We start from the raw sequence: 72089 nt of genomic DNA on the forward strand, positions 1-72089 counted from the left end.
CCAAGTTGAATATCTTGTTATTTATTTGTAACTTGGAGTTGAAATTATTAAAGTGTTATTAATTGTGAAAAAGTTTAGAAAGTCTATTCACCCCCCTCTAGACTTTCTACCACCCTATCGGGACCAACAGTATTTATCAGTCGCGATTTGGGGTTACTTGTTTTTTTCCAAAATGCATTCAAAGGTTTTTACCTACTACTTTGCCCAGCATAAAAATGGAGTCGATATGCTTGATTTTGGTGCCTTCAACGATCAAGCTGGAGTGCATTCCTTTGTTGCTTGATTTTCTTGTTGTAGTGGTAGGGGTACATGACTTTTTGTGTTGGTACCCACAAATGGTGCCAATGTTGGTTTCGTAACCCGCGATAGTTACTCGACGGGCCAACATAACCAATCGAATGAGAAATAAAATGTAAAAAAATAAATAGCGACAAGAATTTTAACGTGGAAATTGAAAGGTAAAAATCACGGGCCTTTTTGGGCGGTGCCAAACTAAAAATTCACTATTTTGTAAGATTTTTGTACAGTATGGTGTCTTCTCTGGATGGATGTCGGTTGAGCTCTCCAGTTCTCGTTCTTGACTCCCTCTTTTATAGTAGAAGAGGGAGTAATGCAGATGGTGAGTAGGCTCCCTACAATAATGGGATATTAATGGGTTTTAATGGGATTTTATGGGTAGTTAATGAGATTTATGGGCAATGAATAGGTTTTATGGGTAATTAAATGACACATGGCTAATTAATTGGTGTGTTGGAAGAATAATTAGCCAGGGTGCCAAAACTGACTGGTAGTTCACCTTCCGAGTGCTGACTGCTGAGTCCGAGTGCCACGCCCGACTACTTGCTATGTGGTATTGATCGGGTACCCATGCTGGGTATCCATAAGTGAGATTATAAGAGTTTAAGAGTAATGGAAGAAATCAAGCATGAATTGCCCGATGTCACAAAGAAATATCAAATATGACCCAATCATAGAAATTATTGAAGCAAAATTGAAAGATAGGCAATGATACTACTTTATTTGATGACATATTTAATTTGTTTAATCGTTATTATCATTATAAGGATCTTCAACTTTGTTTCGATGAAATTATAAGTATTGGAGTTATTGATTTCGGTGAAACTCTATTCTTCGATGATATTGACATACAAAATAAGATATTAAATGAAGATTTATCAAAATATATATTATATTTATATTTTCATTTTATCCTCTCAAAAGAATTTTAAAATATTTATTAAATTGATACGAAATATTTTTAATAATTCAATTGTTAAATATATTTTAAAAGAATTTTCTTTAATGAATTATCTATCTAGAAGTTTCAATTATGCATCATAGTATTTAAACTATTCTTTAAAGTTGATCTAATTAAAATAAAAAATAAGATTTCTTACTTTGCCTTTGCTAAACAATAAGATTTCTTACTTTGGCTTTGTCGGGGCAATCCAAATCACCTTGTTATGAGCACAGTACAAGTTGGCTCGGGAATCAAGTGGTCTTTAATGACCGTTTATTTATAATACATGCTACATGCTCCTAATTTTACCACATCATAAAGGCAAATTATATCGTGCACTAGGTCGTACAATGCATTGTGCGTCCTGGTTAAAACGGCATTGTTTTGTATCTGTTTTTTTTTTTTTTTTTTTTTTAGAAATTTTATTTCCCGTTTCAGCCGTTAATTTCTAAAAAAAAAAAATTCCCTGTTTCAGATGTACATAAACTCATAACATAATATACATAAACGCTTAACATAATTACATAATACACATAAACTCTTAACATAATACACATAAAATCTTAACATAAAAAACGACGTCGTTTTAGGCCAGGCACTCAATGCATTGTGTGCCCTGGTGCACGATATAACAATTGCATCATAAAGTGGTTGGCTTGTGAATAGTATAATCAGGGTTGGTTAGCACTTCCTTTTTGATATTGCTTGCAATGGTTGGAGCTTTTTCACAATTGAGCCCATCCTTTCATGCATATCCATGTTTTTGGGATCAATTGCATGATCCAGTTCCCAGTCAAACTCCCGGAGCAGTGAACCCAAAACAAAGTGTATCATGCCCAAAGGAAGCCCAACACAGACCCTCCTACCTGAACCAAATGGTATCAACTCAAAGTGCTGACCCTTGAAATCAATCTTGGAATCCAGGAACCTTTCAGGCTTAAACTCTAATGGATCTTCCCAGCATTAGGGATCTCTTCCAATTGCCCAAGCATTGATGTAAACTTGAGTGCCTTGGGGTATGTCATATCCCATGAATTTGATGTCTTCATATCCTTTTCTCGGAACCAAGAAATCCAAGAATGGAACTGGAGGGTGCAAACGAAGGGTTTCTTTTATCACAGCTTGGAGATATGGTAAATTTTTAATATCACTCTCCTCAAGCTTTCTGATTGATCCTATAACCATTGAGATCTCGGCTTTTGCTTTGGTTAATGCTTCTGATTTGCGTAGAAGCTCTGTCATTGCCCACTCCACTGTGCTACTACTTGTCTCTGTACCTGCAAAAAACATTTCCTGCAAAACATTTCTTGTATGCTGAAACTGCAACAATAATCTAAAAACATAATAAGTGTGAATGAAGGTTATACCATTCCTTTATGTATGTTTTTTTCGTTAAGTTTTTTTTTTTTTATTTTTTTTATTTTTTTTACATCATGCTATATATTTTCTTATCTTCTTCAATAATAAGAATAATAATATATTGTCACCTATTTTTTGCGCATCGCGCATAAAAAATGGAGTTTCATGCATCCACCTAGTATGTGTGTATATATATATATATATATATATATATATATATATATATATATATACATATATTTTGAAGTTTAAGGTTTTAGAAAATAAATATGGAGTTAGTTATATTTTTGTCCTATAGGTAGCAATCCACTATTAGTCATTTTTTATTAGAATATTCGCATTTAGTTCTAATATTATTCTGGCATGACCATTTTTGATCCCCCGTCAATAAAATAGTTAAAATGTCACTAAATATCAAGACATTTTTGTCAATTTTGTACAAAATGAGTTGACCCCGCTATATTTTTATTTATTTATAAAAAAATTCCGTAATGAGGGACCCGAATGCCTTTGTATTTAACCACTTTAATTTGAAACTATTTTATTGATAGATAGCTAAAAATAGTCATGATACAATAATACTAAGATTAAATGTAGACGTTGTGATAAAAAAGACTGAATGCGAACTGTGACTTATAAATCTAGGTTAAAAATAGAAGGGAGAAGAAGGGTAAAAAATAGAATTAAATCATAAATATATTACCAAGATAAATATGAGAATTTCATGTTGAGATAGCTTAGACGGTTCATCCTTTCCACTCCCCCTGAATTCCAACAACACATTCAAGAAGTCTTGTTTCTTCTCTCCACCCAGTTTCACTTCTTCCATTCGTTCCCTCAAGAAACCCACCGCAATTTCGATGGCCTTCCCCAGATCTCGCTCCATTTTCCTCTTCACTCCCTGAAGATCAAACCGCCGCTTGAGCCATGGAAATATGTCTGAATCGTTGGGACGGCCTCCCTCCTCCGTTATTCCCTTCATGGCATCAAAGAATTCCTTTGCGGTTTCAGACTCAGGGTCGACCAAGTCACGCGACAGGATCAAGTTCCCGGCCATATTAAACGACGCTAAGAAAACAAAACGTGCGACGTGAATCCCTTTCCCGTGGTCGGTCTCTCTCGCTTCTTTCTCTATCCAGGCAACCATATCGTCCACGCACTTTCGCCGCACGCCGGCTGTCTCGTTGATCTTCTTGGTCGTGAACATTTCCACGGTGCAGATCCGCCTTAACACCCGCCAGTAGGGCCCGTACTGGGCTAACGTCACTGACCCGCTCGCATAATCGTGCACCCGGAAAACCTCGGCAATTTGGCGGCCGGCGAACGAGACATCATAGTTCTTGAACAGCTCGCCAGCAACCTCGGCTGTCTGGATAACCATGGTGTTTTTACAGCCTATCCTTAGCCAAACAATTGGGCCGTACTTCTCTTTCATGCCCGCAATTGTTTTTTACGGTTCGGCTCCAAGGTCGAACAAGTTGCCGAAAACTGGCAGTCCAGGTGGCCCCGGAGGGAGCCTGTAAGACTTGGACTTTCTAGTTCCAGGGAAGAAGAAAAAGAAGATTAAAGCTGTTAGGAAAAGGAGTGTAAACCAAAGAAGAAACTCCATTTTTTTTTAAGTACCTACTTCTCTAGTTTATAAAGAAGGAAAACCCTCCTCGAAATGACGTGAAATTCTCGCATTGCTGGTATGATGCGCTAAAGGGATGCAAAAAGAAGAAAGTAAAGTGAGGCATGAAAGCAGAAAGGGATGGCTAATTATATTGTCAGCGGAAAGCATTTAGAAAGATAAATTTTACACTATAGTTTCATTTTCATTGGTCCCACTTTATTAATTAATCCAAAAAATTAGTTTCAGTAAACATGATTTAAATAGATAATTAAGTATTGTTATTAAGAGTGGGGTTTTGGTTTAATGTATTGGACCCATTTTTGTTCCATACTTGTGTTGCGTGAAGATGTATACAACTGTAAAGAAGAAACAAGATTCCCTTCCATCTTCATTATTGTCATGTTGTGTCAACTTCCCCTTTTTCTTCTTCTAGATGATATGATGGCATATTGAAGTTAGATTGACTTTATAGACCCTGCCAAAAACCAATACATCACTTTGGATTACAACGTCCTTTGCTACTTGAATTATTAGGTTTAATCTAATCTATCTTCTTTGAGTTCCTATTTATGAGGATAGTAATGTTTTAAATTATGTTAAAAGTTTTAAATATGTTAAATTATGTTCCTATTTATGAGCACACTAACATAAAAAATTATGTTAAAAGTTTTTTTTTTTTTTTTTTTTTTTTTTTTTTTTTGGTTTTTTTTTTTTTTTGTGTTTTTTTTTGTGTTTTATTGGGGGTACATTTTTACATTTTGATTGCTTCTTTATTGCTTTTTTTTTTTTTTTTTTTTTTTTTTTTTTTTTTTGCATAATCATTATTTTGAAAATCATGTTAATATATGTGAATATAAATATCTAGGCATTTATAAATATATGGATAGAAGTTGGATGTATCAAAGACGAACTCAACGTGGTGATCTTAATCAAGATTTTATCGAAGGATTAGAAACATTTATCGAGTTTTCATGTAGTAAGCCGAATTTCATGGATGGAACTAAAATTCGATGTCCATGTAAAAGATGTCTTCACATGCATCTCATTTGAAGAAGCTGAGATTGTGAGATTTCACTTGTGCAAATTTGGTTTTGTGCCAAAATAATTTGAGTGGAATAGACATGGAGAAATGTCACACAATAGAACTTCAATGGAGTTTGATGCAAATTGGAATTTAAATGATCAAAATGAACCGTTAGAATCATATTAGCAGATGGTTTTTTATGCTGCTGGTCCAAATCTCATAGCAAGGAATATGTGTGAGGAGCCAAATGTAGAAGATAAAAAATTATTTGACATGTTAGATGCTGCTGATAGACAATTATGGTCTGGTTGTGAAAAGTTGACACAATTACCTTCTGTGGCTCTATTGCTAAAAATAAAGACAGAATATCGTTTTCCAAAGCAATGCTTTGATGCATTCTGTCAATTGTTTAAGGATGGTTTACTTGAAGACACTAATATGGTTGATAGTTTTTACCATACGAATAAACTTATACAAGGGTTGGGGCAACCAGTGGAGAAAATTGATTGTTGTAGGTTGGGGTGCATGCTGTATTGGGGTGATCATGTGTTGGTTCCGATAGGGTCGAAAGAGAGTCTAGAGGGAGGGAGGGGGGGGGGGGGGGGCGTTGAATAGACTAATCAATTTTTTAAAGCAACTCCTTTCGGAGCGATGCACAGCGGAATTAAAGATTCGTCTTAGTTATACTTTGCACACTTTCGTTAGGAAATTTTAGCGTTTGGTCGATATAATATGCAATGCACGAAAGTAATAAAGCAGTAAGTAGAAAGATATGGAGAGAGATTTTATAGTGGTCCGGCTGTTAACGAAGCCTACTCCACTCTTCTTTCACAACTCGTGAAAGGGTTTGCACTATCACTCTAAGTACAAACTACTTCAAGCTGGCTTTGTAACACCCCGAAATTTTGAAACTTTTAAAACTTATATAATAAAGGTGAATTCTCATTAAATCCCAAAATCAAACATAAGAGTACGGGGTGCTATGCCACATCTGAGCTAGAGAACTCAGATGCACAGGCTAACTAACTAGATATCCTCAAAGCAATGTCAATACATAATCATGGCACGCAGGCCGAAAGGGAAACTAACTAGTCTACGCCCCGGATCTCTAGCGAGCTCCAGTGTCTACTCATCTGTGCCTGAAAGCCAAATATATCTGTTCAGCGAATGATGCTGGTAACCCACTCCAACGCATGGAAATACAATATAGGTAGATATAGATACATATACATATACGAAAACCATTTGAAGCAGGAAGAGATATACTTAGGGAACTCTAGCTTTAAAATCAGGGATAGACTTAGCAAGTAGGGGTAAGCACATTCAATCATGATAAGCAGTTATATAGAGACAACATTATAATGAACATATACTTAAGGTCACAGTTTACTTTCACATCATCCACATCATCATTCAATCTTCATTCATTCGTCATTCGGATCATCATTCAAATCACATAAGCACACTTTGGTGGCGCCACGGGACCAACCACATGCCCCGAACATGCGGGTTAGTGCGTATAGCACTAACATGGCCCCGCAGCACCCTACCTCATACCGTAGCATGAGGGGGTTGATCACAACCAACCGTACAGACCGCCCGAAAGCTCGACGGCGGATCACAGCCCTACACACCGCTGACACGCTCAGTCGGTGGACTGCGATCCTCTTATGGGAACTACGACCCTACACACCATTGATGAGCACAATCGGTGGATCATAGCGAATCAAGCCCTACACACCGCTGAGGGACTCAGTCGGTGGGCGAAGATCCTCGAAGACTACGACCCTACACACTGCTGGCCCTTCACTCGGTGGATCGTAGCCAACCATAGCCCTATACACCGCCTAATCACTCATTCGGTGGGCTATGGTCTTCCTCAGGCTGGTGGCCCTACACACCGCTGGCGGGTCCTGTCGGTGGACCATCCGCATACGAGGCCTGTGGGTTGTAGCCCAAGAAGTGAATCACTGACCGCAGCCAGGAAAATGAACCGCAACTCATGTACAACCAAACAGTGGACCGCAGCCCTATATAATATTATATTTATATACCTGACCGATCGCAACCGGCCTGGTTAACAGTTGGTATGGTTCTCAACACATCCAACTGCCCGTATAGCCAATTTGATCGCAACCAAATTGGGGAATCATGCATCACATAACACATTGTAGCACATAATAGCATATTGGGAAGGGGGAGACATATAAATAAGCTTACGCGTGATCATTCACATACTAAGAATAGTCTTAAGGGGTTCATACAACTTCCACCTAGGTCGACGGGTTAGCGATTCAACTAGCATGCAATTCATAAGACTCTTCTAACCTACGAATGGCACCCAAAATATCAAACTAGACTCAAGCATGACAAACGGGGTCCGTTGGGACACCACGGGGAATGGGGAACATCAAACGGGGAAACCGAAGACCCCGGATGGGTACGGACCAGCGGGTAGCCGGTGGGTGGGGGTCACTCGCCGGTGGTGAACTTCCGGGCAGCGAGTGGTCGGCGGGCAAACGCCTGCCCGCTGCCTGGCGGTAAAACTCGGGCAGCGGGTAGGTGGCGGGTACCCCTGCCCCCACCTACCCCCCACTAACTCTTTAACTCCATAAACGTCCCGGGATCCTTTGTGGAACCCGAAACCATGCTTAGACACTTTTAAACACAATTAACGACACCACATAGGCAATTAATGGATCGAAAGCAAGAATCGTATTGAACATATCCTAACATGATTTCTAGACACGAACAACACCCGAGCATGCCAATTCCCACCCAAATATAAATCAAGAACATCACAATACAAATTCCCAAACCAACCTAGGGCTCTAATCCCATCCAATTCATAAAAACCATATTTTATTTCTATCATCAAGAAACATCAAGATTTCATCAAGAATCATCACATAAATATCAAGAACCTCTTTTTAACATCAAGATCATCAAGATCGCACACAAAATCATCACATCGATCAACAGGATTATATCACGAATAACATAAAGGAAGTCATCAAGACACAAGTATATAGAGGGAGCCAAGAAGGAGATCATAGCAAGGAAAATAGGTTTTGTTGAGACATGGGTTACCTCTTAGCCTTAATTAATTTCCTTGGCTATGAAGGGTCTTTCTTTAAGATTTCTTCTTTCTTGATTTCTCCTATGGGAATTCTTGGAAATTCTTGTGTGGTGAGAGTTTATTGTGGTGTGAGTTCTAGGTGCCTCCTATGTCCCTATTTATATACCTAAGAGTCCTAATTAGGGTCTAAATGGCATGGGTTTGCTAATTCTATTTCCTATAGGACTAAGGGATTGGTTTTAGGGATAAGGGTCCATGGGCTTATGGCGGACCCTTCCTAATTAATTAATGAAATTCAATTCTTTCTTTTGGGTAAATGTTTAAATAATTAATTGGTTTAGGGGCCGTAACACGGGGTTTTACACTCTCCCCCCCTTAACGGGAAGCTTAGTCCCCGAAGCTCTGGTCTTTGCTGAGTGACCTCTTCCCTTATCCTATGTTTTTGCCTTGGTTACCTTGTGTGAAGAGTTCAGGGTAGCGTTCCTTCATTGTGTCTTTGAGTTCCCATGTTGCCTCTTTGGCCCCGTGGTTGGTCCAGAGGATTTTTACCATTTCTATGGTTTGCCGACGGGTGGTTCTTGTCTTGGTGTCTAGGATCCTTATGTGTTTCTCTTCGTAAGTTAGTGCGTCGTCAAGGTCCACGGCCTCGGGTTGTAGCACGTGGCTTGGATCGTGTATATATTTCTTTAGTTGGAATATGTGGAATACGTTGTGTACCCGCTCCAGTTCGATGGGTAGGGCGAGGCGGTAAGCCAGGTTCTCGACTCTTTCTATGATTTCATAAGGGCCGATAAACTGGGGGCTGATTTTCCCCTTTCTTCCAAACCTCATCACCCCTCGCGTGGGCGAGATTCTTAGCCAAACTTTTTCTCCGGAGGTGAACTCGGCTTGTTTTCTTCCCAGGTCGGCATAGGATTTTTGGCGGTCTTGGGCGACCTTCATTCTTTCTTGTATGTGTTTGACTTTAGTTACGGTGTCTTGTAAGTATTGGGGTCCTAGCGCCACTGGGCCGACCATGTCTTCCCAACATAAGGGGGTTCTACATTTTTGACCGTACAACGCTTCGTAGGGAGCCATGCGGATACTCGCGTGATAGCTGTTGTTGTAGGAGAATTCGATGGGGTCTAGGTGTTCTTCCCATGTCCCCTGGAAGTCTAACATGAAGGCTCTTAGCATGTCTTCGAGAGTCTGAGTGGTTCTCTCGGTTTGACCGTCGGTAGTGGGGTGGAAGGCAGTGCTCAGGTTTAGCTGTGTCTCCATGGCTGTTTGTAGAGACTTCCAGAATTGTGAGAGGAACCTGGGATCCCTATCGGACACAATGTTTCGGGGGTCTCCGTGGTACTTCACTACTCGGTTTAGGTAGGCCCTAGCTAGTTGCGTCATTGTCCATGTTTCTTTCATAGCAATGAATCGTGCTGTCTTGGTTAGTCGGTCCACTATTACCCAGATTTTATCCTTGCCTGTTGGTGTTGTGGGCAATCCCCCGACGAAATCCATGGATATGGAGTCCCACTTTACCTGTGGTATCTTAAGGGGTTGTAGAGTCCTTTGGGTTTGCATCGTTTGGCTTTTACCCTTTGGCAGTTTAGACATTTGCCCACGATGTCTGCGATTTCCTTTTTCATGTTGGGCCACCAAAACATCTTTTTCACATCTTGGTATAGTTTGTCGCATTCGGGGTGCACCGAGTATGGTGAGTTGTGCCCTTCTTCTAGGATTTGTTGTTTTAGGTGAGGGTGTGTCGTGGGTACGCACCATCTCCCTTGATAGCGGAGGCTGCTATCTTTGCATAATTCGAATGGTCCGTCCTTTCCCTGAGTTAGGTCGAGTCGTATTTTATTTAGTTCTGGGTCTCGATGCTGCCCGGCCTTGATTTCTTCGAGTAGTGTGGGTATGATTCTGACATTGAATTGGTGGATCTCGAAATTTGTTTGTCCTTGCTCTACTACCTCCAAGTTCAACCTTTGGAAGTCCTTGTATAGCTCGTCTGGCAGGATCCAGGTGGTGTTGAGGGAGTGGTTAGCCTTTCGGCTTAGGGCGCCTGCCACAACGTTAGCCTTCCCTTCGTGGTACTAGATATCTAGGTCGTAATCTTTTATAAGTTCCAACTATCTTCGTTGTCGCATGTTTAGATCTTTCTGGGTGAAGATGTACTTCAGGCTTTTATGATCTGTATAAATCTTGCATTGCACTCCGTATAGGTAATGTCTCAAAATTTTCAGGGCGAACACGATGGCAGCTAGCTCGAGGTCCTGTGTGGGGTAGTTTTCTTCGTGGGTTTTGAGTTGCCTGGATGCGCATGCTATTACTTTGCCTTTTTGCATTCGTACGCATCCCAGCCCCTTTTTGGAGGCGTCGCTGAAAACTTCGAATCCTTCCATTCCAGAGGGAAGGGCTAAGACGGGTGCTGTGGTCAGCTTTTCTTTCAATTCTTGAAAGACTGAGGTTCAATTGCCGTCCCATCGAAAGGGGGTTTCCTTTTTCATGAGCTTGGTGAGGGGTTGAGCTATCTTGGTAAAATCGGGTACGAACCTCCTATAATAGCCTGCTAACCCCAGGAAGCTTCTGACCTCCGAAAGTGATTTTGGTGTGGGCCATTCTTTGACGGCGTGGATTTTGGTTGGGTCTACCCTGATTCCTTCTTTGGTTATCACGTGACCCAGGAAGGCCACGTTGTCCTTCCAAAATTCACATTTGGAGAATTTGGCGTATAGCTGGTGTTCCCTCAAGGTTTGCAAGGTTGTGCGGAGGTGCTTTTCATGTTCCTCCTTGTTTCGAGAGTATACCAGGATGTCGTCGATGAACACGATGATGAAGTCATCTAGGTGAGGCCGGAATACTCGGTTCATGAGGTCCATGAATATAGCGGGTGCATTGGTGAGTCCGAAGGGCATTACTGTGAATTCGTAGTGGCCGTAGCGTGTTCGAAAGGCTGTTTTCTGAATATTTGGGTTGGCTACTTTTATGGTACCCGGATCTTAAATCAATTTTCGAGAACACCCCTGCTCCCTTAAGTTGGTCGAACAAGTTATCGATTCGGGGAAGCGGATATTTATTCTTTATTGTAAGGATTTGTCGTGAGGTTTGCCGAAGATCTTTGGGGTACTTTTCTTCATCAAATATTTGTAGAGGTTAGTGTTTGTTCCAGGCATCATCGTTTTGGGTAAGCTCGTAATATTTGTATTCTTTTCACCTTGTTCGTGGTGGTTGAATATTTTTGAGTACGAGTTGGTATCCCTTTTAGGCCTGTGAACGTGATATATTGTATTTGGCCTAGTTGTTGTATTTGATGATTTTTAGGGTGTTTGGCTCGGGTGGTAGCCAGCAACTTTGTACCCAAGATTTTTTATAGTGGAATATTGTGTTGGTGGTGGTCCGTGGTTTTTCCCCGTGATTTTGGGGTTTTCCACGTAAATCTTGTGTCCCTTGTGTCTGTTATTTATTTTGGCTATTTTGCACCATCTCATATTTGCGCTCTTGTCGGTCCTGTGATTTTATTTGTCACAGGTAGTGGGATTTTTCCCAACAAAGTGGTATCAGAGCCCTGGTTGTTGATCAAGTGTATTTGACATGGAGGAAAATACGATAAATATGGTGCGGTTGAAAGGTAGAAATTTTCACATTTGGAAGGCCAAGATGAAGGATCTCCTGTTTGTGAAGAAATTGCATCTACCTGTGTTTGCGAGTGCAAAGCCAACAAATATGTCACACGAGGAGTGGGACTTTGATAACCAACAAGTTTGTGGTTATATTCGACAATGGGTCGAAGACAATGTTCTGAACCATGTTATTAATGAGACGAATGCCAGGAGCCTGTGGGATAAGCTTGAGACCCTGTATGCTTCCAAGACAGGCAATAACAAGTTGTTCTTGTTGAAGCAGTTGATGAATTTAAGATACAGGGAAGGTACGTTGATCAATGATCATGTTAATGATTTCCAGGGTGTTCTTGATCAGTTTTCAAGCATGGGCATCACATTTGAGGATGAGGTACTTGGTCTTTGGTTACTTAACACTCTACATGATTCTTGGGAAACATTTCGGGTTTCTTTGACCAATTCTGCTCCCAACGGTGTTGTGACCATGGAGTATGTCAAGAGTGGTATCTTGAATGAAGAAGCAAGAAGATGATCTCAAGACACCTCCACTTCTCAGTCAGAGATTTTGGTTACAGAAGATAGGGGGAGAAACAAGCAAAAGGGTCAGGAGGGTAGAGATGTTAAATGTCATTATTGTGGCAGGAGAGGACATATCAAGAAATTTTGCTTCAAGTTGAAAAGAGACAAGGAGCAAGATGATGATGATTTCACCGGGAACCAAGTTGCAATAGTTGGAGGAGATTTACTTGTCGTCTGCGATGAGAATGCCAACAATGTTACTTGCCATGAGACAACTTGGATTGTGGATTCAGGTGCAGCCTACCATGTTACACCAAGGAAGGAATTCTTTGCTTCATATACTCCAGGTGATTTTGGAGAGATAAGAATGGGTGATGATGGTCAGGTGAAGGTGATTGGTACCGGTACAGTTTGTCTTGATACCAGCAATGGCACAAAGCTGGTACTTAAGAATGTGAAGCATGCACCGGGTATCAGACTGAATCTTATTTCTACTGGAAATCTTGATGATGATGGTTTCTGTTGTTTCTTTGGTGATGGACAGTGGAAAATTGCCAAAGGCTCATTGGTTGTTGCACGAGGTAACAAGTTTTCTAACTTGTACTCTTTGCAAGGCTCTATTTATGGTGGTTCAGTGAATGTGGCAACAAAGGGATGTGCATCAGAGTTGATACATTCTGATGTGTGTGGACCAATGGAAGTAAGGTCACTTGAGGTTTGTTGCTGTATCGCCGGGACGGCGATATCCTCCACATAGTCGGGAGGGGGAGATTTGTTGGGTTGGGGCTTCCCTCCTATGTGGTAAATAGCTCATTTTGGACCAAGCCTATTCCACTGCAATATTTGTTAGCTTGATGGAAAAGTTTGCTGACAATTATTTGGGTTGGAGAATGGGTTATTGGGTAGAAGTTAAAGAGTGGATGTTGGGATGAAGTTGTTGGGCAGAAGTTTGCTTGGGATGAACTTGGGAAGAGATTTCCTAAGGGAACTTGGGAAGAAGTTTCCTAAGGATTATGGGAAGAGGTTTCCTAAGGTTTATGGGAAAAGGTTTCCTAAGGGAACTTGGGAAGAGGTTTCCTAAGGTTTATGGGAGGAAGTTGAGGAATTAATTAACTTTCTTTATTTCCAAGGTGGCTGCCTGCATCTATAAAAGGAGGGAAAATTCATTGTTTCCTCACCACTACACCAGACACTTCTACATACTACACATATTCCATTTTGTATTTTTCAGCAGAAGCAGTAGGCTAAAAAGAAAGAAAAATTCACTTTTTCTTTCTTTCTCTTTGCACGGCCGTATGCAGCAATTGAAGGAGTAATATTTATTTCTTCTTCTTTTTGTGCTACTTTGTTGTGGGTTTGCCTAGCTTCTTTGGTGGCACGGCGGTGGCGTGTGTCGGCAGGTTTTGTCGCACGTCTGATGGATTTGTCGTGAGGTTTGCCGAAGATCTTTGGGGTACTTTTCTTCATCAAATATTTGTAGAGGTTAGTGTTTGTTCCAGGCATCATCGTTTTGGGTAAGCTCGTAATATTTGTATTCTTTTCACCTTGTTCGTGGTGGTTGAATATTTTCTTCATCAAATATTTGTAGAGATTATGTTGCTATCTCTGATTTTGGCTTTGCTTATGGTAAGGATCCTTCCTTGAGTGGCTGGCGTTACGGCCTTGTGGGGCGAGGTGGCCTTGGCGGTTTTTTGGCTCCCGGAGGGGGTTTGCGTGTTTTCCTTCGATTTTCCTTTTGTGTCCCAGGTGTGTTTCCTGTGGCTTGCCCGGCATTTATTGTAGTTGGAATGCCTTGGCATAGGCTTCTTCGAGAGTTCTTGGTTTTCGTATGGTTAGGGCCTTCTTGTTCTCGAGGTCGAGGACCATTATGAATTTCTCGATTTTGATTGTCTCTGTAGGTACCAGTTCGGGGGTGAGGCGAGCTAGCTTGAGGAACTGCCCGTAGTATTCTGTGATTGGGGTTGCTCCTTGTTTTAGATGGAGGAATTCTTCGTACATGGTCGCTTTCATGTGACTAGGGTAGAATCGTTCCCGTAGTCGTGTTTTTAGGGTTTCCCAGTTGAACCCGGGGCTTCGTTCGCAACTGGGTTTCTCGTGGACCCACCAGATGTCGGCCTCGTGTCTGAAGTAGAAGGAGGCCGTTTCTACTTGGTGGTTTCTTGGGCATTCTGTTGCTCTGAATATTTTTTCAAAGGTTCCAATCCATTCTTCGAGGATTGTGGGGTTTTCATCCCCTGAGAAGGTAGCAGTTGGTGTTCCGAGACTTGGCGGTGGATTTCCAAGTTTCTGTTTGGTGGTGACGGTTGAAGGACTGCATTGTTTAGTGCTTGGGCAATTTGGGCCAGACGTTGCAGATTCTGAGCCAAGAATTCCAGTGTGGGAAGTTCCGATGCTTTTGCCTGTATCCTTTTCAATGCCATCCTGGGGTTCATAGGTCGATATTATTTTGCATCCTTACCTTGATGCTATGGGTGTTTATTTAAATTAAGTGTGAGTTAGGGTGAGGGAAAGTTTAAAGGTCTCACAGTCTCACCGCGCGTCCTATGATCCCTAAATCCTATCTTACTGAACTCCTAGTGTTTTAAGCCAAATGTCCTAAAGTCTGGTCTTAAGAGTCTTATCCTAGGGTCAAACTTAGGCTCTGATACCAACTGTAACACCCCGAAATTTTGAAACTTTTAAAACTTATATAATAAATGTGAAATCTCATTAAATCCCAAAATCAAACATAAGAGTACGGGGTGCTATGCCACATCTGAGCTGGAGAACTCAGATGCACAGGCTAACTAACTAGATATCCTCAAAGCAATGTCAATACATAATCATGGCACGCAGGCCGAAAGGGAAAATAACTAGTCTACGCACCGGATCTCTAGCGCGCTCCGGTGTCTACTCATCTGTGCCTGAAAGCCAAATATATCTGTTCAGCGAATGATGCTGGTAACCCACTCCAGCGCGTGGAAATACAATATAGGTAGATATATATACATATACATACACGAAAACCATTTGAAGCAAGAAGAGATATACTTAGGGAACTCTAGCTTTAAAATCAGGGATAGACTCAGCAAGTAGGGGTATGCACATTCAATCTTGATAAGCAGTTATATAGAGACAACATTATAATAAATGTATACTTAAGGTCACAGTTTACTTTCACATCATCCACATCATCATTCAATCATCGTTCATTCGTCATTCGAATCATCATTCAAATCACATAAGCACACTTTGGTGGCGCCACGGGACCAACCGCATGCCCCGAACATGCGGGTTAGTGCGTATAGCACTAACATGGCCCCGCAGCACCCTACCTCATACCGCAGCATGAGGGGGTTGATCGCAACCAACCGTACAGACCGCCGAAAGCTAGACGGCGGATCACAGCCCTACACACCGCTGACGTGCTCAGTCGGTGGACAACGATCCTCTTATGGGGACTACGACCCTAAACACCGTTAATGAGCACAGTCGGTGGGTCGTAGCGAATCAAGTCCTACACACCGCTGAGGGAATCAGTCGGTGGGCGAAGATCCTCGGAGACTATGACCCAGCACACCGCTGGCCCTTCACTCGGTGGATCGTAGCCAACCATAGCCCTACACACCGCCTGATCACTCATTCGGTGGGCTATGGTCTTCCTCAGGCTGGTGGCCCTACACACCGCTGGCGCGTCCAGTCAGAGGACCATCCGAACACGAGGCCCGTGGGCTGTAGCCCAAGAAGTGAATCACTGACTGCAGCCACGAAAATGAATCGCAGCTCATGTACAACCAAATAGTGGACCGCAGCCCAATATAATATTTATATACCTGACCGATCGCAACCGGCCTGGTTAACAGTTGGTGTGGTTCTCAACCCATCCAACTGCCCGTATAGCCAATTTGATCGCAACCAAATTGGGGAATCATGCATCACATAACACATTGTAGCACATAATAGCATATTGGGAAGGGGGAGACATACAAATAAGCTTACGCGTGATCATTCACATACTAAGAATAGTCTTAAGGGCTTCATACAACTTCCACCTAGGTCGACGGGTTACCGATTCAACTAGCATGCAATTCCCAAGATTCTTTTAACCTACGAATGGCACCCGAAATATCAAACTAGACTCAAGCACGACAAACGGGGTCCGTTGGGACACCACAAGGAATGGGGAACATCAAACGGGGAAACCGAGGACCCGGGATGGGTACGGACCAACGGGTAGCCGGTGGGTGGGGGTCACCCGCCGGCTGCCCGCCGGTGGTGAACTTCTGGGCAGCGGGTGGCCGGCGGGCAAACGCCTGCCCGCCGGTTGCCCGCTGCCTGGCGGTAAAACTCGGGCAGCGGGTACCCCTGCCCCCACCTACCCGCCCACTGACTCTTTAACTCCATAAACGTCCCGGGATCCTTTGTGGAACCCGAAACCATGCTTAGACACTTTTAAACGCAATTAACGACACCACATAGGCAATTAATGGATCGAAAGCAAGAATCGTATTGAACATATCCTAACATGATTTCTAGACACGAACAACACCCGAGCATGCCAATTCCCACCCAAATATAAATCAAGAACATCACAATACAAATTCTCAAACCAACCTAGGGCTCTAATCCCATCCAATTCATAAAAACCATATTTTATTTCTATCATCAAGATTTCATCAAGAATCATCACATAAATATCAAGAACCTCTTTTTAACATCAAGATCATCAAGATCACACATAAAATCATCATATCGATCAACCGGATTATATCACGAATAACATAAAGGAATTCATCAAGACACAAGTATATAGAGGGAGCCAAGAAGGAGATCATAGCAAAGAAAATAGGTTTTGTTGAGACATGGGTTACCTCTTAGCCTTAATTAATTTCCTTGGCTATGAAGGGTCTTTCTTTAAGATTTCTTCTTCCTTGATTTCTCCTATGGGAATTCTTGGAAATTTTTGTGTGGTGAGAGTTTATTATGGTGTGAGTTCTAGGTGCCTCCTATGTCCCTATTTATATACCTAAGAGTCCTAATTAGGGTCTAAATGGCATGGGTTTGTTAATTCTATTTCCTATAGGACTAAGGGATTGGTTTTAGGGATAAGAGTCCATGGGCTTATGGTGGACCCCTCCTAATTAATTAATGAAATTCAATTCTTTCTTTTGGGTAAATGTTTAAATAATTAATTGGTTTAGGGGCCGTAACACGGGGTGTTACAGGCTTCCTTGATCACTAAGCCGGTAAGCCACTTGATCACTTCTGAACGTTTATGTGGTTCTCAAAATTACCACTCTTGGTCGGATGCCGTAGAATTATGGTTTATGGGCGAAGGTGTTGTTGACCACTTGCAAAAAGGAGTGGATATGATACCGGAAAAAGAAAAAACAGTTTGGCAAAGGTTAAATGCTCAACTTTGTAGTCTCCTTTGGCAGTCTCCACAATTGTTGCCTTTATTTCGGCCCTTTAAGACATGTGTCGAGGTGTGGAGTCAAGCTCAATCTCTGTACACTAATGATGTCTCTAAATTCTATAATGTTGTTGACAATTTGGTTAACTTGAAGAAAGATGGTATTGATATGGAAACTTTTCTTGGCAAAGCCCAAAGTTTGATTGCTGAGTTTGGTACACTCATGCCTATTGGTGGTACACCCGCAGAGAAACTTACCCAACGAGAGAAATTCTTTGTAATACTTCTCTTAACCAAATTAGGTCCAGAATTTGAAAGCATCCGGAATCAAGTTCTTGGAAGCAACACTGTCCCGGGGACCACCGAGTTGTTCAAACGGCTCTTCTAGGTCACCTCCATTCCAGGTACTCACACATCCACTACTGAACAGTCTGCTCTAGTCACACAAGGAGGTAGTGGATGAACTAACAATCGCGATTAGAAACTTCATGGGAGACCGGTATGTACCCAAGCAAGTGTTGCTCAATCTCAACCTGGGGAACCAAATTCTCGAACCATTTACGCTGCTGAGTATGAAGAGTTTGTTCGATTTAAAGCCACTCCCAAAGCTTCTGGTTTAACTCCTGCAGCCCAAACTGATGGAACTCATACTGCCCTTGTATCACAATCTAGCCTGAGCGGACCATGGGTTATCGATTCAGGTGCCTCTGAGCATATCTCTGGTAACTCATCTTTATTTTCTCATTTCACCAAGTCTAAGTCCCTTCCATCTATTGTTTTCGGTAATGGGTCCAAGAGTACGGCTACTGCAATTGGAAAGGCTTCCCCCCTTCCTACTTTGCCTCTCTCTTCAATTCTTTATATACCTAACTGTCCTTTCAATTTAATTTCTGTTCATCAACTTACAAAATCTTTGGACTGTACGATCACTTTTTCTTCTGATTCTGTCATTATGCAGGACCGTCGTTCGGGGAAGATGATTGGCTCGGGGTATGAATCAGAAGGACTTTATCGATTATCTACCCCAAAACCTTCTACAGTTTGCACTGCTACCATTCCTCCTTCCCTTGCTCATGACCGACTAGGACATCCTAGCCTTAATAAATTACGGTGACTTGTCCCTAGTTTGTCTCACTTATCTACCCTAGAGTGTGAAGCCTGTCAGCTTGACAAACATTCTAGAACATCGTTTCCTAATCGTGTTAATAAAAGAGCTGCTTTCCCTTTTTCCTTAGTTCATACAAATGTTTGGGGACCTTTTCGTTATAATTCAATTCTTGGTTTTAAATATTTTATTACCTTCACTGATGATTTTTCTCGTTGTACATGAGTCTTTTTAATGCAAAACTGTTCTGAAGTACTTAATGTTCTTCAAAAATTTGTTAATGAGATAAAAAATCAGTTTGAGGTGTCTATTAAAATTTACGAAGTGATAATGTTGGAGAATACTTTACAACTCCTTTATCTAACTTTCTTGATTCAGCGGGCATCCTCCATGAGTCATCTTGTCCCGATACTCCACAAAAAAATGGGGTATCTGAACGTAAAAACCGGCATCTCGTTGAAACAACCCGCATCATGATTCTCCACTATAAAGTCCCTCTAGAATTCTAGGCAGATGCTATCCTTCATTCCTGTTATTTAATAAATCGTATACCTTCATCTGTTTTACATGGTAAGATACCTTATAATATTTTATTTCCCGATAAGCCCCTTCATTCTCTTCCTTTAAAAATTTTTGGGTGCACCTGTTTTGTCAGGGACACTACCCTAGGGCGTGATAAATTTTCCCCAAAATCCTTAAAATGCATGTTTGTTGGGTACTCTAGGTTGCAAAAGGGTTTCAGATGTTATTCCCCTGATAAGCATCGATTTTATGTATCTTCTAACGTTACTTTCTTTGAATCAACACCTTTCTTTTCGTCTAGTTTACCGACCTCCATCTCTCATTTTCCTGATGTTCTTCCTGTTCCTACTTTTCAAGGAGGGACCGAGGTACATTTACCTCAAGATCCGTCATCACCTATAAATCCTAGTCCCTCCTCACCTACTGAACCTCCTTTACAAAACAACAGTGTTACCCCCTTTCCTTACACTTATCATCGCCGCTCTCGACCACCCGCGACAGTTCAAATCGATGAAATCCCAACTGATTCATCTCTCAAGCTATCTATGCCCTCGAACCCGGTTCCAGCAACAAGCTCTCCTATCGCAAATCGTGTAGGTAACAGGTCATCACGAAACCCCTTTCCCATATACAACTTTATTTCATATGATCGTCTCTCACCTTCATATAATGCTTTTATCACATGTTTATCTTCTGTTTCTACTCCTAAATCTGTTAAAGAAGCCCTTTTCCCACCCTGGTTGGCATCAGGCTATGGTTGATGAAATGGCTGCTCTTCATTCATCGGGGACTTGGGAGTTAGTTCCATTACCCGAAGGTAAAACAATTGTAGGTTGCCGATGGATCTATACTGTGAAAGTTGGGCCCAATGGACAGGTTGATAGACTTAAAGCTCGACTGGTAGCCAAAGGATATACACAGGTTTTTGGGATTGATTACACTGACACCTTTTCACCAGTAGCTAAAATTGCTTCGGTCAGAATCTTTCTTTCTATGGCTGCCGTTCATCATTGGCCCTTGCATCAGTTAGATATTAAAAATTCCTTTCTGCATGGAGATTTAGAGGAAGAAGTCTACATGGAGCAACCTCCTGGGTTTGTTGCTCAGGGGGAGAGTAACTTGGTTTGTAAGCTCAAACGTTCTCTCTATGGTCTAAAACAATCTCCTCGTGCCTAGTTTGGAAGGTTCAGCATAGTAGTGCAAAATTTTGGTTTAAATCGAAGCAAAGTTGACTATTCCGTCTTTTATAGACATCAACATGGTAAGAGCATTTATCTTGTTGTATATGTTGATGATATTGTCATTACAGGAGATGATGTTGAAGGAATACAATTGTTGAAACAACATCTATTCCAACATTTTGAAACAAAAGATCTCGGGAAGTTAAAATACTTTTTGGAAATTGAAGTAGCACAATCCAAGCAAGGAATTTGCATATCACAATGAAAGTATCCATTGGATATACTAGAAGACACATGTATGATGAATTGTAAACCTCTTGACACTCCTATGGATCCAAATATCAAACTCCTACCAGATCAAGGGGGGCTTATCCAAGATCCGGAAAAATATAAACGATTGGTTGGAAGATTACTTTATTTAACTGTAACTCGACTTGATATCTCTTTTGCGGTAGGTGTTGTTAGTCAGTTCTTGGCATCTCCACGTGAAAGTCATTGGGAAGCTGCCATTCGGATTTTATGATATATTAAAAAATCTCCAGGCACTGGTTTGTTATACAAAGACCATGGAGACCTTGAAATTATTGGGTACACAGATGCAGATTGGGCAGGTGCATGAGATAGAAAATCAATATCTGGATATTGTATATTTTTTGGTGGCAACTTAATCTCTTAGAAAAGTAAAAAGCAAAATGTTGTTGCTCGATCAAGTGCAGAAGCCGAATATCGATCTATGGCCGTTGGAACATGTGAACTTGTGTGGTTGAAAAACCTCATTACCGAACTGCAGATTTGTACAAAGGAGTCCATGAAGCTCATTTGTGATAACCAAGTAGCTTTGCATATTGCATCAAATCCAGTTTTTCATGAAAGGACAAAACACATTGAAATTGATTGCCATTTTGTTCGAGACAAAGTTACTTCTGGAGATATTACTACATCTTTTATAGGCTCAAATAATCAATTAGCTGATATATTTACTAAAGCTTTAAGAAGTCATAGGATTGAATATATTTGTAACAAGCTTGGTGGATATGATATACATGCTCTAGCTTGAGGGGGAGTGTTGAAACACAAAAATTGTGTCTGTAGAAATATAGTTGTTGAAGTTCTGTAGGGTTGTGTCTGTAGGATTGTGTCTCTTAGTCTGTATATATTTATCTGTTGTCTCTCTGTTGAGACAAGGAAGTAATATAACAACTCTTTCTACATCTCTCTCAACCCACACATTTACTAATGTATATATATATATATATATATATATATATGTGTGTGTGTGTGTGTGTGTGTGTGTGTGTGTGTGTGTGTGTGTGTGTGTGTGTGTGTGTGTGTGTGTCTAAATAGGGTAGGGTTGCCATCTATGGATTGGGCTATACTATTTTTTGTGTAGTTGGGTCAATGCTTGGACTAGAGTATTGAGTTAGGTAATTTTGGGTTCAAAATAATTATTTGAGCATTAAATACACACACACACATATACATACATACATACATACATATATATATATATATATATATATATATATATATATAGAAGAGCGCTCATATGCGGCGGGGTCTTACGGTGCGGCGGTGCGGTCAAATTCCAGAATACACCAACAGTGTTAACAATATGTACCAACAGTGTAATAAAAACACACCCCAATGAAATGTAATAAAACATCACAAAATACACCACAGACTCAAAAAAACACACCATATAACTCACCACCCCCAATGGTGTATTTCCGAACAGTGTATGGTGTTTTTACTCACACCTAATGGTGTGTGTTTGGTGATGCAGGGCTCTGTTTACTCTGTTTTGTGTGGTGTATTTCCTAACGTTGATAGTGCATATTTGGTGAACTATTGGTGTTGCCGCACCGTAAGAAATAACCGCACCGTAAGACACTGCCGCACCTGAACCCGCCTCTATATATATATATATATATATATATATATATATATATATATATATATTGGAAAATACATAGTGTCACAATAGTATTCAAATTAATCTAAAAATGCTTAAAGTTATCTTTTTTTTGAATGCTACTAGCTCTATTACATTGTAGTATCTGTTCATATACTTTCTCAACCTATTGAAACACAAAGAGCTAATAACACCTTCACTGAGGCTCGAACTCACAACCTTCCAAGTGGAAGTCCAACCCGAATACCATTGGACCACATAGTCCTGGTAAACAATAAGATTTCTTACTTTGCCTTTGCTAAATAATAAGATTTTTTAGTTTGCCTTTGCCGGGACAAATCAAAATCTCCTTGTTATGAGCACATGAGTATAAGTTGGATAGGGAATCAAGTGATGGTCTTTAATGACCCTTTATTTATAATACATGCTACATGCTCCTAATTTTACCACATCATAAAGTGATTGGCTTGTGAATAGTATAATCAGGGCTGGTTAGCATTTCCTTTTTGGTATTGCTTGCAATGGCTGGAGTTTTCTCACAGTTGAGCCCATCCTTTCACGCATATCCATATTTTTGGGATCAATTGCATGATCCAATTCCCAGTCAAACTCCCGGAGCAGTGAACCCAAAACAAAGTGTGCCATGCGGTTCCCCAAAGAAAGCCCAACACAAACCCTCCTCCCTGAACCAAATGGTATCAACTCAAAGTGCTGACCCTTAAAATCGATCTTGGAATCCAGGAACCTTTCAGGCTTAAACTCTAATGGATCTTCCCAATACTGGGGATCTCTTCCGATTGCCCAAGCATTGATGTAAACTTGAGTGCCTTGGGGTATGTCATATCCCATGAATTTGATGTCTTCATATCCTTTTCTTGGAACCAACAATGGAACCGGAGGGTGCAAACGAAGGGTTTCTTTGATCACAGCTTGGAGATATGGTAAATTTTTAATATCACTCTCCTCAAGCTTCCTGGTTGATCCTACAACCTCTGAGATCTCGGCTTTCGCTTTGGCAAATGCTTCTGATTTGCGTAGAAGCTCAGTCATTGCCCACTCCACTGTGCTGCTACTTGTCTCTGTACCAGCAAAAAACATTTCCTGCAAAGAGTCCAAAGATTTATATATTTCTTGTATATACACTGGAACTGCAACAATATATATATATCTTGAAGTTTAAGGTTTTATAAAATATATTATATTTTTTTTACCAAGATAAATATGAGAATTTGATGTTGAGATAGCTTAGATGGTTCATCCTTTCCACTCCCCCTGAATTCCAACAACACATTCAAGAAGTCTTGCTTCTTCTTCTCTCCACCCAGTTTCACTTCTTCCATTCGTTCCCTCAAGAAACCCGCGGCAATTTCCATGGCCTTCCCGAGATCTCTCTCCATTTCCCTCTTCACTCCCTGAAGATCAAACCGCTTGAGCCACGGAAATATGTCTGAAACGTTGGGACGGCCTGCCAATTCCATTATTCCCATCATGGCATCAAAGAATTCCTTTGCCGTTTCAGACTCAGGGTCGACCAAGTCACGCGACAGGATCATGTTCCCGACCATATTAAACGACGCTAAGAAAACAAAACGTGCGACGTGAATCCCTTTCCCATGGTCGGTCGTCTCTCTCGCTTCTTTCTCAACCCAGGCAACCATATCGTCAACGCACTTTCGCCGCACGCCGGCTGTCTCGTTGATCTTCTTGGTCGTGAACATTTCCACGGTGCAGATCCGCCTTAACACCCGCCAGTAGGGCCCGTACTGGGCTAACGCCACTGACCCGCTCACAAAATCGTGCACCCGGTGAACCTCGGCGATTTGGCGGCCGGCGAACGAGACATCATAGTTCTTGAACAGCTCGCCGGCAACCTCGGCTGTCTGGATAACCATGGTGTTTATACAGCCTATTCTTAGCCAAACAATTGGGCCGTACTTTTCTTTCATGCCCGCAATTGTTTTGTACGGTTCGGGTCCGAGGTCGAACAAGTTGCCGAAAATTGGCACTCCAGGTGGCCCCGGAGGGAGCCTGTAGGACTTGGACTTTCTAGTTCTAGGGAAGAAGAAAAAGAAGATTAAAGCGGTTAGAAAAAGGAGTGTGAACCAAAGAAGAAACTCCATTATTTCTTTAGGTTAAGCTTTTTTTGTTTTGTTTTTGAAGTACCTACTTCTATAGTTTATAAAGAAGGAAAACCCTCCTCGAAATGACGTGAAATTCTCGCATTGTTGATATGATGCGCTAAAGTTTGATGGATACAAAGACAAGAAATTAAAATAATTCAATTATGAGTTAATTATATTTTTTCTCTTATTATTCCAAAAGACTACCGATGTTCATGGGTGAGACTCAATCCTTGGTCATTATTTCAAAGTTTCACCTCTATGACCAATTGAGCTACCCATGCGGACATATTTTTTTTCTTAAATTTATACATGACAGTCTATTTTTAGTTATTTTTTATCTGAATATTCACATTTAGTCCTTGTATTATTGTGACATTACAATTTTTTATCCCTGTCAACAAAATAGTTGAAATGTCTTTAAATATCAAAATATTTTTGTCATTTTTATACAAAGTGAGTTGATCCCAAACTTGAGTGCAAGGCATGTATCTCAAGGTAACAGTTTGTTTTATGCTCCTCTATTTTTTTATTTTTATTGTTTTGGTCTATTTCAATATTTCCTATCATGTTCAATCATTCATTTTTTTTTAATCAATATTTATTTAACTTAGTTTGAATTGTTCTTTCACCTAAGAAATAATTAAGACACTATGGTGTAAGAGCTTTAGCGTGAGAGACTTTGCTTCTTTTTATTGTTTTTTTTTTTTTTTTTTTTTTTTGAGGGTGAGCTAGTTTGGAGGGAGATAGACTATCGTGAGTAGCGGTGGGCGTGACTCGATGACTTGATTTCTCCAAGCAAATCTTTCAGAACCACAGCATGCAATGTTATCTGCAGCAACTTGATGGCGTCATTATCAACATTAACATCATTACAAAAAGAAAAAAAGTTAACACAATTTTTGTCATTTTTCACTCCACTTAGTTTAAACTGTGGCCGGACACGTCTAACATGTATAAAATTGTCAATCTTGTGTTGATAATATAAATTATTGAAACAGATTTTTTTAAAAAAATTAATTGATCTTCCTGTTTTATTATTATTTTTAGGTATAAGCAAACAAGAAATTTGGGTACAGCGAAATTATTTGTCTAATTTCCGATAACACAAATTGTCAATTACGTCCAACATACTACATTAATATTTCACCGTTTGCGTAAAAGATTTGTAAAATTATTTAGGGGTAATTTGGTTAAATTAAAGTTAACGATGGAAATGGGCCGAGTCGAGTCAAGGTCTGTGCCTGAGTTCGTATCACTGTTGCAAAATCGTGCTTCGGCGCTGATTAATCGGCGCCTAGGCGCTAGGCGCTCTAGGCAGTCCCCAGATGCCTAGAGGGCGCCTAGCGATTTTTTCAACATTGGTTCGTATATAGGCTTTTTGTTAGGTTCAATTCTGAGCCTACAATTGATCTGACGACCTAACCTGAAGCCTTTTTAAACAATCATTATATCGTGGACCAGGGTCTACAGTGCACTGAGGACCCTGGTTTTATACGACGTCATTTTGAACTTTAATTTTAACGACGATCGTTTGTTGTTCAGTTCGCGTCACAAAAGTTTTTTTGTTCTTTTTACTCTAAAGCATGTGTATGTATCTCGTGTTATGTGTTTCTGTATATCAGGTTATGCAATTTTTTACCTTAAACGTAAGGATTCTGTATCTGAAATTGATTACTAGTTGTATAACACAAAATATATTGTGTCTTATTTTACGAATTTATGTCTTGTATTATGAAATTATATGTCTATAGGACATAATCAGAGAATAAGTAAAATAAAAAACATTTGTATGTATCTCGTGTTATGCGTTTCTGTACATCATGTTATTCAATTTGGTACATTAAGCGTAAGGATTCTGTACCTGAAATTGATTAGAAGTTGTATAACACAAAATATATTGTGTCTTATTTTACGAATGTATGTCTTGTATTATGAAATTATGTGCCTATAGAACATACATTATTTATATAAATCAAATATGAGAATAAGTAAAATAGAAAACATATGTATGTATCTCGTAGTAAAATAGATTACATGTGTATGTATCTCGTGTTATGCGTTTCTGTACATCATGTTATGCAATTCTGTACGTTAAGCGTAAAGATTATGTACCTGAATCTGAATAGTAGTTGTATAACACAAAACATATCGTGTGTCGTATTTTACGAATTTATGTCTTGTATTATGAAATTATGTGCCTATAAGACATAAATTATTTACAAAAATCAAATTTGAGAATAAGTAAAATAGAAAACATGTGTATGTATCTCGTGTTATGCGTTTCTGTACATCATGTTATGCAATTCTCTACATTAAGCATAATGATTCTGTACCTAAAATAAATTAAAATTTGTGTTGAAAATGAGAAACGAAAAGTTACGGAGTTCGTTAAATCTTAAACATCAAACAACGTTGTTTTGGTCTAGGGTCCACAATGCTATGTGGACCCTGGTCCACGACATAAATTGCCCTTTTTAAAATCATGTTTAATATGTATGTCATTAAAAGGCTTGAAAGTAAGTAGTCTTGCTTTGAGCCTATTTAATGCCTACATGTTAAGTTTTTTTAAAAACTTTAATAAGTACTTCGTATTTCTAAATAATTTAAGAAATATACCTAATACAAAACTAATATATAACTACATATGTATATCACCATAATGCAAACATAATAGTATTAATACATAAAATAAAATAAAACAAGGCATGACTTCAACATGCTCGTTAACTTATTTAGGACTAAATTTAATTGTATTATTGATTGTCATCCTATATAATTTCATAAATAGTTAACATTCAACTCACATAATTAAATCGTGACACTTCATAAAATATTATAACAGTAAGAACAATTAATAAACAATTAAACAATAAAAACACTTATAGCAAGATTAGCAGAAATGTTTATAGTTAAATCAGAATTTAGAATGTGTGTGTGTTTCCAGATCTAGGTACACCTATAGTTATAAGTAGGTGCACCTAGGTGAAAGTAGGTTCACTTGTAGGTGAAAGTAGGTGCACCAGATCAATGAATGTTAACAAGACAAAATTACATACACTTGTAGGTGAAACTAGGTGCACTTGTAAGTGATTTTACATGCACTTTTTACTTGCATAGATGCACCAACTGCTTGCACATATAACACATTTACATGCACGAAAGGACACGTGGCGCGCGCTAGATGATTCGCAGTTCTCTCTTAAGCGGGTGTTCACATGAGATCGTGACCCTATATATATATATATATATATATATATATATATATATATATATATATATATATGTGTGTGTGTGTGTGTGTGTGTGTGTGTGTGTGTGTGTGTGTGTGTGTGTGTGTGTGTGTGTGTGTGTGTGTGTGTGTGTGTGTACATACATACATACATACATACATACATACATACATACATACATACATACATATATATATATATATATATATATATATAGAGAGAGAGAGAGAGAGAGGAAGGTTCAAGTGCGGCGGTGCGGTCAATTGTAGGTCATTAGATTAGATAAATGTAATGAATCACATTCGTTAGAGCTTTTTGATATTTTCGCGCACGTTCTCACTCTACGCGAACTGCAAGGCTAAAGACGTCACTGGGCACCAGAAGATGACAAATCATAGTGTTGTGTGTTTTATGTTCGTTATTGGTGCAATATTAACCTTATTCAGGTGTATTTGTGGATTCATGTTGGTGCATTCCCGTGCGGTCAGTGCGACCGCACTAATAGTTATACAAATATACACCATCCATGTTAGAAAATGCACACCAAAAAAACATGCACAAATTCGGCACGCATCACCAGGACACACCATTAAGTATGAATAAAAGCATCACACAGTGTTCAGAAATACACCATTGGGGTGGTGAGTTAAATGGTGTATTTTTTGGGTGTGTTGTGTGTTATTTTGGCGTATTTGTGCATTTCATTGTTGTGCTTTTCCTAACACTATTACTGTATTCTGTTAACACTGTTGGTGTATTTTGTTAAACGACCGATATAATTGACCACTATAATTACCATAATACCCCCCACTTACCAAGACACACTTAAATCTTCAAATCTTCATAAATTAGCCGCTGCCGTCAAATTAAGCAAAATGGACGATGCTAATATGACCGCACCGCCGCACTTAAGGACCCTGCCTCATATGAGCCTTGTTATCTATATATATATATATATATATATATATATATATATATATATATATATATATATATGATCAAATGAGGACTCGTCCTTAGGTGCAATCATTATATCCTACACCACGGCGCGCGTAGCACTGTGCGCCGCGCGCCTCCCAAATCGACGTCGTTTTGGGGTCGTTTTGGGAGGCGCGGTAGGAAGTTGCTGTGATTATGTATATTTGTTCACACAATTATGTATATTTGTTCACACAATTATGTATATTTGTTCATACAATTATGTATATTCTTTATACAATTATGTACATTCCTTTTATACAATTATGTACATCCGAATCAGAAAATTTGTGTGTATTATGTTAAGAGTTGATGTGTATTATGTTAAAAGTTTATGTTTATTATGTATTATGTTAGATTATGTGTATTACTTTTTAAAAAGAGTATGTATATTTTGTTATATAATTATGTACATTCATGTATACAATTATGTGTATTCTAGTATAACATTATGTACATTTTTGAACAGAGGTTTTTTTAAAGAAAAAATAATTGCCATTCACTGGGGCGGGAAATTTCAAAAAAAAAATAATAATAATAATAAAACGACGTCGTTTTGCATCTAGGCGCACAGTGCAATGCGCGCCGTGGTGTAGGATATAAATTGCCCCTTAGATGAGGACGTGATGACTAATCTTGTGCGTTAGTTTATTTATTTATTTGGATGACCCATATTTGATTTCTTAAGATGACATGGATTGATCTTTTTTGCTAAAGTGGGGTAGTAGTGTCTTTTTCTATTTTTTTAAGTGTGAACGCATGTGTAATCCTTGGCCAAATTGGTTTCCTATTTCCTTGGATCTTCGCTGTTAGGTGGCGGGTTCCCCTACCCCATACCCGGTGGCTGCCCGCTGCCTGGCGGTGATTTTCGGGCAGCGGGTAGGTGGCGGGTTCCCCTACCCCCACCTACCCCCCACTGACTCTTTCATAAAAAAAATGCGTCCCGGAATCTCTTGTGGAACCCGAAACCATGCTTAGACACTTTTAAACGCAAATAACGACACTATGTAGGCAATTAATGGATCAAAAGCAAGAATCACGTAGAACTCAACCTATTATGACTTCTAAACATAAACAACACCCGAACATGCGAATTCCCACCCAAATATATATCAAGAACATCACAATACAAATTCCCAATCCAACCTAGGGCTATAATCTTACCTAAATCATTAAAATCATATTTTATCTTTGATATCAAGATTTATCAAGAATCATCACATACAAATTAAGAACCTCTTTTCAACATCAAGATCATCAAGATCACACATAAAATCATCTCATCAATCATCAATATCATATCACAATTATCATAAAGGAATTCATCAAGACACAAGCATATAGAAAGAGCCGAAGGAGGAGATTATAACAAGGAAAATAGGTTTTGTTGAGACATGGGTTACCTCTTAGCCTTAATTAATCCTCCCTTGGCTATTATGGTTCTTCCCTAAGATTTCCATCCGTTTGATCTCCCTAGGCTTGGTGGTGGGGAGTCCCTTGAGAATTCTTGTGTGGTATATTTATTGTGGTGTGACTTCTAGGTGCCTCCTATGTCCTTATATATATATATATATATATATATATATATATATATATATATATATATATATATATATATATATATATATATATATCACTACAAGAAAATTGTCCATTAATGAGAGGTAAAACCGTCACTAAAAATCCAAAAACCATTATAAAAGACTTTTAATGACGGGAAATTTACCGTCACCACCCGTCGTTATTTCTTCCGTAGATAAAAACAAATAGTGATGGGATATGATACCATCATTAATAAGCAATTTAGTGATAGTGTGTTTACCGTCACTAAAACGTTCTTTTTACGACAAAAAATCCCGTCACTAATACAACTACTCACTAGCGTAATTTCCTCTCATTATTATATTCTTATAACGATAGAAAATACCGTCATTAATACTACTATTTACTAACAAATACTCCGTAGTATTTTTTTTTTAATTTGTATATATATTGTTACTTCTCATTAAATATTCATTTTTTGTAATACATTTCTTTTTCTCACTAATCGATATTATGTTACGTTATAACTATAAATATTATATTGATATATAATGCATTTAAAGTAAACTCGATCAATATATTAAAAGACTTCATCATTAATACCAAAATAAAATGTTTCATACAACTTTGTAAAGACTAAAGACAAAGAAATTAATTATAACAAATAGCCATACTAATGTATCTGTTGGCTAGCTATTTTGCCAGAAGTCTTTTGTATTTGAACTAATTTTGCTCAAGTCATGCAAGATCAGTGGTAACTCCTGCTTATCATCTCACTTCCTACTTTGGAATCACAGGCCTCTGTCTCTTGACTGGCAATAAAACTCCAAAATGTTTTAGTATAATCTTAAAGACATACAATTTCCAAGCTTAGAATTCATCAGATGATCTATCAATATTTGTAACAGAGCAGGGAGAAAACAAAAGGGTGACATCTACTATGGCATATGATTAAACAAAAATTTTACGTTAAGATTAATAATAATCACATAATGATAATACAGATTGCAATAGAACTATTATGTGTGTACATCGCCCTATTCTTTTTTATTATTTCAATAGTTTAGTGACATTATACACATATCCGGGGAAACAAAGTCAAATATAAATTGAATGGTCCATGATCTTAGTTCACAAGACAGAGAAAAAGAACCGTTAATATATAACATTGAGCATTAGAAACATACCTTCATAAAATGTTGATTCGATGAAACTGTCCTTCAAGAGCAATGATACCTATATTAAACATAAAGACCTGAGTCATACCATCATGCCTCCTCAATATACACTTAAAATTATTTTGTTGTATAGAATTAAGAATAGAATAGTATACAGCTATATGCTCAAAATTCTTGAAACTACAGCAATATAGTGTATGCATGTCTTGGTGAGCAATATTGAACAACAAAAATCAAAATCTTTATCACAATCTAATTAAATTTCAAATGTGTACCAATTCATGAGTATAGAACAAAGAATACGCAATAATTTAATCTAATCCATAGTTTATAATGAAACCACAAAATAAAAAGCATATATACCTCATCAATCCAGTCCCACCACCGGGAACTCCGTCTCAATCTGGTTCCTAACAACATTATACATCAAAGGCTCATGCCGTTCACCTAAAACGCAAGAAAAGATTTAGCAAACAATTCTTTAACAGCTCTTGGCCTCCAGTTTCTGCAATATTTTGCTTTCAAAAAAAATTCTGAAATAATCAATAACGTTTTGATAACAATGATGACCAGGTGAGTGGTGGGATGCAAACCCCATTGATGTCATAAGACAAACTCAGAAAAATGGTCAACAGTTAACAGCCTTATGAACAAAGGGGAAAAAAACAGGGGTGGCGTTCATGACTCGGGTAGAAAGGTTAGGAGAGAATACCTGCACACCGCTACACTCATAAACTGGCCTTTTCTTTCCCAAGAAACTCTCTCCCACAAGTTTTCCATGGTACAAATTACTGGAAAATTTAAAAAGGGAAAACATAGAGTACACAAATCTCCATATGTACTGGAAAATCTAATCCTATACGGCACCACAAAAAAACACAAGAATGAGTGTTCATTCACAGTTTATCCCACAAATTAAACTTATGCATATTTCTATCACTCTAAATATGAAAAATGCTACAAAGTATAGTTTTAAGAGTGATACTTTCAGCAAAATACATCTTCTAATTATCTTTCTAAATTGAAAAGGTAAATGGTTCACAAAAGGGATGAGATTTTACAAGACTGTAACATTATAGCAATTTTTATATTGACTATTATTGTTTTAATATACACAGTGCAAAAGTAAAGAACCTGAGGAAGGTTTTTCAAACTGAGCTGAGGGTAATGAGCCTTAACATCTCGAACGCCACCATCTACAGAAAGAGCTTGCTGAATGCTAATACTCTTCCACCATTGCAATTGCCTCTATGTAAACTGCCTACATTATTTATCCATTGTCCATAAAAAAGATCAAAGTAGCATGACAAAAACTCTTTATGCATAATCTCAAATCACTACTATTAAAAATTTATGGTTGACAATCAGTATGATCAGCTAGTGAAGAGTTACCCAAAGCTTGTGCCCAACTAACAACAATCCAAACCCCTTTTTGGCTTTCTCTTTCCCATCCATCCGCCATTACTGTACTGTTTATTATCTCACAGCCACCACAAATGCATGCCTAACCCATAAAGCAAGCTAAGCTATCACTTCTAGCTTAAAATTCATGAGATAATGCAAGCAATGAATAGGAAACCCATCATTATGAACGGGAAAAAAGAAAAAAAAAATGACTGACCTGCTGTTGAAGTCCTTGCCGCAGGTGTCGAAGCAAGTATTTCTTTTTTCTTTCTAGTTTCCTTGTTCACACAATACATTCAATCACATGATCACAAAACCATAATCATCAAAAGCTATTGAAATGTTTACCCAAAAATAGAGAAATAACAATCTGTAAAATAAACAAACAAAACAAATCACAAACAGTAGCTACAAATTTAGAATAAAAAGTCTTCATAATTTCATAAATGATTACTAAAACAAGGCAAAGTAAACCAAAATTTCCATCGTCCACACAAGCAGCAAATCAACATATAATGAATTCACTCATCTCTTCATTCAAAAATATTTCTCTGTGCCTATACATACAATTTCAATTTCTCTGCAAACAGAAGCAAAGTTTGTTGAACTTGAATTATCGTTTGAGTGGAAAAATGGCTTACTTGAGAATTGTTGTTGTTATGATGGTGGCCTTGATGGCTGGATCTGCCTTTGCTCAGGCACCAGGAGCCGCACCAGCTGCTTCACCGAAAAGATCTCCATCTCCGGTTGCGTCTCCGCCGCAGGCAGTGCCGGCACCACGTTCTTCTCCAGCGTCCTCTCCGGCTCAGACTCCATCTGCCGCCGCTCCCTCTGAGTCACCACTCTCTTCTCCAACGGCTCCTCCCACCAGCACTCCTGCCGCCTCCACCATCGCTAATCCTCTATCCATTGCACAGGCTCCCGGAGGCGATGCTCCTTCTTCCCCTCCCAACGCCGCCGCTTTGAACAGAGTCGCTCTCGTCGAATCTGCTGGTTTGGCGTTCGTCACTGCCGCTTTGCTGTTATAAATTCTCTGATCTACCTGAGATTCTTTTCAAATACACTGGAGTTGATGATTTAGGGCTCTATATATTTATATTTCATTGAATTTTTTGTAGTAATTGATTTTGACGGTGTTGATCATAGCGATTGAGGAGATTAGATGCTTTAATTCGTTTAAAAAAAAAAAAAAAACATATAATGAGGGAGCCAGCTGCACACTTGGGGCGCCCAAAATTTTGGTGGGAATTAAATTTCAATGAAATAATTTTCAAATACATCAATAGTGAGAGTAACAATAGTTTTTGTATCAATAGTGAGAGTATATTTTTAAATTAAATATATATTTAAAATTTTGTCACCAAATCATAAACTTTTAGTTAGAGTAATTTTTTACCCTCACAAAAACTATGTAAATACTACATTTAATGAGGGGCTTTTCTACCCGTACTAATTTTTCGTCACTAAAAATGATTTTTCTTGTAGTGTATATATATATATATATATATATATATATATATATATATATATATATATATATATATATGGTTGAGTTCAAATGAGGACAACAATATATAGAGGACTGTGAGGACAAATAATGGGCACACAAAAAATTAATATCAGGCACACAATTTAATACATAATGACACACAAGAATACATGTAAACATCAGGTTTCGAACCCATGCTCTATTAATTAACAAATCTATGCACGCGACATACAAACTGTGGCACACAACTACAATCGGTCATGCACACGACATATAGGCTAATGGCACACACTACATTTGTCCTCACAGTCCTCTATAATATACTTGTCCTCATTTGAACTCAAGTCTATATATATATATATATATATATATATATATATATATATATATATATATGTAGGAGTCCTAATTAGGGTCTGAACGGTATGGGTTTACTAATTCTATTCCTTATAGGACTAAGGGCTTGGTTTAGGGATACGGGTTCATGGTCCATGGTGGACCATATTAATTAATTAAAGGGAATCCTAACCAAATTAAATCCCTTTTAATTATTATTCACGGGATTAATTAAATAATTAATTCAGGATTAAAGGTCGTAACATCGGGTGTTACACTCCCCCCCCCCTCCCCCCCCCCTCCCCCCCCCCTCCCCCCTTACCAAGAAGCTTCGTCCCCGAAGCTTAGAAATTATTTTGGGGTAAAGAGTCCGAATTAGTATAGTAGTTCATAAGGAAAGTATTATATGAGAAATATATACACATACACATATAAATTCACTGGGTTTGAGCCTAACTATTGAGCTAGCAAAATGCACCAAATAACAAGATCACGAATATGCAACACACAATATGTAAGTTTTACGGGTGACGAATACATAACATAGAAGTCTTACACGTGGCATGTTCTTTATTTAATTATTTTATAATGATTTAACACATAGGATCACAAGTTGTACCGATCATATAATTATTTATGTACCTAAATGAGAGGCAAATACCACGCGGGTGCAGATCCGGATAGCCACATAATTATCATAAAGTATATATGCACATATATCAACACAGGCGAACCTCATTTATGGATGGATGCAGACGTTTAATTATGCAGTGTAGCATGTTGTGAGCCTAGACGCCATATATGTAGGATCTATGTCTAATCTTTGTGCTTAGCAGATTATACCAAATATTCATAGTTAAAATATAACAAACCTAACATGTATGATAATTAACTATTATGTTAGATGCGGAACCTGCAAGTCGGTATGCCTATATGTATACAGTCGTAATTATACTAAATATGCAATTTCTTAAGTCCATAGGTATAGTGTATGAAGGCGTGTGAACCTATTTCAAGTCTTAAATAATAACTAGTCTTATGGAATCGTATGTATCATTCAACATGTTAACTAGTGCATGATTAACAATTAAATTCACATGCTTAATGTCGTGGCATAACAAAAATTTTGTCATATAAATTCAGGAAGGTCATAAATCATATAACAATTATTCAAATAGCGAAAATAAGATTTTGAGGATAAGATTGTAAGTAATTAGGGGGAAGGTTCTTGCTTCTAATGGGGTAAATAAATTCTGGGAAGACAATAGAATTAGGGTCTTTATTTTGCATACCATGGATAACGGTGGGTGATCACATAACAAGTATTGGAACTTATATGCAAACTGCTTGTAGTTAATAATATTGTATATATACATAGTGGGATGCCTTATAACATACCCTTTTTGTTTAGCATGCTTTGTATATGTACATGAATGTGTGTAAGTGTGTGTTTTGACATAAACATGCGGGCTATGTGATTTGACATGCAATACATAATATAAATTTCTACCTATAAATGGGACCATGCAATTTGCATACAAATATTCTTTAATAATTACGAGTAAGATAGCCTAGGTTCACAAGTACTAAAGGTTTTATCTTGAGAAATCTTGACATAATTTAATCACACAAGCACTTAGGAAAATTAGCTTTACCTCGGTGGTAATTAGATTTTAGGTATGCATAATTTTTGCCACTAGAAGCACAGAATACCTAAACAACTTAGAGCTGAAGACCCTTGATTGCTAATTCCTAAATTAATTGATGACCTGATGATGAGGATAAAGTTTTTAATTATTTAGGGAAGGTAGGAGTGGTAACAGGGAGGTCATGCGAGGGGGGAAAGTAGAATTAGGGCTATCTCAGGTTATGTGTATGTATACATATAAGAGTGATGTAATTTGTACGGAATGATATTTCAGGGTTAGGACATGCTAAGGGCAACCTCATGGATGTATATAAGATTATCGTAACTAGGGTACATGTGTATGGTTTGGGGCTGGGGATATTGTTGTATATAATATGACTGTATCAATTTCTATGAATACGTATGAGTAAGGGAGGATGTTCTATAAGGTCACAGGTTTATATATATATATATATATATATATATATATATATATATATATATATAAAAGCATATAGGGACGTATCGTATATGACGCAACCATTTTTAGGATCAGGCGATTAGGGTTAGAGTGTAACAATAATGAAAATAATAATAATAATAATAATAATAATAATAATAATAATAATAATAATAATAATTTGGTGTAAGGGTAGCATATGAATGTAATTGGGGTTTACTACATACTTTAGATATATATATAGGATTTTTAGGGGAATATATTTAGAATAGTAGCGATATACTTATTTATGTATAAACGTTTGTTTTAGGGGGGTCCTTATCTTAGTGGTAAAGGGTTCTAAACAAGGTATGGGAAGCTTGTGGTCTATCATGCAACATTGACCAAAGTCTAGGGGGATAGTTTCAAGATAGTTTAGGGACGCAATATATTTTTCCAAGGATAATTTCTAGATGACCACTTGGTTTAGGTTCCTCGATTTTCTACTGGTCTCACTCAGATTGACTTTCGGGTCAAGACTTTATATGCAATGTATTCGAGGTTTTAGATTTCTAGAAATAGAATTAGTCCCTATAATTTCTGTGTAACTTATAAACAAATCAATTAGGAAGATAATTCGACTTTCATGTTCAAGCATTAGATTGTTATTTACAAGTTAAACACATAAGAAGTATCAAGGGATCACATTATTATGACACTAACAAGGAACACGGGAGACTTCAACTAGATATCATAAGGATCACACACCCCTTTCTTCCCCTTCCTAATTAAAGCTATGTTCCCCAAAATTTCATGCAAACTCATGTAAGTACTTATCGGGCTATTAGTGAGTTAACTATATTGGTCAATTATGATTAGGACAAGTGAGCTCTTATAAGCCGAATAACATTACTAATTGCAAGTTCAAAAATACTTTATCAAGTAACAGATATCCAAATAACGCATGTTTGATCAAATAGTTAAGCAATAATATGCGGTCCCTAACTTGTCTAAAATCAATTAGGAACATATTCTTAAGCAAATAAACAAGTATGATAATCAAAGAGTGATAAGCAACAAAGCAGGTAAAAGCATGCAAGGTCAACACAAATTTCTAGGGCAAGTATGTGGAATGAAGAGTTAGTGTGTTGTACCCTTACCTTGATGTGATAAGCGAATGTGGAAATTCTTTAAATTAATGAGGGATAAAGTGAGGGGAGGTTATGTGATGATAGGTAGGCTCACAATCTCACCGCGCGTCCTAAGATTCCTGAATCCTATGTTCCTAAATAATTAGAGTTCAAGCCTAATGTCCTAAAGTCTGGTCTTAAAAGTCTTATCCTAGGGTCAAACTTAGGCTCTGATACCAACTGTAACACCCCAAAATTTTGTAACTTTTAAAACTAAAGGTAAATTCTCATAAAATCCCAAACAGAGCATTACTAATCATAAGAGTGCGGGGTGCTACCTGAGCTGTAGAACTCAGATGCACAGGCTAAACTAACTAAATATCCTCGATACAATGTCATGGCACGCAGGCCGAAAGGCGAAAACTATCTATCTAATCCAAGTTCTTCTAGCGCGCTCCGGAAGCTAAACGTCAGTGCCTGAAAGCCAAATATATCTGTTCAGCTAGTGATGCTGGTAACTCACTCCAACGCGTTGAAATACAGTATAGGTATATATATATATATATATATATATATATATATATATATATATATATATATATATATGTATATATGTATGTATCGGAAAACCATATTGAACCCGGAAGATATATACTTAGGAGACTCTAGCTTTAAAACCAGGAATAGACTCAGCAAGTAGGAACAAGCACATTAATCAATGATAAACAGTTATATAAAGGTAGTATCATAACGAACATGTATTTAAGGTCACAATTCACTTTCAAATCAATCATGTAACACCCCCCCCCCCCCATAAACAAGGCCCAAATAAAAGCCCTAACACATGCAGATTAAACAACAAAACTAGCACAGCGGAAGATAAAACGGAAACTGGATAAAAAGAAATCCAACGGGGTGTTATGCCACGTCTACCAAACCCGGTAAAAGCTACGGCGAACAATCTGCAAGTGTATACATCTATCCCAAAACATCAGTCTAAATACATTGGCGCACCGGCCACAAAAACAAGGATAAAGGTGCTAAGCTACCAGGCTCTAGACATTGTGCTCGTCTAAACATCACCTGAAAGATACAAAGATAAACATTGGGACGACGCCTGGTCAGCGATAATGCTGCTAACCCACCAATACCGTTAAGTATCATATATAGGTACATATAAGTCATAAAACCATTTTCGAAATGGAATACATAAGTATATAAGTCAAAAGCCAAGATCAACAGACAACACAAGACTCACCACTCTCAAAGAAAACACGGGAACACATCCCAAACCACAAAGGTTAACCACAACACAAAGGAATAAGACTCACCCATGGCAACACATGCCCTTGTGACTACACACGTCACAAGAAAGAGAACTCACCACAGCGGCTACACAAGTCCTCGTGACATCACCCATCACGAGTTGATATGCCTTCCTTATGCCCTGTTCCAACCTTATGGCTACCCCCAACCTTGTACCTTCTTGCCAACCATTACCTCCAGGACCCCTGTACTTCTTAGTCCAACCTTTTCCCTCCTGGGACCGTCGTCCCCCACCAACAAGACCACCACTTCATAGTACACAAGGTACCGTACACAGCGAAATACATGCCCGGATAACACATGTTATCCCCCAATCACGTGAACCTTTCTCGAAGCAACACATCTCCATAACCACGTCACGGCCACCACGAGGACCGCTGCAGTACCTTGGTGACTAGTGTCCCATACCACTAATCGTGCAATCCAGGTAAAGCCACACACGCACCACAACTCACACGAGTCAAGCAACGGATTACAACGAAGGTATGAAACCATACTCAATCAAGGAATGGGTCACCACCCAACGACAACAACGATGTATAACACAAGTTATCATCAACCAAACGGAAGGTACATACAACACACACGCTAGCATTAAGACAATAAACTAGCATGCTTAACAACGGAGAAACTCAAGATAGTTTCGAGGAACACACAAGGCACCTCTTGGTTCAACGAAACACAATGCTGAACACTCAGCACGATACAAGACACCAAAGTCCTACATGGATACCTACCATATAGCTCTAGACATACGAAACATCAAGAAGACACTCAAAAAGTTCCACAAAAGAACATCGGGAAGTCAAAAGATCAAATACCGAGTCAAACGGATCACGGAGAACAAATCCCGAACAAACACCATCGTGTACCCGCGAGTGGACCCACGGGTAGTTCCCTACCAGTGGTTCCGCCCGCGGGAACACATTCCCACAGGGCTTAGTACCCGCGGGTAGGCCGACGGGTGGTGCCCCGCCCGTCGTTCCGCCCGCGGGAACATTCCTGTTCCACAACAAATCCCTTCGGGGATTTTCTTCTCCAAACACAAGTTCAAGTCCAAAACATGCCAAATCTCACCCAATACAACAAAATGACTTGAATCATGGAAAATGCCAAGCAATGGCACAAAGGAACCCTAAACACAAGCTCTAGATATGCAATATCACAAGATAAATGCATAAACCCTCACATTTCATAGCAAAGCACAAGTAGAATCCAAGAAATCACATATAGGTAAGCAAAATAGGTTTTGTAGAGCATGGGTTACCTCTTGTAGACCAAAAGACTTCACTTTACACCACAACAAGCTTCTTACAAGGCTTACTTCTCAAACCCACTTCAAGATCAAACGAAAATATCATAAAGATCCTACCTTTAAGAAAAAGACAACTAAGATGGAACCAAAAAGACAAGATAAACTTAGATCTTACCCTCCTAGATGCCCAAATAGGTGAAAGGTTGAATCTTGGAAGCAAAACTTGGAATCTTGACAAGAGTCTCAACTTGGCTTGGAGAATAAGCTACACTTCTTTTCTAGAGAGAAGGTAGAGCTAATTTCTAAGAATTGTAAGGATTGAAATGAAGAAGTCTTCTAGGTTAGGTTACAATACTAACTCTTGGTGAAAGGACAATAATACCCTTACTAACCTTTAGAAAGTGTAAGGAACAAGGGAACTCCTCTCAAAGCACAAGGTTCAACACAACTTAAAGGTTGAGTAGTCAAATACTAGTCTTTGAGTATTAAAAATCAGGATTTTAGGAATCAATTCCTCAAATAGAAATAGGATTAATTACTCAATTAACCCATGGATTTGAATGTGGATTTTTGGGGTGTCACAAATCAATTCATCATCCAATCATCATTTCAGTCATCCAAGCATACCATGGTGGCGCCACGGGACCAATCGCGTGCCCCAAACATGAGGGTTAGTGCATATAGAACAAACACGACCGCTCAGCATCCAACCTCATACCGCAGCATGAAGGGGTTGATCGCAACCAACCATACAAACCGCGGATAATTCGACGGCGGATCACAGGCCTACAGACTGCTGACGTGCTCAGTCGGTGGACTGTGATCCTCTTTTGGGGACTACGACCCTACACACCGTTGATGAGCACAGTCGATGGAACGTAGTGAATCAAGCCCGACACATCGCTGAGAAAATCAGTCAGTGGGCAATCAAGCCCGACACACCGCTGAGAATCTTAGTCGGTGGGCGCTGATCCTCGGAGACTACGACCCTACACACCGCTGGCCCTCAATCGGTGGATCGTAGCCGACCATAGCCCTACACACCGCTGATCACTTAGTCGGTGGGCTATGGCCTTCATCAGGCTGGTGGCCCTACACACCGCTGGCGCGTCCAGTCGGTGGACCATCTGCACACGAGGCCCATGTGGGCTGTAGCCCGAGAAGTGAGTCACTGACCACAGCAAGGAAAATGAACCGCAGCTCATAGACAATCAATTTGACCTCAGCCAACTTCTGAACCGCAGCTCAGAAACAACCAATCCAATCTCAACCAACTCATGCATCACATAACACATTGTACCACATAATAGCACATTGGGAAGGGGGAGACACATAAATAAGCTTACGTGTGATCATTCACAAACTAAGGATAGTACTAAGGGGTTCATACAACATCCACCTAGGTCAACGAGTTACCGATTCAACTAGCATGCAATTCCTAAGACTCTTCTACCTTACGAATGGTATTCAAAACATCAAACTAGACTCAATCACGATAAACGGAGTCCGTTGGGACACCACGGGGAGTGGGGAACATCAAAGGGGGAAGCCGAGGACCCGGGGTGGGTGACGGACCAGCGGGTAGCTGGTGGGTGGGGGTCACCCGCCGGCTGCCCGCCGGAGATCATCTTCCGGGCAGCGGGTTGCCGGCGGGCAGACGACTGCCCGGTGGCTGCCCGCTGCCTGGCGGTGATTTTCGGGCAGCGGGTAGGTGGCGGGTTCCCCTGCACCCCATTGACTCTTTCATAAACAAAACGCGTCCAGGGATCCCTTGTGGAACCCGAAATCATGCTTAGACACTTTTAAACGCAAATAACGACACTACGTAGGCAATTAATGGATCAAAAGCAAGAATCACGTAGAACTCAACCTATTATGACTTCTAAACATAAACAACACCTGAACATGCGAATTCCCACCCAAATATATATCAAGAACATCACAATACAAAAATTCCAAATTCAACCTAGGGCTCTAAACCCACCCAAATCTTTAAAATCATATTTTATCTTTGATATTAAGATTTATCAAGAATCATCACATAAAAATCAAGAACCTCTTTTCAACATCAAGATCATCAAGATCACACATAAAATTATCTCATCAATCATCAAGATCAATCACAATTATCATAAAGGAATTCATCAAGACACAAGCATATAGAAGGAGACGAAGGAGGAGATTATAGCAAGGAAAATAGGTTTTGTTGAGACATGAGTTACCTCTTAGCCTTAATTAATCCTCCCATGGCTATTAAGGTTCTTCCCTAAGATTTCCATCCGTTTGATCTCCCTAGGCTTGGTGGTGGGGAGTCCCTTCGGAATTCTTGTGTGGTGATATTTATTATGGTGTGACTTCTAGGTGCCTCCTATGTCCTTATATATATATATATATATATATATATATATATATATATATATATATATATATATATATCTAGGAGTCCTAATTAGGGTCTAAACGGTATGGGTATACTAATTCTATTCCTTATAGGACTATGGGCTTGGTTTAGGATACGGGTTCATGATCCATGGTGGACCATATTAATTAATTAAAGGGAATCCTAACCAAATTAAATCCTTTTTAATTATTATTAACGGGATTAATTAAATAATTAATTCGGGATTAAAGGCCGTAACACCGGGTGTTACACCCCCCCCCCCCTACAAGAAGCTTCGTCCCCGAAGCTTAGAAATCATTTTGGGGTAAAGAGCCCGAATTAGTATAGTAGTTCATAAGGAAAGTATTATATGGGAAATATATACACATACACATATAAATTCACTGGGTTTGAGCCTAACTATTGAGCTAGCAAAATGCACCAAATAACAAGGTCAAGAATATGCAACACACAATATGTAAGTTTTACGGGTGACTAATACATAACATAGAAGTCTTACACGTGACATGTTCTTTATTTAATTATTTTATAATGATTTAACATATAGGATCACAAGTTGTACCGATCATATAATTCTTTATGTACCTAAATGAGAGGCAAATACTATGCGGGTGCAGATCCGGATAGCCACATAATTATCATAAAGTATATATGCACATATATCAACACCGGTGAACCTCATTTATGGATGGATGCATTTAATTATGCAGTGTAGCATGTTGTAAGCCTAGATGCCATATATGTAGGATCTATGTCTAATCTTTGTGCTTAGCAGATTATACCAAATATTCATAGTTAAAAAATAACAAGCCTAACATGTATGATAATTAACTATTATGTTAGATGCGGAACCTGCAAGTCGGTATGCCTATATGTATACAGTCGTAATTATGCTAAATATGCAATTTCTTAAGTCCATAGGCATAGTGTATGAAGGCATGCGAACCAATTTCAAGTCTTAAATAATAACTAGTCTTATGGAATCGTATGTATCATTCAACATGTTAACTAGTGCATGATTAACAATTAAATTCACGTGCTTAACATCGTGGCATAACCAAACTTTTGTCATATAAATTCAGGAAGGTCATAAATCATATAACAATTATACAAATAGCGAAAATCAGATTTTGAGGAAAAGATTGTATGTAATTAGGGGGAAGGTTCTTGCTTCTTATGCGGTAAATAAATTCTGGGAAGACAATAGAATTAGGGTCTTTATTTTGCATACCATGGATAACGGTGGGTGATCACATAACAAGTATTGGCACTTATATGCAAACTGCTTGTAGTTAATAATATTGTATATATGCATAGTGGGATGCCTTATAACATACCGTTTTTGTCTAGCATGCTTTGTATATGTACATGAATGTGTGTAAGTGTGTGTTTTGACATAAACATGCGGACTATGTGATTTGACATGCAGTACATAATATAAATTTCCACCTATAAATGGGACCATGCATTTTGCATACAAATATTCTTTAATAATTACGAGTAAGATAGACTAGGTTCACAAGTACTAAAGGTTTTATCTTGAGAAATCTTGACATAATTTAATCACACAAGCACTTAGGAAAATTAGCTTTACCTCGGTGGTAATTAGATTTTAGGTAGGCATAATTTTTACTTCTAGAAGCCCAGAAAACCTAAACAACTTAGAGTTGAAGACCCTTGATTGCTAATTCCTAAATTAATTGATGACCTGATGATGAGGCTAAAGTTTTTAATTATTTCGGGAAGGTAGGAGTGGTAACAGGGAGGTCATGCGAGGGGGTAAAAGTAGAATTAGGGCTATCTCAGGTTATGTGTATGTATACATATAAGAGTGATGTAATTTGTACGGAATGATATTTCAGGGTTAGGACATGCTAAGGGCAACCTCATGGATGTATATAAGATTATCGTAACTAGTGTACATGTGTATGGTTCAGGGCTGGGGATATTATTGTATATAATATGACTGTAACAATTTCTATGAAAGTTATGAGTAAGGGAGGATGTTCTATAGGCTCACAGGTTTATACATACATACACACATACATACATACATATACATATACATATACATATATATATATATATATATATATATATATATATATATATATATATATATATATATAAAAGCATATAGGGACGAACCGTATATGACGCAACCATTTTTAGGATCAGGCAATTAGGGTTAGAGTGTAACAATAATGATGATAATAATGATGATGATGATGATGATGATGATAATAATAATAATAATAATAATAATAATAATAATAATAATAATAATAATAATAATAATAACAATAATAACAATAATAACAATAATAACAATAATAATAATAATAATAATAATAATAATAATAATAATAATTATTATTATTATTATTATTATTATTATTATTATTATTATTATTTGGTGTAAGGGTAGCATATGAATGTAATTGGGGTTTACTACATACTTTAGATATATATAGGATTTTTAGGGGAATATATTTAGAATAGTAGCGATATACTTATTTATGTATAAACGTTTGTTTTAGGGGGGGTCCTTATCTTAGTGGTAAAGGGTTCTAAACAAGGTATGGGAAACTTGTGGTCTATCATGCAACATTGACCAAAGTCTAGGGGGATAGTTTCAAGATAGTTTAGGGACGCAATATATTTTTCCAAGGATAATTTCTAGATGACCACTTGGTTTAGGTTCCTCGGTTTTCTACTGGTCTCACTTAGATTGACTTTCGGGTCAAGATTTAATATGCAATGTATTCTAGATTTTAGATTTCTAGAAATAGAATTAGTCCATATAATTTCTGTGTAACTTATAAACAAATCAATTAGGAAGATAATTCGACTTTCATATTCAAGCATTAGCTTGTTATTTACATGTTAAACACATAAGAAGTATCAAGGGATCACATTATTATGACACTAACAAGGAACATGGGAGACTTCAACTAGATATCATAAGGATCACAAACCCCATTCTTCCCCTTCCTAATTAAAGCTATGTTCCCCAAAATTTCATGCAAACTCATGTAAATACTTATCGGGCTATTAGTGAGTTAACTATATTGGTCAATTATGATTAGGACAAGTGAGCTCTTATAAGACGAATAACATTACTCATTGCAAGTTCAAAAATACTTTATCAAGTAACAGATATCCAAATAACGCATGTTTGATCAAATAGTTAAGCAATAATATGCGGTCCCTAACTTGGTCTAAAATCAATTAGGAACATATGCTTAAGCAAATAAACAAGTATGATAATCAAAGAGTGATACGCAACAAAGCAGGTAAAAGCATGCAAGGTCATCACAAATTTCTAGGGCAAGTATGTGGAATGAAGAGTTAGTGTGTTGTACGCTTACCTTGATGTGATAAGCGAAGAGGGAAATTCTTTAAATTAATGAGGGATAAAGTGAGGGGAGGTTATGTGATGATAGGTAGGCTCGCGTCCTAAGATTCCTGAATCCTATGTTTCTAAATACCTAGAGTTCAAGTCTAATGTCCTAAAGTCTGGTCTTAAGAGTCTTATCCTAGGGTCAAACTTAGGCTCTGATACCAACTGTAACACCCCGAAATTTTGAAACTTTTAAAACTTATATAATAAAGGTATATTCTCATAAAATCCCAAGCAGAGGATTACTAATCATAAGAGTGCGGGGTGTTATGCCACACCTGAGCTGGAGAACTCAGATGCACATGCTAAACTAACTAAATATCCTCAATTCAATGTCATGGCACGCAGGCCGAAAGGAGAAAACTATCTATCTAATCCAAGCTCTTCTAGCGAGCTCCGGAAGCTAATGTCAGTGCCTGAAAGCCAAATATATCTGTTCAGCGAGTGATGCTGGTAACCCAATCCAACGCGTTGAAATACAGTATAGGTATATATATATATATATATATATATATATATATATATATATATATATATATATATATATATATTGATATAGGAAAACCATTTTGAAGCCGGAAGATATATATTTAGGAGACTCTAGCTTTAAAACTAGGAATAGACTCAGCAAGTAGGGACAAGCACATTAATCAATGATAAACAGTTATATAAAGGCAATACCATAACGAACACGTATCTAATGTCACAATTCACTTTCAAATCATTCACATCATCATCCAATCATCATTTCAGTCATCCAAGCATACCATGGTGGCGCAACGGGACCAATCGCATGCCCCGAACATGAGGGTTAGTGCATATAGCAATAACACTGCCCCGCAGCACCCTACCTCATACCGCAGCATGAAGGGGTTGATCGTAACCAACCATACAAACCACCGATAGTTCGACGGCGGATCACAGCCTTACACATCGCTGACGCGCTCAGTCGGTGGACTGTGATCCTATTTTGGGGACTACGACCGTACACACCGTTGATGAGCACAGTCGGTGGATCGTAGTGAATCAAGCCCGACACACCACTGAGAAACTCAGTCGGTGGGCAATCAAGCCCGACACACCGCTTAGAATCTTAGTCGGTGGGCGATGATCCTCGGAGACTACGACCCTACACACCGCTGGCCCTCAATCGGTAGATCGTAGCCGACCATAGCCCTACACACCACTGATCACTCAGTTGGTGGGCTATAGCCTTCCTCAGGTTGGTGGCCCTACACACCACTGGCGCGTCCAGTCGGTAGACCTTCTGCACACGAGGCCCATGTGGGTTGTAGCCCGAGAAGTGAGTTGCTGACCGCAGTCAGGAAAATGAACCGCAGCTCATAGACAATCAATTTGACCTCAGCCAACTTCTGAACCGCAGATCCGGAACAACCAATCCAATCTAAATCAACTCATGCATCACATAACACATTGTAGCACATAATAGCACATTGGGAAGGGGGAGACGCATAAATAAGCTTACGTGTGATCATTCACAAACTAAGAATAGTCCTAAGGGGTTCATACAACTTCCACCTATGTCAACGAGTTACCGATTCAACTAGCATGCAATTCCTAAGACTTTCTACCTTACGAATGGTACTTGAAACGTCAAACTAGACTCAAGCACGACAAACGGGGTCCGTTGGGATACCACGGGGAGTAGGGAACATCAAACAGGGAAGCCGAGGACCCGGGGTGGGTGACGGACCAGTGGATAGCCGGTGGGTGGGGGTCACCCGCCAGCTGCCCGCCGGAGATCATCTTCCGGGCAGCGGGTTGCCGGAGGGCAGACGACTGCCCGGTGGCTGCCCTCTGCCTGGCGGTGATTTTCGGGCAGCGGGTAGGTGGCGGGTTCCCCTACCCCCACCTACCCCCCACTGACTCTTTCATCAAAAAAACGCGTCACGGGATCCCTTGTGGAACCCGAAACCATGCTTAGACACTTTTAAACGCAAATAACGACACTACGTAGGCAATTAATTGATCAAAAGCAAGAATCACGTAGAACTCAACCTATTATGACTTCTAAACATAAACAACACCCGAACATGCGAATTCCCACCCAAATATATATATCAAGTGTATCATTTTCCCAAATAATATATATTATATATTATATATTTGGGCCTTAATTAAGTGGTGCAAGTTGACTAGGCTTATTAAGTGGTGTGGTTGGACTTAATAACTAGTAGTTGTTAGTTAACCAAACTCCGTGCCTAATATAAACCTGGATTGATGGGATACAGGTTTACGGATTTGATAGCACATTCAGTTATTGTACTCATACTGCTCAGTAGACACCAATACACCATCTAGGGTTCTGAGTCAGGTATGAGGCAAAACATGGGTAACGGTCTACCGTTAAGAGGCAACACAACAGGAGCATCAACTATGGCTGGAGATCTACAGGGCTACGCTTCCGCTATCATACGAGGTCAGGTTTCTCGTATACTATGGTTCAGTACAGTTAGACTATTATGTATCTAACATTTGGTATCAAAGCCTTTATCAATCTCTGCCTGGTTGATTGTTTTACCTTAATCAACATTAATTTTTATATACACATGGAGTTTAATTTGTATATATTTGTATGCTGGATTCAAATCTAACATTAAGCTCAAAATAAGTTATTGCGTATGTATACGTGTATACTGTGTTGTGTACGTATTTCATTTTGAATCTTCAAGCATCATATATATATATATATATATATATATATATATATATATATATATATATATATATAGTTTGATTAATTATATATGAAATTATGAGCTTGTTTGCCGTGTTTTGGTAACCACCATGAGTTCCGTCGGAGAATCATTGGTACGAAGTGCTATTGAGCACTACATGTAGCACCGGTCACTAGTTGCGCCGTGGGGCGTTGCGGCCTTGTTGCTAGTGGTGGAGAAACAAAGCTACCATAGAATTACTGCAGTCATAGACCTCTGCTGGTATTTCTTTTAATATTAAAGAGCAATTTACATTTTTATTTATCATATTTATTTACCTTATTTAATATTATACATATTAATTTTTGTATGGTAATTAGGTTTAATATTACCATGTTAATTTGACCTTAATTAATATTGTATATTATTTTGGCAAATGGTAAATATATAGTAATTGCATGTTTTGGAATATTAATGCCATTTAGTTTTCTTTTTTTTTGGCATTAAATTCATAATTAAATTATTATTTAATTTTGAGCAAATATTAAAGTGTTAAATTTGCTATTTGAATTTTAATTTAATAATAAGGTGCATATTAAATTTAGGATATATAGGTTAATAATATATTAATATGTAAATCCAAGCATGTTGCGTATATTTATAATCGTTTTATTTTTATGATTATACATTTAGAAAATCATGCATTAAGGTTGGATTTAACATATTATTAACTCATAAATTCATTATTAAATATCATTCAATTTTAGATCCTTTGACCAATTTTAAGCATTATGGCCTATTAAGTAGCTTATTTGGTTTCCCCTTAATTTTGAGAACATTTTAATTTTATGTGTCTCTGGGACTTTAGAACCTATTTTGAACAAGCTATTTGGGACCTATCTTGGGTCATTAAAGTACGGATCCCACCATTTTGATTGATATTTAAATAATAATTATAACTCATTTTCATTATAACATGTTTATTCAGTTTTAATTATTACTAACTACCATATTTTGGTATTCATCGTTGGTAATAATATTAAATTTTGGATCTACTTCAGTACTAGACCTTTTTTCATTCATGTTATAATTCACTTGGGCCATTGAGGTCTATGAGTCTAATTTGAGTGATTAAGTGCTATAATTATTGTCTTGGACTGCTTTGAGACATTAAGGATTAAGGATTTAATTGTTATTTTGGCCATTAAGAATTATAAACTATTGTTTAAGTTGATTAATTTTTTAATCTATCAATAGTTTTTCGGGGCCTTAATAATAATATTAACTCTTTAATAGTACCGGCACAACCTTCATTCTCCCGCTTGATTATTGTTGATGACATTAATCTTGTTGTGGTATTCAGTTATGCATCTTGAACCGTTTTTAAATAAATTTATGTGACAATATTCCAGTTAAGAAAATATTTTTCTTGACATTAATGTTTTTCGGACTTCAAATTTTATTAAGTTTTCAAAATTTTATCCAAAAACATTTATAAATGTTAGTGGTTTTGACCATTGTTTTTCCATATTTAGTCTCCTACTTAATGTTATAATATTATTATGGCTATTTATTGCTATTTTAATTATTTATAATTTTTTCATTAATAATATTAATATTATCAACTGGGTTATGGAGAGTGATTTTGAATCAATTTAGTAATTTTAGAAAAACATATTTTCTAGGCAATGGACTTTTGCCATTAATTCCATAATTCATTTAGTTCTTTGAATTATGATTGCCCATATTTAGTTAAGTATGAATAAATGAATATTTGGTTTAAATTCATATCATTTAGTTAGTTCATACTCTCTAGATTGTTTTGTGCATTCGATCATATTAAGTGCATAATATTAAGTTTAATTATGCAATTAGGGTTTGTGAGATTTTGATTTACAAATTATAGCATATCTTTTTGGTTTGATATTGTTTGAATTTGTAAATTCATTTATTTCTCATAAATTTGATCTTTATGCATTAAAACATTTTGCCATGGGCTTATAGTTATAAAAAAAAAAAAAATCAAAGTATATATTCAGTACATTATTATTCAAAATGTTAGGTCTCTTTTGGTTTGGACTCATTGGTTTTTGAATATTAAGTTTATACTTCGAAATCTCATATTGTAAATTGCTTTAAGTTATGCAATTTATTTGGAATATATGAGTTTAATGTTTAACTTATGCATATTTGTCCTAAGCATAATATTCTGTTTTAAATTATGCAATTTTATTATGCCTTTAGCAATGCATACTTTGAGATGGAATTATATTAGTTCCTATTTAAGTTGGACTTATGCATAAACTTTAGTTGTTGTAGTGCCTGAATTTAAGCATGTTTAGTCCGCTAATTTAGTTCACCATTTAAGCTTTAATCATAGGTGAATCCTAACAGTTATACATTAAGTATATATGAATCGGGGAGACATACTAGTTTTAATAGCCATGAGTTAAAGACTTCTTGAGCCACTAGTCTCCTTAAATTGATACTCTATTTAAGGAATTAGTTTTCAGTGAGACTTAGTCTCTAACCGCCTTTCCTTGGACTATATTTAGATTTTCCCATCACAATCTGGTATAATCTGTTTGTCAAAATTTTAAGTATTTCTTGCCAATGTGATTTTATTTCGGTTTATTAAAGAATAGCCAAAGCATATTTAATTTACTGAAATATCTTGAATTTTCAATCTTGGTTAATTAAGGAAATGCTACAGCATATTCAGCTACCTAAGATTATTAAGTTTTAATCACATAAAGTTTAGGCAAGGAATTGATAATTGTCTAGTAATCTTATAATTTTAACTTGATTTGGGAGTAGTCACAGCATCCTTAATCTGTTAAAATTATATATTAAGCGGTTTATTTTGATCACATAAAGTTTTGGACATATCATTTGTGATTAATTGTATGTAATATGATGAAATTTAGCCCACAGGTAATTTCGTTATGTTTGTATGATTAATCAAGATGAAATACTTGACTACGGTCATAATTTAGCCCACAGGCAATTATGTATCGGAATGTAGTTTAGTAGTTTTATCAGTGAAGATAGAAATAAATCAATTTATTTACTTTATGGTTATTTGTAAATAATTTCCAATTCTATCATGAAGTTTAATTTTATGATGTAAATTTTAGATCAAATTTCTTAATTTGCCCACAAGGATTAAGAAAAGGAACATGATCTCTTACGTTTTTTATCATAATGATAGCAATGAATCTTATTGACTAAAACTTTAGCCTACAGGCAAGTTTTATGTCATTTGATTCTTCAACTCGTTTGATAATGGTTTCATCATATATATATATATATATATACATATATATATATACATATATATATATACATATATATATATATATATATATATATATACAGGGACGCACTCATGTGCGAATAAGTGCCCAGGAAGGAAATGCGAACGAATCAGCGCGTGACACGTGTCCAGATCTAATAACTTAAAAAAAAATGCGGTGGCATTTTCGTAAATAATTAAACATCGAAGTGCAAGTAAAATCTCTTATAAGTGCACCTATTTTCACCTATAAGTGCATGTAATTTTGCCTTGTTAGCATTCACTTTCCGCAACCATTCATGCACCCGGGTGTGCTTATAACTATATGTGCAACTATTTATAACTATAGGTGCAACTACTTATAACTATATGTGCACCTACTTTCACCTATAAGTGCATGTAATTTTGTCTTGTTAACATTCATTGATCTGAGTTCAGCGGGTAGTAATACTCCTGAAAACCACTCGCAAACATTCATACACCTAGATGCAACTACTTATACCTGTGTGCAACTACTTAGAATTATAGGTGCAACTACTTAGAACTATAAGTGCAACTAAGTATTGATGCTCAGTGTAAATTTTTACTTGCACCTATAATACATTTTACATGCACTTGTAATACATTTTACTTGCACTTCGATGCTCAATTATTTACGAAAATGCCACCGTGTTTTTTAAAAAAATCAGTGTTTCTCATCCATTAGATCTGGACACGTGGACGAACAGAATCCATTCCTATTTTGCGCCTGGGCGAGCCGTTCGCACCCGAGTGCAACTATATATATATATATATATATATATATATATATATATATATATATTACAGTTTGATCTAAGTGAGTAAAACTTTAGCCCACAGGCAAGTTTTATGTCTCTAGATTCTTCTGGCTCTTTAGTAATTGTGAAAAATATTATCATAAGGGTTTCTTAATTGGATTTAATAGAATTAAAACTTTAGCCCAAAGGCAAGTTTTATGTCAATAAATCCCACCACCCATTAGATGATAATTTTATCACAATTTCTTAGAGTTATAAATTCAGTTCAATTATAATTCTAAGTTTCATGGTTTACATTGGCAAAACATGTATTCAGTCACTTCCCAAAATTTAGCAACTTTTATTAATTGATCCACGAATCTTGCTCGATTCTTCGGACTAACTGTAGTAAGTTACGTGATTTGACATACATCTTTTGGATTCCATTAATAATAAAATGTATCTTTTGAGCCAAATTCTAACTTGGTTTTGAAAGATGTATTTTGTATTTTTTAGTATGTCCAACTATGGTGGGGAAATATATCTTCATTATTTAGTTGGACTTTAATTGGAACCAAAAATTGATTATTTAGTATGTCCAACTAATGGTGGGGAATTATGTCTTCATTTGTTAGTTGGTCAATAAATCAATTATGAGTATGTATATTATTAAGTTCACTTTATTAATTTTGTTGAAAAATGTTTTAATCAGTGGGAGTGATCATTTAGAAAAAGATCATTAAATTCCTCCACTAAAGATTTTGGATTTAATTATTGTATTCATACATTCCAAATTGAATTGTATGTTAACCAATAAGTCCAAAATATTCCATAAGTATTAATCTTGTATTCGTTCATATAAATTCATAAGTTCAAATTATTGAACATTTGGTTGTGCAACATATTTATGAAAATGTTGTAACAATATTAAGGAATTTATTAGAACAAAAACATTTAACTTGTGGTACACTTTCATTTAATAAATTCTTCAGTGATTAATAGAGTCTTTAGTTTCTTCAAAATTGATCCTGGGCCATTTTGGTTTGTAAGGCTCAAAACAATTTTGTGAGACATATAAGTAAGACTCATTATGTTCAGTTCATTTAAAATGAACATTGAAGTTATTTGGGAAGTTATGGTGTATGATTAAGATTCCAAATTTATGGACTTAGTTTTTTGGTTTATTATCTAAGTTATTGGAATGCTTCTGTGACTTGACTATCTTTTGGCTATTTTTGATGAGTGGGAGTGACAGACGTGTCAACTCCAAGCTCTTAGTTGTTAGAGATAGTACTTAAAGTTAACTTATAAAGAAGTCATGGAATATAGTTAGCATTATGCTAACATTAAGAGATCTCTACTTAAGGCATGCTTATAAAGTTTTAGAGATCATACAGTGTACCCTTTTGTACAATTTGGATGTGTTTTCTCCTTCAGTTGTGCACATAATGTATTTTGAGAAACATCCCTTAAGGTACCGAGAATAAACATAGGGTTTGTTCATTAAGGACCTAAGTTGGAGAATTAAAATGCATGTGACCATAATGGATACTACTCTGATTAAATAGAGGACATATCACTATGATTCGTGTGTTTTGTTCTTTGATGAAGGTTGTGCTAGTACTTGCACCAAGTGGGAGAATGTAAGATTTTCCCTAATAATATATATTATATATTATTTATTAGGGCCTTAATTAAGTGGTGCAAGTTGACTAGGCTTATTAAGTGGTGTGGTTAGACTTAATAACTAGTAGTTGTTAGTCAACCAAACTCCATGCCAAATATAAACCTGGATTGATGGGATACAGGTTTACGGATTAGATAGCACATTCAGTTATCAGTAGACACCAATACACCATCTAGGGTTCTGAGTCAGGTCTGAGGCAAAACATGGCTAACGGTCTACCGTTAAGAGGCAACACAACAGGAGCATCAACTATGGCTGGAGATCTACAGGGCTACGCTTCCGCTATCATACAAGGTCAAGTTTCTCGTATACTATGGTTCAGTACAGTTAGACTATTATGTATCTAACATCAAGAACATCACAATACAAATTCCCAATCCAACCTAGGGCTCTAATCCCACCCAAATCATTAAAATCATATTTTATCTTTGATATCAAGATTTATCAAGAATCATCACATAAAAATCAAGAACCTCTTTTCAACATCTAGATCATCAAGATCACACATAAAATCATCCCATCAATCATCAAGATTGTTAAGGAAATTATATTTGATATATAGAATCTCTATATATTAGGCAGTTCAGGGTTTTAGGTGCGTAGGGCATATGGAAACTTGTTTCTTATTCGTAGTTTTCTAGTACCTATTTATAGGGCTTTGTATTTTCTATTCCTATAAGAGTTTTTGATATAATATATGACAGCACATTAGAAACTCTCTCTCTTCACATTCGTAACATGGTATCTGAGCCTTTACGATAATGTTTTTTTCCGCTCCGTTGTCGTCACGTTTTGACTAGCGTGTGAGCCTCACGTGCCGCCGGCGCGTGAGGCTCCTCCAACGATTGAAAAACGTTTTGGTCAACTTGTTCCTGGGTCGCCTAAGTCTGTTTGTCTTAGTTATGGACTTAATTTGGACCATTGACTTTTGTTCTACGGTCAGTTTGTCTCGTTTTGGTATTGTCTTGTTTTGTGTTTTAGTGCTGTCTAGTTTTGTGTTTGGGTGCTGTCTTGTTTTGGTCCTATCTTGTTTTGGTGTTGTCTCCTTTTTTTTATGCTTGTTGATTGGAGCATGCTTCCCTTTTGTTAGTCAAGATACTTCCCTTTTGCTAGTAAAGAATTTGTGTCCTCCAGTTTGGAGTTTGTCTTCTTTACTTTGTGTGTCCAAGCTTGTTCGGTCCACTTTTGGTTCACCCGGAGTTGCGATATTGGTGGAGTCCAAGCTTCTGGTTCAGGAGAAGGTTCAATCCCAAGCTTGTTCGGTCCACCACGTTGAGTTCACCCAACTGTCCGTAGGTATTGGTGGCGTTCACAGCTTTCGTTTCAGGGGGAATATCCAATTTCAAGCTTGTTCGGTCACTTTGTGTTCACCCATTGTTCGTGGGATTCGTGGCGTTCGAAGCTTTCATTGGAGGGGGAGTATGAGTATCCAATCTCAAACTTTCGTTTCAAAGGAGTGTCCTAAATGGACTTGAGTTATTAGTTATTTAGTTATTTTGGGTTATCACTCATTTGTGTAACAAGTTGGGCATTATTAAAATATATGCTCCAACTTGAGGGGGAGTGTTAAGGAAATTATATTTGATATATAGAATCTCTATATATTAGGCAGTTCAGAGTTTTTGGTAGGTAGGGCATATGGAAACTTGTTTCTTATTCGTAGTTTTCTAGTACCTATTTATAGGGCTTTATATTTTCTATTCCTATAAGAGTTATTGATATAATATATGACAGCACATTAGAAACTCTCTCTTCAATTTCGTAACAAAGATCATATCACAATTATCATAAAGGAATTCATCAAGACACAAGAATATAGAAGGAGCCGAAGGAGGAGATTATAGCAAGGAAAATAGGTTTTGTTGAGACATGGGTTACCTCTTAGCCTTAATTAATCCTCCCTTGGCTATTAAGGTTCTTCCCTAAGATTTTGATCCGTTTGATCTCCCTAGGCTTGGTGGTGGGGAGTCCCTTCGGAATTCTTGTGTGGTGATATTTATTGTGGTGTGACTTCTAGGTGCCTCCTATGTCCTTTTATATATATATATATATATATATATATATATATATATATATATATAGGAGTCCTAATTAGGGTCTGAACGGTATGGGTTTACTAATTCTATTCCTTATATAGGACTAAGGGCTTGGTTTAGGGATAAGGGTTCATGGTCCATGGTGGACCATATTAATTAATTAAAGGGAATTCTAACCAAATTAAATCCTTTTTAATTATTATTAACGGGATTAATTAAATAATTAATTCGAGATTAAAGGCCGTAACACGGTGTGTTACAACATATATACCATTATACCAAGCACAGGAGTAGAGAATAAAGAATTCATTCCAGTTGCTATCTAGTCCATTCCATTCTTGAAATCTTGCATACCAAGCACTGCATATGTGTTGCATTATAGGCTTTTGGATGGATGGAATTTGTGGTTTAGCCTAGTGAGAGGAGGGTAAAAATATATGGTTGTTATGAGTTTACTTGAACTCTCCACTTTTCATTTCTCCCACTTTTTTTTTTCTCTCTCGGTAGTAAATGCTTTGCTTTATTGTTGTGGAATGCAGGAGGTTTACGAGAACAATGATGAAATTAGGAGTCTGATGAAGTGTGGACATGATTACCATGTGAGTTGCATCAGCAAGTGTAGTTCATTTATGTGTTTTGAAATATTAGAATTTGGTTAGATGTTTGTGTTTGTAAAAAAAATATTAGACAATTAATGTACAAATTTTATTCATACTAGGAAAAAAATTATATCAGAGTATATATATATATATATATATATATATATATATATATATTTGTTTATTTATTTATTTATTTGTTTTGTTTTTTTTTTAAAGGTAACTTTCCGAGGCACCCACCTGTAAGTGGGTGTTTCGGAAACAAATTAATAAAATAATAATAAAGGACTATCCGAGGCACCTGCAACGGAGCAGGTGCCTCGGAAAGTCCGTATTAAATAATTAAAAAAAAATCATCCTCCACTTTTCGTGTCACCCTTTACGGAAAGCCGAGAACTTTCACAGTCTCCAAGATCCGAGTCACCTGTACAGGTGACTAGGAAAGTGTTTTATGGGAGACTCTAAAACCTTTTTTTGTACTAGTGACCCTTAAGATGCACTGCTTTGGTGATGCAATCCTTCACAAAGAAAAAAAAAGAATTAGGATGAAATTCAAAGAATACGTTATTTTCATTCGTGAATCTTTGAACAAACAAAAGTGAAACAGACAAATCAGGCAGATGTAGGATAATAGACAAACTTGGAGATTTCGACAGATATAGACGGAATAGATGCATGACCAATACGTGAAACACCCAAACTTATACCATTGCCGAAACAAAACACGTCACCATCGGTGTACTCCTCCGAATGCGTCGTCACTGCGGCATCTGGCGTCACATATTTTTCTTTTGTTATTTTTCCGGTTTCAACTGGTTTAATTGGTTTAGGACTTTATTAAAATTGGTTGAAAAATATAGTTACTAAAAATCAAACATTACCTAAAGTTCTAAACCAATTAAACTGTTGAAACTAGAAAAACAACAAAAGAAAAATATGAAGCGACAAAAATGCCCTTACAAAAAATAGAAAAAGTTATGAAAATGTCCAAAAAATAATAGTCTGGAATTTAAAAATGAAAAAAATAATAGTCTGGCAAAAATGATAGTCGGGGACAAAATTTAGAATTGTCACCAAAGACAAATGACCTGTAGTAGAATTAACTCATGAAATAACTATAACTAAAGAAAATGAATAATAATTTTAATTTTTTAAAACTATTCGTTTATGTGCGAGGAGGGGTACGGTTAAGATTTTGTAGTTTGACCCAACATAATTTGATTATATATATATATTTTTAAATTTTGATCATATATTAGTTTAGCTCAATTTAAATAATGACGAAACTTATGACAGGCTAACCTGTCAATTTGACATCACTTATATAGCATGTTTTTTTTAAAGGGTTTAGGGTTTATGGTGTTTTTTTTTCTCTTTTTTTTTTTCTTTATCTTTTTTCTTCGCCTGGTTCATACTCGGTCATTCTTTACCGCAACGTCCACTCGGTTGCTCCACCTACTCGGTCATTCTTTATCGCAGCGTTCACTCATCCACTTGGTTATATAGCATGTTTGGTTCATGGAATAGGTCAAGAATCGAATAACATTCATTGGAAGAGACCTATTCCACTGTTTGGTATGCTCATTTTGTCATGAAAATAATATTCCTAGGAATGAGCTATGACCTTTGCAAAGAGAATAACCATTCATAGGAGCGACCTTAGTTTTAGCTATTCTCATTCTCTTGGGAATAGCTTTTATATCACTAATACCAAAAATACTCTTTGCACATTATTTAATATTTAAATTTAATAAATATAATGTATAGTATTATATAAATGTATATATTTAATTAACTACAATTTTTATCTATCATTAAACATATATATATTTAAATATATAAATTATATATATATATATACACACACACACACACACACACACAAACACACACACACACACATTTTGCAGCATTTTTAATTGATATTTTGAAGAAAGAAAGGTTTTTTCTCAAAACACCCTTGACTTTTATATATAAAAAAAAATTAACTGTATAAAACTCCTTAATTAGGGAGGTTTGGCTCCTAAATTAAGTAGCATGCACATTCGCTTGCCCAGCAAATGGGCATTGCAATTGAAATTATAGAGCCCTGAAGCCTCAAGGATCCATTCCTCACTTCTCCTACCGATGTTAGATAAGTGGGAAAACAAATATAAATATAAATATGTATTTTTATAATAATAATAATAATAATAATAATAATAATAATAATAATATTATTATTATTATTATTATTATTATTATTATTATTATTATTATTATTATTATTATTATTATTATTATTATTATTATTATTATTATTATTATTATTATTATTATTATTATTATTATTATTATTATTATTATTATTATTATTATTATTATTATTATTATTATTATTATTATTATTATTATTATTATTATTATTATTATTATTATTATTATTATTATTATTATTATTATTATTATTATTATTATTATTATTATTATTATTATTATTATTATTATTATTATTATTATTATTATTATTATTATTATTATTATTATTATTATTATTATTATTATTATTATTATTATTATTATTATTATTATTGTTATTATTGTTATTATTGTTATTATTGTTATTATTGTTATTATTGTTATTATTGTTATTATTGTTATTATTGTTATTATTGTTATTATTGTTATTATTGTTATTATTGTTATTATTGTTATTATTGTTATTATTGTTATTATTGTTATTATTGTTATTATTATTATTATTATTATTATTATTATTATTATTATTATTATTATTATTATTATTATATTATTATTATTATTATTATTATTATTATTATTATTATTATTATTATTATTATTATTATTATTATTATTATTATTATTATTATTATTATTATTATTATTATTATTATTATTATTATTATTATTATTATTATTATTATTATTATTATTATTATTATTATTATTATTATTATTATTATTATTATTATTATTATTATATTATTATTATTATTATTATTATTATTATTATTATTATTATTATTATTATTATTATTATTATTATTATTATTATATTATTATTATTATTATTATTATTATTATTATTATTATTATTATTATTATTATTATTATTATTATTATTATTATTATTATTATTATTATTATTATTATTATTATTATTATTATTATATTATTATTATTATTATTATTATTATTATTATTATTATTATTATTATTATTATTATTATTATTATTATTATTATTATTATTATTATTATTATTATTATTATTATTATTATTATTATTATTATTATTATTATTATTATTATTATTATTATTATTATTATTATTATTATTATTATTATTTATTATTATTATTATTATTATTATTATTATTATTTATTATTATTATTATTATTATTATTATTATTATTATTATTATTATTATTATTATTATTTATTATTATTATTATTATTATTATTATTATTATTATTATTATTATTATTATTATTATTATTATTATTATTATTATTATTATTATTATTATTATTATTATTATTATTATTATTATTATGCAACGGCGGTTCCCCTGTTCTTCCGGCGAAGTAGTCCGGTGGTAGCAGCAGTTGTCTCCCCTCCGGTAGTGCGCGGCATAACGGCAATTTGCGTTATTGCCGCCGTCGTTGCTCCATTTATTTGCCGTCCTCGCTGCTTTCTGGAAGAAGGCAATATAAAAAGATAAGCACCACAGTCTCCATTTGTTTGCCGTTCCCACCGGGTGCGACCCTTTCCGCCGGAGCTTCTCCGCGAAGAATCTGCTCTGGCCGACCATCACCCTCCGATGAACGTCCATAGAAACCTCCCGCAACCCATCACGCGCCGCAAATCGTCAGCTTAACATCACCACCACCCCCAGAACCATCAACAAAACTACCATCAGTGCGGCTCGGGCTTTGGAAATTTTCGGTCCATGGGCCAAACTCCGGGAGATTCGCTCCTGGACTCGGGGGGATTGCCTGAAGTTGCAAGACTGCTCCTTGGACATCATCTTGAAGAAGGTCGGGCTCTGGCTAGGCGGAGGCGAAGCAGAGCTGTACGCATCGGCGGAGAAACGGAGGTGGCGGCGAGTTTAGCGGCAGAAAAGAATTGAAGTCTTATTAATTAAAAATTAAATTTAATGTTATATATTATTCTTTTAAATAAAAATATGTGGAAGCCACGTCAACTCGCCAAATCAGCTTAAAAAATCCAATCACCAAATAGTTGACCAGTAACCTGAAGGCCACCTGCAAATAGTGCTAATTGCACTTTTTTTGTAAGTTTGAGGTTTTAATTGGAGCTTCGTGGAGTTGAAGGGTCTAATTGCACAAATCAATATAGTATAAGGGCTTATTTGACCCTTATCCCTTATCCCTTACTATTACTATTACTATTACTATTACTATTACTATTACTATTACTATTACTATTACTATTACTATTACTATTACTATTACTGTTGTTGTTGTTGTTGTTGTTGTTGTTGTTGTTGTTGTTGTTGGTGGTGTTATTCTCTCTCTCTCTCTCTCTCTCTCTCTCACACACACACACACACACACACATATGTGTGTGTGTGTGTGTGTATATAATGGTGGATGGATGACAATTGTAACGGAGGACCAAATTGGGTATGATTTACAAGTTAGATGACTAAATTGAGTACTTTTAATAGTATGAGACTAAATTGGGTGTTATCTAATAGTCAAGGGACCAAAATGGGTATTAATTCAAATTTTTAATATGAGAAAAGGCTTCTTCTAAACCTTTCCATATCCATTTTTCAACTCAAACGGGTATACACCCTAAGAATCAATTTCTGATTTACACATTATCTATTCTCATCATTATATATATATATATATATATATATATATATATATATATATATCGATTTATTTCTCACTCGAAAGAACCCGGACCAACTGTAACCTGATTTCTTTGCCTCACATAATATATACAATTGTAGTATGAGTAGGAATTGTATTACCGTATTTTACAATATAATGCAAACCTTAATAGTATATGAGTGTTTTGGACGAAAAGTTAAAATGAAGGATTTTGTTTTTATTAATAATATAAATATATAGTAATTGTTACTATAATATGCCTATTATAGAAAAAAAAAAAAACAACTGTTACTATTAGTATAATAGATCACACTCAATAATTGATATGTCTATTATAATAATAAAATCGACGTATATAATAATATATAGTAAAGTCGTAACTGTTACTATAATAATATATAGTAACTATTAATATAAAATGCCTAGTATATTAATAAAAAAAAAAGAAGTAAATGTTACTATTAGTATATTATATCATACTCAATAATTAATATGCCTATTATAGTAACAAAATCAACATATATAATAACATATATTAAATTTGTAACTGTTATTATAATAATATATAGTAAGTGTTACTATAATATACAAATTATAGTAATAAAAAAAAAATAACTGTTACTATTAGTATAATAATATAAAGTAAAGTAGTATTTGTTACTATAATAATGTATAGTAATTGTTAGTATAAAAAGCCTATTACAGTAAAATAAAAAAAAAATTAATTATCACTAATAGTATAGTGCATCACACTCAATACTTGATATGCATATTATACTAATAAAATCGACATATATAATAATATATAGTAAAGTATTAACTGTTACTATACTAATATATAGTAACTGTTACTATAATATTGCTATTATAGTAATAAAAAAAAAGTAATTGTTACTATTAGTGATGGATTTAATTAACCCGGGGTGGACCCGAATCAATAAATCCGGATAAGAACGTAATATAATAAATAATAAACGAAATATAGAACGATGTCGTAAAGGTCGCTGGGGACTGTATATTATATTAATTGCCTTAGTATTTGGCTATTACAAAGATCCGATAGGACAAAGTGTGTAATAAGTGTAGAATATGTAATGAATCGCCCTTTGTTAGGACAAGGAGGGGGGGTTTATATACAAGCTAACCCCCCAACTGCCTCCCCCTAAATCGGGGGGTGGTTAGATCTCACTTTGACCGGGCCCGGGCGAACCGGGTCGGGTCGGGTCCCGAGCTCGGGTAGGACCGAGCTCCGCGTAGGTCGGCTCGGGTCGGGGCACCTCCATGGTGCTCCGCGTCCGTGTTGGTCTTGGGCACCTCCATGGTGCTCCGGGTCCGCGTTGCTCTCGGGCACCTCCATGGTGCCCAGGGTCCGTGTTGCTCTTAGGCACCTCCGTGGTGCCCCGGGTCCGCGTTGCTCTCGGGCACCTCCATGGTGCCCTGGGTCCGTGTTGCTCTTGGGCACCTCCGTGGTGCTCCAGGTCCGTGTTGCTCTCGGGCACCTCCATGGTGCCCCGGGTCCGTGTTGCTCTTGGGCACCTCCGTGGTGCCCCGGGTCCGTGTTGCTACCCTGGGTCGGGTCGTGGGTATAATATATCCATCATGAGTCCCCCACTCTCTTCGTTGCGAGTAGGTGTCAACGAATGAGAGTAAATATCCGAACCCGACCTCCATGTGCGAATGTAGCCGAACTCACCATGGCCGAGGTGCCTTGTGCCGAGGCGTCTTGAGTCCGAGGTGAGACGTTTTGGGCCGCTCCACCTCCTTGCTCCGCTCCCCCCGGGTCGGTTTGCTCCGCGCCCCGACCTTCCTCACGCACGTGGCCCGAGCTCAAAGTAGCCGACCTTGTTCTCCCTTGGTGATGTACTAGACTTGGATGTTTTTTGAATATTTTGAATGAACAATTGTCTCCTTTGCTTTGGTGACGTGATGGGTGCCACCTTTTACTTGCTGCTGCCCTCCTTTGAAATACTTGTGTTTTTTTTTTTTTTGGCCACCCCGTCACCAGCCGAGGTGGGCCTCGGCAGCGTGCCGAGCTGGGAGCTTAGGCCTAATTTTTTTTTTAATTTTGTTATTCTTATTTTTTTTTGGCCATGTGTTAGCCTCTTCAACAAAGTCCTAAGAGACTATGTCATCGGGCTCTCCCGTCGGGGTTGGTACGCGAGGGCGGACCTCGTGCCCCCTTAGGGTACGTTAGCCTCTCGGGCTAAGTCCTTCCGGACTACGCCACCGGGCTCTTCCGTCGAGGTTTGTACGCGAGGTCGGACCTCGTGCCCCCTTATGGTGCGCCAAACCGTTTGGGCCCAATCCTGCCAGACCATACCACCGGGCTCCTCCGTCGGGGTTTGTACGCGAGGTTAGACCTCGTGCCCCCTTAGGGTGCGCGTTAGCTGCTTGGGCACAGTCCGACGGGACTGTGCCACCGGGCTCTTCCGTCGGGGTTGGTACGCGAGGTCGCCCCTCGTGCCCCCTTAGGGTGCGTCCTCCGTCGGGGTTAGTACGCGAGGCCGGACCTCGTGCCCCCTTAGGGTCCGCGGCGGGGGGGGGGGGGGGGAAGACATGAGTGAGCACTCGTTCCCCCCTGTTTCACGATTTTTTCCTTTTTTTTTTAAGGGATATAATATGCATGAGAACCAACTTTGTAACAAAAAGGTCCTGCGCACAATGTGCTCTGTAATATGTGATTTTATTCCGACTATTGCCGCTCACTAAGACATTATTAGGGGAGGGGAATGGTCCTCCTCCTAGAATAGCAACGCCAAGACCCACCTCTCACATGGTAGGTCTACTGGTAAAATTTCAGCAGGTGCTCTGAGTTCCAGACCCTGGCTATCATCTTTCCTTTGGGAGTTTTGAGCTTGTAGCTGCCCGGGCGGACCACGACTGCTATAATGTACGGGCCCTCCCAATTAGCGGCAAACATTCATCCGGCTTGGGGCTGGCTCGCCTCCTATCTCCTGAGCACATAGTCACCTACTTGGAAATAGCGGGGTCGGACCCGCTTATCGTGGTATGCCTTGGTCTGCCTCTGGTAGTTTTCAGCTCGAATCGCGGCTGCTTCGCGCCTGTCATCAATCAGGTGGAGGTCAATTCTATAGTGCTCCTCGTTCGTGTCAGGGTCGTAGTCCTCCTCCCGCCGGGAAGGTATGACCACCTCCGCTGGAGCTCGGGCTTCGAAACCGTAGGCTAAGGAAAAGGGTGTCACCCCAGTAGCCCTCCGGGGAGTGGTGCGGTAGGCCCAAAGAATAGCGTCGAGCTCCTCCACCCAAGCTCCCCCCGCGGATTCCAGTTTCTTTTTCAGGCCGCCCACAATGGTGCGGTTGGCATTTTCCACCTGGCCATTTGCTTGGGGGTAGCACACGGCTACCCGACTGTGAGTAATGTGCCATTCTGCACAGAACCCCTCGAACTCTTGCCCCTCGAATTGGCGTCCATTGTCGGTGATGAGTTGCATCGGGACCCCAAAACGGCACAAAATATTTTTGTACACAAAGTGCTTGCAACGGGCACTTGTTATGGTTGCCAGCGGTTCCTCCTCTACCCACTTGGTGAAGTAGTCCACTGCTACTATGAGGTACTTCCTTTTTCCCGACCCCATGGGCAGAGCTCCCACTAGGTCCACTCCCCACCTGGAGAAGGGGATGACCGAGCTGATGGAGGTGTAGCTCGTGGCTGGCCGGCCGGGGGTGACTTGGAAGTGTTGGCAGGTCTCGAACCCCGGGCATAGTCGGCGCACTCCTTGGCCATTTTGGGCCAAAAGTACCCCTGTAAGATGGCCCACTGGGACATGGCGAAGGCCCCCTGGTTGGCTGAACAGGTCCCTTCGTGGATTTCTTCCATGACTGACCTGGCTTCGTCTGGGTACAAGTAGCGCAGCAAGGCGCCGTTATAGGACCTCTTGTAGAGTGTGTCCCCCATGACCACGTACGTGGGGGCTCGCCGTTTCACCAGCTTGGTGATGGATAATTTTTATTAAGTCCTCGCAAGTGCACGAGTCACTGTAGTAGTAGTGTGCTTTCGCGATCCCACAGGGAATTGATACGAAGCAATTTAATAACTAAACTTAAAAGAAAAAATTGAATGAAATGTTCTGAAGTACTCAAAATGTGATAAGCTTAATATCAATAAAAAAACTAAAGCAATGCAATATAGTAAATCAAGAAAAGAATTGAGCAACTAAAAACCAGACAAATAAGATCGCAAATAACTCAGCAGCTAATAAGAAAACGAGATTCTAAGAACATGAATAAAATCGGTCAAAGTTTAACACGATTAATCTTATAAAAAGAATAAAACTTAATTCGTTGGCAATATAAGAATCAAACTACTGCAAAATCAATTAACTAGCAATGCATTTTAAAATTAACAAGAAACACCATACAATATCATCCTTTCACCAAGAACCTAATATCAAAATAGATTAATAACAAGGGAAAAATAAAGTGGAAGAAAGAAATGGCAGTATGAGATGTTGTGCTCAGAATTGCAGATTAACAAAATTATCTAAACTAATGAAGCAACAATTAAGTAAATAACTCCTAAACACACTTAGCAATGACTAATCACAAAGAAAATCTTCCAAACACTAATTACGAAGTAAATGAATTAATGATATTAGAAGGAGTAAGGAGAATGGAGATTGCCGCGTGAATATCGCTTGTTGCTGCCCAGACCACCAATTTGTTGCCGCCAGGAGAAATTGCAGCCGCGACCGGAAGAAAATTTGCTGATCAGAATTCGCCGACCACCGAACCAGAATTACTGTCCGCCAAAGATTCGTACGACCGAACACTGGAAATCACCTCCCACCGGAATTGGTCCGGAGTGAACTTGATGATCTTCAATGATGAATCGTGGCTTCCTTTTATATTGTTCCCGCCAAGCTAAGCCACTTCTCCGCTAAGTTCTACGGAGCCATGGAGAATTCTTCTCCTAGTTAATTGGATCGTAGCTATGACCGAGAAGAAGTCTGATTCCTTCATTATTGATATAATAATAAAAATAATAATAATAATAATAATAATAATAATAAACTTTATTAGAGACCATATATAACTCATCTACACTTATTAAACTCCTACTAATTATGTACTACTAAAACTAATTAATATTATTATTATTATTAAATTAGGATCAATGAATTATTAGATTGACAAAATTCAAATAATAAAACAAATTTAATAATTAAAACAAGTTAAAATTAAATAATATTACTAAAAACTAATTATAGCATAAATAAATAAAAATCGATATAAATTAATCAATTATTGCAAATTAACTATAAAAATATCATTAAAAATAACACTAAAAATAATGTTTATCAAATTTCCCCACACTTATTTATTTGCTTGTCCTCAAGCAAAGACATTATTAAAAGGAAAAGATAAAGAAATTAAAAACTAAAACCAAACATTAAACTGAGCTTTACCTGAATAGGCTTTCAAATTTATTTATCTCAATGCAAGGTTAGTGTCAACTCAAAGAGTGCATAAAACAGTCGACTAGAAATTAAAAACTTTTAACAACTAAAATAAATATAAAACGTGGGTTCGTGTGCTGACACCCCTTATATGAACTATACAAAAACTCAGTAGAAAAATATGAAAATTTCACCAAATTTAACCTAAACCAAATTCAGAAATATTCTATCACAGTACAGGTGTAAAACATGAAGGAAATAAGGATCAAGGCATTTATTAAAATTGAAATGCAATTGCTTGTCTCTTCCAAAGTTCATTCATTATTTTTCTATTTTGACTTTTTTCAAAGAGAACTTTCCCAAAAACCTCGCCATTTTACGCCAGACTTGTTTGGGTTTTCAATTTTGTGTGTACTCATAAACCAGACCACGACACTTATTTATTTATTTATGGTACATGTGTATAGGTGGCTGATCCAGCGGAGTAGAATCTCTTATTTATTACAAACAAAATAAATAAAAACACTCTCATTTATTATTATTTTTTTTAAATTAATTTTTTTTATTTAATCTTTTTTTTTTCACTTCACTTATGCCATGAAGATGATCCTTGAACCAACACACTACACCTCAATTTAGAGCACTCAAAAATTGTTTCAGAGTTTGAAAAGGGTAATATAAAGTGAAACTAACATATAAACTATCAAAGAAAATGCATAAAACATATACGGGTATTTGTGATTTTCAAATTCTATTTATTGTTTTTTTTTTTTTTTTTTTTAGTTTTTAGTTTTTTTTGCAAAGTAGAAAATAAAAGAAATTAACAAGTAGCCACATGCATATACATACTAAGAGTTGACAAAAACCTAGATTTATTTCTATCAACGAATATTTAAAAGACTTATTAGGGTAAAGCTCCAACTAATGCTAGAATTTTAAAATGAAAAGGTTTAAGAAAATATACATAAGAAAATTTAAAATTTTAAATTTTTTTAATTTTTTAGGATTTGTGGGTAAAACCCCTTCCCCACACTTATTTTCAACATTGTCCCCAATGTTGTGAGAGGAAAGAAAAGAAGATAAAGAAAGTCCTCCTTTATTAGATTTTTTTGTGTGTGCAATTCTCATATGGCCCTGCAGTTTGTGAATAAAGTGAATAAAATGCTTTATTACCAACGTCATTTAAAATATTCTCCTTTCGGAGTTTATTGAATTTCAACTGATTTTTATGTGCAAGATCCAACCCCTTAACTGCAAAAACTTGGTTAGAGCTATTAGGCAAATGCATAGATGTAAAAATGGGAACCTCAGCAGTTTCATTAAGCACATTTTTGGTCAATTTTCCTACTTGAGCATCAAAAGGGATTGGGGGCACATAAGGATTATCAGATATATGCAATTGAGGCTCATCTTTTTCAACAATAATATCATCAAAATCGTTATGCAAATTTTCAATTATTTCAGTTTGTGTAGAAGTGGTATTATCTATTAACTCGTTTTCAATCATTTCACCACTTACCATAGCCTTAGCTTCCTCAAGTTGACTAAGTAACTTACCTGGCACAGGCCCTTGCAAAGCTTTAGCAATTTTTCCTACTTGTACCTCTAGTTTTCTCAAAGAAGCTTCAAGTTGTTGGAATCGTTGCTCATCTGCTTCGTGCTGCCTATTGCAGACCAGTATATAATTCTGCAGGGTGTCTTCCAATGATTCTTCTTTAGGTTGGACTGGAACTTTACAAACCTGTATGGAATTTTGTAAAGTATTCTCCAAAGATGGTTTTTCAGGTTGGGATGGGTCAACGGATTGAAAATCACTTTGATTATTAACACAATAAAAATTGGAGTGGTTTAGTTGAAAATCATTTTGATTATCAACCCAAGAGGGTGGAGGAAGTGCATTTATGGTTGTAGTTGTTTCTTGCGGTTCAAAAATTGGGTTTTCAAAAAGTAATATTTCTTGCGGTTCAAAAATTGGGTTTTCAAAAAGTAATATTTTTTTCTTTTTCCTATCAATATGATCGTCTAAAGACAATAGTTTAGGATACAAAGAACGATGACCCTCCATCAAAATAACAAAAATAAATAAATAAATAAATAATAATCAAACAAGTAAACAAATAAATAAACAAGATAATCAATATCAATAAAGAGTAAAAGGGAAATGGAGAATATTAAACAATTATTAAGTACTTCTTTACTTGGTAAATAAAGTGCGAAAAAAAAATCTTGAATGCAAATTTAAAGTGCTAAAAAAATGAAAAAAAAATAAAAAAAAATTTAGCAACAATAATAGGGAGAAAAAAAAACAAGGAATTGATAATAAAAGAAAAAAATGAATAAAGGGAATAGGGAAAGCAAAGACAAATATAGAGCAATTTTTAAATGAACTAATGAATTAAATAAATAACAAGATTAAATTGAAGGAAAACAAACTAATGACAATAATAAGAAAGAGATTGAAAAAAAATGGGGAAAATAAATAAAGGAATGGGAAAGCAAAAACTAGCATAAAATATAAAGATAACTTAAATGCAAAATGATTGAAATTTAGGAGCTAAAAGCAATGAGTTACGGAGAAAATATCATAGACCAGAATCAATTCGAATGCAAATTAATTAGAATTCAAAAGCGGAAGAATTAACAGAAGCCAAAATAACAAATGGACAATCAAATTAAGCAGATAGAAAACAAGAACAAATATAAAGAACGAAATCAAATTGCACAGTAAAGAATTCCCCGGCAACGGCGCCAAAATTGATGGATAATTTTTATTAAGTCCTCGCAAGTGCACGAGTCACTGTTGTAGTAGTGTGCTTTCGCAAGAGTCGATCCCACAGGGAATTGATACGAAGCAATTTAATAACTAAACTTAAAAGAAAAAATTGAATGAAATGTTCTGAAGTACTCAAAATGTGATAAGCTTAATATCAATAAAAAAACTAAAGCAATGCAATTTAGAAAACCAAGAAAAGAATTGAGCAACTAAAAACCAGACAAATAAGATCGCAAATAACTCAGCAGCTAATAAGAAAACGAGACTCTAAGAACATGAATAAAATTGGTCAAAGTTTAACACGATTAATCTTATAAAAAGAATAAAACTTAATTCGTTGGCAATATAAGAATCAAACTACTGCAAAATCAATTAACTAGCAATGCATTTTAAAATTAACAAGAAACACCATACAATATCATCCTTTCACCAAGAACCTAATATCAAAATAGATTAATAACAAGGGAAAAATAAAGTGGAAGAAAGAAATGGCAGTATGAGATGTTGTGCTCAGAATTGCAGATTAACAAATTTATCTAAACTAATGAAGCAACAATTAAGTAAATAACTCCTAAACACACTTAGCAATGACTAATCACAAAGAAAATCTTCCAAACACTAATTACGAAGTAAATGAATTAATGATATTAGAAGGAGTAAGGAGAATGGAGATTGCCGCGTGAATATTGCTTGTTGCTGCCCAGACCACCAATTTGTTGCCGCCAGGAGAAATTGCAGCCGCGACCGGAAGAGAATTTGCTAATCAGAATTCGCCAACCACCGAACCAGAATTACTGTCCGCCAAAGATTCGTACGACCGAACACTGGAAATCACCTCCGACCGGAATTGGTCCGGAGTGAACTTGATGATCTTCAATGATGAATCGTGGCTTCCTTTTATATATTGTTCCCGCCAAGCTAAGCCACTTCTCCGCTAAGTTCTACGGAGCCATGGAGAATTCTTCTCCTAGTTAATTGGATCGTAGCTATGACCGAGAAGAAGTCTGATTCCTTCATTATTGATATAATAATAAAAATAATAATAATAATAATAATAATAATAATAATAATAATAATAATAAACTTTATTAGAGACCATATATAACTCATCTACACTTATTAAACTCCTACTAATTATGTACTACTAAAACTAATTAATATTATTATTATTATTAAATTAGGATCAATGAATTATTAGATTGACAAAATTCAAATAATAAAACAAATTTAATAATTAAAACAAGTTAAAATTAAATAATATTACTAAAAACTAATTATAGCATAAATAAATAAAAATCGATATAAATTAATCAATTATTGCAAATTAACTATAAAAATATCATTAAAAATAACACTAAAAATAATGTTTATCACTTGGCGTCGACCTCGTCTGGAGGTAGCGTGCCTGTCTTCATGTACTCATTGAGGTGGTCCAACCAGCAGGGAGGTCGGATTTGCACGGGTAGGACCGGGTAGGCGTCCAGGCTCGACCTCTTGAAATCTTCAATTCGGGCTATTTTTGAGATATGTTCCGGGGCCCCTTGGGCGAGCTTGGATAACATGTCAGCATCTG

The 72089-nt window shown here is 36.8% G+C and overlaps 2 protein-coding genes, 2 long non-coding RNA genes and 1 pseudogene across 5 annotated transcripts; 2 read left to right on the top strand and 3 right to left on the bottom strand.

The window, feature by feature from the left end:
- Positions 1–1822: 1822 nt before the first annotated feature.
- LOC109155035 lies at positions 1823–4223 on the bottom strand (annotated as a pseudogene).
- A 7530-nt stretch (positions 4224–11753) lies between these two features.
- On the top strand, positions 11754–21754 carry LOC109155113. Its single transcript, XR_002049851.1, has 3 exons — positions 11754–11844; positions 12179–12180; positions 21742–21754. It is a non-coding gene; the product is annotated as an uncharacterized LOC109155113 (long non-coding RNA).
- Positions 21755–22882: 1128 nt separating this feature from the next.
- On the bottom strand, positions 22883–24811 carry LOC109155110 (cytochrome P450 76A1-like). Its single transcript, XM_019302848.1, has 4 exons — positions 24743–24811; positions 23756–24681; positions 23028–23645; positions 22883–22986 (listed from the first exon to the last, which is right to left on the bottom strand). Exons 2-3 carry the CDS (start codon positions 24662–24664, stop codon positions 23037–23039), a joined length of 1518 nt encoding a protein of 505 aa, XP_019158393.1. The 5' UTR covers positions 24665–24681; positions 24743–24811; the 3' UTR covers positions 22883–22986; positions 23028–23036.
- A 6389-nt stretch (positions 24812–31200) lies between these two features.
- LOC109155112 lies at positions 31201–33444 on the bottom strand. 2 transcript variants are annotated; one of them, XR_002049850.1, is made up of 5 exons: positions 33217–33444; positions 32988–33099; positions 32730–32856; positions 31959–32042; positions 31201–31229 (listed from the first exon to the last, which is right to left on the bottom strand). It is a non-coding gene; the product is annotated as an uncharacterized LOC109155112 (long non-coding RNA). The 2 variants fall into 2 exon arrangements; XR_002049849.1 differs by lacking the exon at positions 33217–33444 and having other exon boundaries at positions 32988–33206.
- An 89-nt stretch (positions 33445–33533) lies between these two features.
- Positions 33534–34170, top strand: LOC109155111 (classical arabinogalactan protein 5-like). The gene has a single exon (XM_019302849.1). The coding sequence runs from the start codon at positions 33632–33634 to the stop codon at positions 34025–34027; it is 396 nt and encodes a 131-aa protein (XP_019158394.1). The 5' UTR covers positions 33534–33631; the 3' UTR covers positions 34028–34170.
- Positions 34171–72089: the final 37919 nt, after the last annotated feature.

Source organism: Ipomoea nil, unplaced genomic scaffold (assembly GCF_001879475.1).
Source record: "Ipomoea nil cultivar Tokyo-kokei standard unplaced genomic scaffold, Asagao_1.1 scaffold2690, whole genome shotgun sequence".
NCBI lineage: Eukaryota > Viridiplantae > Streptophyta > Magnoliopsida > Solanales > Convolvulaceae > Ipomoea > Ipomoea nil.

Excerpts from the sequence above, each read along its gene's own strand:
- LOC109155111 (XM_019302849.1), top strand. The coding sequence starts at position 33,632 with ATGGCTTACTTGAGAATTGTTGTTGTTATGATGGTGGCCTTGATGGCT.
- LOC109155110 (XM_019302848.1), bottom strand. The coding sequence starts at position 24,664 with ATGGAGTTTCTTCTTTGGTTCACACTCCTTTTTCTAACCGCTTTAATC. Across the intron at positions 23,646-23,755 it reads AAATTCTCATATTTATCTTG|GAAATGTTTTTTGCTGGTAC; the intron begins GTAAAAAAAATA and ends GACTCTTTGCAG.